Source organism: Elaeis guineensis, chromosome 2 (assembly GCF_000442705.2).
Source record: "Elaeis guineensis isolate ETL-2024a chromosome 2, EG11, whole genome shotgun sequence".
Classification (NCBI taxonomy): Eukaryota; Viridiplantae; Streptophyta; class Magnoliopsida; order Arecales; family Arecaceae; genus Elaeis; species Elaeis guineensis.
In genome coordinates this window covers 92,419,626-92,480,573 of record NC_025994.2, presented here as the reverse complement: position 1 = coordinate 92,480,573, position 60,948 = coordinate 92,419,626, and the positions used below count along the sequence as shown (strand labels likewise).

Below are 60,948 nucleotides of genomic sequence, written 5' to 3'. Positions count from 1 at the left end.
TTTTAAGGGAGGAAGGAGATTTTTATAGTAAAGATTTTCTATCGTAGTCGGATTTTTTGAGTCTGATTTTATCGGAAACGAGAAGTCTGTAAATTTTTTTTTTTTTTTTTTTTTTGGGCTGTCAAAAGTTTGCGGGCCCAAAACCTGGGTCGTTACAAAAACGGACTCCGTTCTAACCCGCCCGATGTACGCCACCCACCCTCCCCCGTTCCCCTTCAACCCTGGCGCGAAATCACCATATCTGTCCCCCAGCCCCCTCCTTGTTTCTGTCGATTTTTCCTCTACTTTTCTACGCTCTTGCCTTCCACGATCTCACCCTGCTTCTCCCTTGGTGTCTTTCTATCCAGGAACAAGATTTCATTCCTCATGCTTCTTTCTATCCAGGAACAAGATTTCATTCCTCATGCTATTCTTGGTTGCTTCGCTGAAACATTGGATTTTGTCCGCTGGGTTTTGCTACTGGAGGCTTGGATCTCGAGCTCTCGTTGCGATTTCTACAGGAGGGCTGGGTATCTATCCGGATTTTTCTGGGTAAGAATGGTCGCAACCGGTGCCTCTTCGAAGGTTCCTGCCTCAACGTTTGGAACTTCTGCTCTCGGTTGGAAAGAATTCTTTTTCTGGGTTCTGGGAACGACTTCATTCTCATGCCCTCGTAAAACCATCTTTCCTCTCGGGTTTCGATGCTAATGTCTTTCTCTAGCTGAAAGATCGGAATTTTGGCGAGATTTCGCTACGGGAGGTTCGGTCCTCTATCTAGTTTCTCTTTATGTCTTTTGTAGAGATTTTGATAAGAAGATTGGATATCTATCTAGTTGCTCTTTAAAGAATCTTGGAGTTCGCTGCGATTACGACTGATAGTAAGTGATTCTTTGCCTCTGCTTTAAGATTCTTCTCCCAAGGGTTCGGGATTTTTGCTCTCGCTTGGGAACAATTGTTCTTGTTCTGGGTTCTTGGAGCGATTTGGATCTCTTCCCTTCGTCAAACCATCTTTCATCGTGGGTTTCGATGCTACTGTTTTTTCCTGGCCGAAAGATTGAATATTCCGCTGAATTTCGTCGCGGGAGTTTCGGTCCTTGAGGTATCTCTGCGATCTCGAAGGAAAAGAGCATAGATATTTATATGGGTTTTGTTGCAAGTAATTTTTTTTCTTTTTTCGACTGGTTCTCGTCGCATTGGTCTTCCTTGCGCCCACTCTCGGACGTGGGCGAGATCATTAATGATTCCGGGGCGTCAAGTTTCCTAATATCTTGACTCTCCGGGTGTCATTCCTTTGCGCAAACGTATGTTGCTTCGACGTGTCATAAGCTGGAAGCCCTAAATTTCTCTTTCCTTATGTGTCCAGAATGTTGCACCCTTTTTTTCTTCTGGGTAATGCTACATCATTTCGTTGTGATGTTAACGACTGATTGGCAAACCGATCCTCTATTTTGACGCAAGAAAGGCAATGAGGGGATTTCTTTGGCTTGTGGTGGTGGTGTACTTCTTGAGTTCAGAACAGGTGGCCATGCTGCTGTTGAGGACACTGGAATTGAATGCCCTTCGTTTCATGGCATCGGCACCGATCAATAAGAAATGCCCAAAAGGGAATGGGAACATGTGGGTGCTGGATCTGAAGCTCGATAATAAGCCCATGGATGAAAAGACCAGCAGAAATTCGGGTTATGGATGGAGACAAGGTAAATTTTTGTTTGTATTAATAACATGTCATGTTTCGGATGTCCATGTCATTAATGGATCTTGGAACCTGAATTTTGTTCATGTTTGATGAAACTTTATGGAGATATGACTTGTTTGATCCTGCAGAAATTCTTATCATTGTTAGTATTGCGACTTGCATTCCAGGGTCTAGAGGTGGTAATTGGAGACTTGGGCACATCACTGCTGTAGGTTTTCTACAACACATTTCTGCGTGGAGTGGAGGACCCTGAGGATGTTATAGGGGCTCTTTCACGGATCATATGCTCTCTCACATTCATTGTACTATTTAAATATGTTCTCATAGTCTTTAAGGAAAAATGAGAATGGTCAGGGTAAGTTCTCTCTTTCTTTATTAATTTCTATTGTGTTAGATGTTGCTACATTAGAAAACTAGGAATTAATTCTTGTTAGATTGGAATAGTTTTAAATTGGTTGGCTGGTAAAGTTGAGACTGACCATTGTTATATCTTAATGCTCTTTTCTCTGTTCATATAATAATTCCTTTTTTTTTTTCGTGGAAGACATGGTTTCATATGTGGTTATTATATAAGCAGACTGAAAAGAGATAATTTGCTGTCTTTTTGGTAAGTACTAATTTGCTGTCCTTAAAATTTTATATTATTGTTCCCTCCATTGGTATTATGTTAACATAAACCCCTGTGCGATGGTTCACTGCTCCACTATCGAGCAACCTATTTTCTTGCTTCAGGATTCTGCCCTGGAGTAGGTGATGTGTGTGTGAACACACATATGACATGCACACAAATATACATTTGCATGTAGAGAATTATACATGTTAGTTATACATGTGGGAACATGCAAGATGCATGTTTTGTATATGCAAAAATCTATACAGACTCACAAACACTTGCATGCATATAAGAATATGCATTTGTCATTTGTCGCTGCGTGCATGGATGTAGAGAAAGATTATCTATAATTGAGTTTGTTTTATGTGATAAATAATTTGTTTCCAAGAGGCTCTTCCCTATCTAGTATCTATGCACTCTTAAATGTTGGAGGTAACATTTTCATCTTGCTTCATTGAACTAGGCTAGTGGTGCTGAGGTGGAGGCATATGGTAAAAAGAAAGTAATCATTAATTAGTTGGATTGTGTTGAGTGCATATGGCTTTTAGAGAGTGAGGAGTGATGATATAGTCTCAGCAAATATAATAGAAGAGGGTATTTGGTGTATGCATGTGCAAGTTGGAAGGGGGGAAGCTGGTGTGTATCTCTGAATAGACTGTCACCACTATGCCTATTCAGCCAAATTTAAGTCTTCATGATGTGTGTGACATATAGAATGGTTAGAGGTAACTGAGTAATTATAGGTGTGGTGTGCCAACTTCATGTTTAGGAGATGTTCACTTGTTGTTTAAATGCGTTTAACCATCATAGCTGACAACCTTATACTCATAATCACTTGGATGAGGTGTTTGAATATGTGCATATTTATGCATCATTTTTGTCTCTCTGTATTAACACTTGTGCAAGATTTGAATAGGTGCATTCATGCTTCACTACTGACCCTATGTATTACAACATGTAAGATGGAAGTGAGATTTTCTCTAGTTGTTGCATAGCATCAGCTTTATATATGTGGAAACACAGCAGCTCCAGCTGTTACTTTGGAGGTGGCCTTATCATGTTGTGTAACTGGCAAAAGACAGGGTGCCGACCTGCCAATATCATGTACATGCTTTTATGACGATGAGACATGATGCCAATTATCTTTATATTCATCATGGTAAGTTAGTTGACATCGGTGCACAAATAAGACATCAGACAACAATGCTTTTGTTTTTAGTCATGTTCGACAAAAAAGCATTAAGCATTGATTGCTTGCCTCTTGTCAAGTTTTGCTGTAAGAAATGACAATTTAAATAACAGAAGGTAAGTCAATGTTTCCTCTAAGAAGCAAGCTCATTCAAAAGCTGTTATACATTTGCTTGTATTGCAAATTCGTGGTTTTTGTTCTGATGCTCTTGTTCGGAAGTTAGAAAATGCCTTCTCTTTCTAACTGAGACCTGAGTTTCCTTTTGCCTTTGTGGTCTTTCTGTTAAATTTTGGTTTTCTTTCTGCCTTGAAACCCTACCCACTCTAAGGAAGAGGAACGGCTTCTTCATCGCCCCTTTCAGTCACTGCTATTAATGTGATGATGATCTTGTAAATCTAACTTAGAAGACTCATGGATTTGAAATCTTTAATGTGAATGAGAATTTTCAAAGTAGTACTGAGGCATTTGCAAGTTCTGTCATTATGTAAACATCCTTGAGACTGAGGTTTGGTTGATCTGATGGAAGGCACAGCCATGTGTCTACAGAACTCCATACAGGATGATCCCCATTGTGGTCATCAGTATGGTGCCTGCCTGAAAATACGCTTGCTAAGATCATAAATCTACCAAAGAAAACATCAGGAAATACTATGCATGAATTCATCGGTATATTTCAATTGATGTTCTGTATTGTTTTCAGTTCCAATGATGTGCATTCACAAGGCAATCAATTGATGGAACTCTAAACACTTCATAAGTAGATTAATTTTTTAAAACGGGTCCCAAGTAGTAAAATGTGATAGTAAATGGTAGGATTGTATACTTGTTGATGCATTGTTTATCATCTGTCCTTTCTAATAGTTCTCATTGCTTTCCATTTTGAGCAAGAATTATCTGTTCCATATTTTCTAGGTGGGTCATTTGCACTTTATTCATTACTTTGCTGGCATGCTAAAATAAAAACTATTCCTAACCATCATTGGACGATAAACAACTAAGAACCTACAGTTGTCAAACCTTTGATGAGAATTTATTAGCTGCAAAAGTCAACCAATGGTTAGAGGCATATGCATATAACATGAAAGCTGTTCTTAATCTAGTTCTTATTGGTACCTCTATAGTCATTGGAGATGGCATTCTCACTCCTGCTATATCAGGTTTTTCTCATTGTTACTCCTTTGCTCTGCTTTCCATTTTGTTGCTTTTTCCCCATGTTTTATCTGTATACCTAATTCATCTCTCTCATAGTTCTGTTTTTTTTAGCTATCCAATTTACACAAGCCTATATATTGATTATGAGCCATGATGATTTTGTATAATATGATTGGCTTTATCATTTTTTTTTTTTCTTTTGTCTCATGAAGATGCTAGGTTGCTGATCAGCCACCATGTTTAATTAACTTTTTTTTATTTTTTTATTAATCAAAAACTTATTAACTTGTGCAGTGGACTTTTAACATATGGGATGCCAATGTTTGGCATGTAGATGTCTTGGCGGTACCTGCTTATGAAATAAATATTTCACTAATTAGTCAAATAATTCAATATTTTTCTATAAAAATTAATGAGTTATCCAGGGCTTGCTGGAGGGGGTACCGGCTGGCGAGTGGTTCAGTATGGTATGGATATGTATCATGCTGTTCCAAGGCATACCAAGACAGGGAGAGCTCTAGAGAGAGAAGGGGGATGGAGGGACCATCACGAGCAGCCGGGAGGAAGGTGCAGGAGGTACTCTCAAGAGTTTTCTGAGCTAAAGAGGGGGCGCACTCTCGATTTTTCTGAGCCAGGGAGGGGAACTGAATTAAACGCCTGAACAGTTCTGGTTCCTGACCAGTCTGGTTTGGCACTCCCATAACCGGCTGGTTCAGCATGTTTCAGCAAACTTTAGAGTTATCCATTGAATGAGAAAGCTTGTTGGTTAATTTTGTTGTTTCCCTTCTAGTTTATAGCAATTTTGTCTGTTGTATTCATGACTAGAAAGAACTATCAAACCTTTTCCTTTCTCTTTTGAATTGAAAATTCAGCCACATGTGTGACAAACTATTGTTAAACAATTTAAATTTTCATGAAATTGAAAACTTCCCTTGGCAAAATCACTCCAAAGTGGTTGCTGGCCAGATAACTATGCAAAGTACTTGCTGATTGTGGGATGAAACTTTTCATGAACAGCTAATAGAGTGTCAAAAGGCACAATTAACAAAGTAGAAGGCAAAGTTTTCTTGGATAATAAGTACTGTTGACGAGAGAATGCAGGATTACGAGCCTTAAATGGAATAAAGGGGCGTAAGAATTTCTTGTGCCGCAGAGATTTGAAGTCATTGGTGGTTTGCACAAGTGCTTGCCAGACATCTCGATATCTCCTCATTGTCATAATTTCTTCATGCATCATTGACACGATTGCTAGCAATTTGCTTAGGTTGCATTGAAATAAATGTTGCTCTCTTCCTTTTGCATCTCCTGAATGAGATGATTTTACATTTCAGCAGTTCTTTCAGCAGCTAGTGGGATCAAGGGGAACCACCCTGAGATGAGTAGTGCTATTAACATATATATCACATTTGCTTTGATGATCACAATCTAATGGTTGCTTGTATTTTTCCTTTTGATAGTTGAGGAGAGTCAAAACTACCCGAGTAAGAGCATTTACAATCGCCAGCAGATTATAATTGTTTCTGAGAACAAAAAAAGAATGCGTATTTACTCCATATTTTCCAATTAAAGTTTCCTATGACATCACCGGCTTTTTTAACAATGATATATGTCCGTGTAATCCGACAATAATGATCGTTATGAATGGTGTCTGAATTCGAAGCTAGTCAACCATCAATAATAACTGCTCTATTTTGTGAAATGTCAAAGCAGACATATTATTTTTGCCCTCCTAAGAGTTACTTATCTAACTATATTATAAAGGAGATTTTAAATTAGGAATATTGCTTTTCCTTTGGAGCACGTTAGGCGTCAATTTCCCTTCTTATTGTTTGTCTTGCCTTTTATTTGAAAGGGAAATACTTGTGAGATTTTCTATGTTAGTCAATTGTGATATCCGCTAATTACATGTAGCTGTCTATATATGCCTAAAAGATCCCTTATGATTCAACACCGTAATGGATTGATATAAAAAAAGGGGAAAAACTACTAATTGCACAATGTGTTCCATATGCCGATCTCTCATCATCTTCCTTTTTTTTTATATAACAAATAAAAAATTGAACATCCTCATTTTGACGATCAAATATCGAGTACAAAATCTTGACTTTGAAATTTTATAATATTTATAAAAAAAGAGAAGATTATTATTTTGAAATCAAGAAGGTTCAAACACATCTTGTTATGTACTTTATTTTCTGTTTGTGTACAATACAATTCACAATACATGTTAAAAAAAAAAAAAGTTAAATGTTTTTACATTGTTTATTTATTTTTCAGACTAGATCCCTCGCTGACAATGTTTCTCTTTGATTTATCCCATCCGATCCTTTCTCAGTCAGATATGCATTCCAGATATTAAGTGGGTACATATAATTCTCTGCATAGTTGCTACTGCTGGATTCAAAAATGAATGTCAGATTGGAAATGCCTATGGTAAGCTTCTTCTTTTTCTTCTTCTTCTTTCTTTTTTTTATATATATATATTTTTTTATTTTTACCTTTGCTTTTTTTAATTCTTCACGAATAGTTCTTCATGTTTGGCTTAACTCAATAAAAAGTATTTGTAAGATTTGAAGCCACTTTATACGCATTTTTCTGGAACTCAAGTCATCAGGGGTGCTTCATGTTCTTTTAATTGGCAGTTGTCTGTAATTTACTGCTCATATCAAATCCTTGCATATTCTATCCTTCCTGTTGGTCATTAACATAATTATGAAATTACTATCAAATAGAAGCAAAATCTGTTTATAACACCACATTCTTCTTCAGTAATTATTTTCATATCCAGGTTATGCTCTTTTTGATTTCACTCGAACCGCTTGGACATTTAAGTGGCTGAATGTGGAAAGCAGAAAAGAAAACTAATTACTGAATCACTTCACTAATACCTCTGCAATGGTCAGAGAGCATGATAAAGGTAATCTGAAATGCTTGATTAAATTTGAGTAAGAGAAATTTGGGATCTGCAATTTTTCTTCATAACACCATAGTTTTCTATAGTTTGCTACTAATCAAGGTTTTAAACGAAGAGCACAGATTATTATACAATATGAGATGCAATGTGAAGGAAGATTGCAGTATGATCAAGTTTATCTTGGTTGCAATGTGACATCCAATTCTTGCTTAGTTAAACTCAATTTTTCCATGGCATATGCATCCAACTCAGCCTTAGAAACAATGTCCAGCATGCAAAGGGTTCATATCAGCCAAGTCCCTCGAATTCAGTTTCTCCAAGCGGCTTAAAGTGCGAGTCCGAGCGTGGACTGCAGGGTATGACCAAACCTGCCCATAACTGAGGTTGAACATGCACTTAAAAGTCGGCGGCATAACCGAGTAAAATGAGACAATTGGATCACCCAATCAGGTGCTTACCCACGCAACACTAACCCAATGCATTAAAAGAGCATAAATATATGTCGGGCCTTCAGTTTGTGCGGTGCGCGTGTCTCAGGATAGCTGGGCGGGCTTTAATGATGCTCGATTTCTGACCTTGTCATGCTGATGGTCAAATCTCGTCTGAAGCTGCAGAACCTTGTCGTTACTCCATTCTTCTCGTTCACTTTCTTACTTCATGAGATGAATTTTGATCGGTTGATCTTATCTTTACCCGTCTCAGAACAAGTGTGATGATGAATCTGTATTGGGTGGATGACTTGAACACAGACAGTTGGCAAGAACCCTAGAGCTATAATGACTATAATTGTTGCACCCCGTTTAAATTACCTATAGCAAGAACCATAGAAACTGTTCCATCTGCTACTTTCATTCAATATGCTTCATCCTGCTAGGTTCTATGTCCTTCACGCTACAACTTAATGTCCTCCTCCACAGGAAAGATTGCATCTTCAGGTTCAAAGTTTATCGAGCCAAAGATCCTCTGCCGTTGCATAAGTAGCAGCAGCATATTCCACCCTTTTTTTTTTTTGGAAAGAATGTTCCACCTTTCCTTTAAAATAACGATGCAAAACACTCCTTTGTCACATTAGAAGTAGCGGCATATTCTACCTCAATAATAAAACATCAAAGCAACATCACCCCTTAGTGTACTAAAGTAGAAGCATATTCTACCTTGGGGGTGAATTCAGCAAGGAACATTGCTTCATGGTGTTCCAAAGTTTTGTTCGAATGTTTTTTTTTTTTTTTGGGTTAATCTAATGACATGAAATATTTTGATGGACAACCCTGGTCCTGGACTACTTGCGTGTTAAATAGATTAAAAGATGGTGGTGTCCTGTGGAAGAACGTGCTTGCAATAGTGCATGCTGATAGCGACATCACATGGATAGCCTCACATGAAGGGCCTTTTGTGATGCTTGTTCTGCCAAATTCATGGCTAATTGCTCAAACTTCTGCCATTGTAGTGGTAGGGACTCTTAAGTGTCGGAACCAACAAGGTTTAGCCAAAGATGCACATGTGGGCAAGACTTGTCCTAAAAGTTTAGATGGAAGATATAATTTGAATTTTTTGACCTTATATAAATATTTAAAATTTGCTTATTATATAGTCATATGAGCCCTCACATATTTTTTTCATTTAAGTTCTAACGACTTTGTCAAAATAAAGATCTAAATACATTCAAATCTAATTATAAATATTATATATTTAATCATAAATATTATGATTCATATATGGATCTGTACTGCAGTATTCTCTAGTCTATGTAGCTATAGATTGAGTTTTGCTCTGGTACTATTTATAATAATATAGGATCTCATCCAAAAAAAATAGTCAAAAGATATTAATTGGATTCTTTAGTCCTATATAAATATTTAAGATCTATATATTGCAAAGTCGATATAGAATTAAATACCCATACAAACTCTTATATACTCTTCCCCTCCCCACATTTAAGTTTTAGCAAACCTCAAGATTTAAATTCAATCATAAGTATCAAAAATCTAATCACAAATGCTACGATCAGCTCGTTATCAATCCAAATAGATCCATCTTGCAGTGTCTCTAGTTTACATAGTCATAAGCTGGATCAGCTTTGATACCATTTATTATATCCTAAGATTTTATCCAAAAAGACCGGTCAAATTATATTATTTGAGTTGTTTAACTTGGTATTCAAGATCAATCTATCCTATAGTTGATGTGGGACCAATTATATCTTGCAGGGCTCCTCATAGCTAGCCTATAGCTAGCCTATGAGACGACATTTGCTAACTAAGATTTATAAAAAGTTCGGCCACCTTCCCTGTCTCATGCCTTGTTGGCCGACCGAGGTGAAGAGAAGATTGGGACGAGCATAATATCCCACAATCTTGGGGACCCACATTTGCTGAAAGGGTGGCCTTTTCCTCACCTTAACTCTGAACTCTTGACCGGCCTCCGCTCGTCGGTAGCACCGGCACATTTGGCGGGTAGCATCCTTTTTCAATTGTACCCATTCGGAAATTGGAGGGCCAACACCTCGGCCTTGGTGTCTCAGCCTACGTCTCTTTCACCTCGCATTCTCCAAGACCTGGTAGATTCTTTTATTCTAATCTCAGGTCACCTTCCTCCCAAGCTCACGGTGAACCTCATTCCAGACAATCTACAATTTTTCTAAAGATCTTTCCAAGTTTTCACCCATTCGTTTCCAATATAACGTAAGTATGTAAGAAGTGCTGAAATCGCTTACAAGAACTCTATGACGCAGTAGTTTTCTCCACTGGATCAGGTCAACGTAATCAACATTTGACTCGGTACACATGGTGTGCCTATGTTGGGAAATGGTGCAAATGTTACCCTTGTGGTATACTAGCCAAATAAACTTTCAAGTCAATAACTAGTTGTTCCTGTTGAATTTGTAGATGGTGTAATAAACTGAAATCTGCAGGCTTTTGCATGAATTCAATTGCACATGAAGTGATATAGTCTTGCATTTTTACTGCAATTAATTAGCATGTCGCTGTAATTATTGCATCAGTATTACTTTGATTGTATCTTTTACCCAATTTTAGTGTTTGTTCCTGCTGACATGCAATCAGAAATTGGAAAGAAAGGGCAAAGGTAGCAGAAGGTTAAAAACGGAAGGTGATTTAGATATAAAATTTGTCAAGGAACACATCAGACTCCATCAAATTAAGTGACTCGGTTCTCAAGGTGTTTGTCTTTATATTTTGATATAATAAATAAGCCAAATGACTTTATATTTTTCAACCAAATACTATATCAAATCTGTCAACACATTAGCCCCTGTCATAGAAAGAATATTAGATCGTAAAAGCAAGCCCATTTTTTTGGTCTTAAGTTATTTTCTGAGCTAAAATATTACCTATGCATTGCAACTAAATCACAGATAACTTAGTAAAGTCATGTGCCAGGATGCTTAGTAATGAACAAGAAGCATTTGTACACCAGCAACTACCTATATGCATTCATGCTACACATAAAACAATTGACTCGAAGTATTCAAAATTACAAATGTCGTCATGGAGGAGCATCTTTGATTGCTCTAGATTTGCCGCTGATCTTATCTCGCATAAATCTAGATGAAAAAGAATACGAACTGAATTAAACTTATTAAGATGTAAATCATACTTGTCATCAAACATTTATCCTTTTCGTGGTCAAACAGGGTCACCAATGACTCCTTTGTTTTTACTCCTGAAGAAAACCATTCATTTTTATGGCATGACGTCTTCATCAAAGATCCTATCCTTACAAATTTATGCAACAATTTTGCATTCAACTGTGCATATCATAAAAATCATTTTGCATGATCTTGGTGCTACGAAATAATAGTAGTGAATCCTTTCTGAAGATTGCTGAAAAAGAACGTATGGTGTTCACCAATGAGGAGGAACCTTATGTTTAAAACCAATTAACGACCCTACTTCCAAATATTGGTTTGTTTAAGAGGCTGCTGCTGAAGTTAGATCAAATGTGATATCCTCCTCCATTACCTAGAACACTGTAATACTTCATATTTACCGCTTGTTAGAAATTTTATCAAAGACCAATAGACGCTTTCAGGCATCATGACAATCCTCATGCTATGCGCCAAAGTTTTAATTTTTCAAATGTTCTGATGTAACGTTATGTGCCGTGATGCATCATTTTCCAATTCAATTAAAAGCATTTTTTATTGTGCATGAAGAGCCTTCGTTATGGAAATCTATGACCGACAAAAGTGTCACTTTCCCCTAATTTCTGCAGCTTGCCTTCTCACAGGCTTCAATGCGCAGACTTAACAAGAAAACAACTCCATTAAAAAAGCATTGAAATCAAGGTCGGAACAATTATAATAGTCCTAGTTAGCCTGCTCTCTGCAACCTCTGTGGCCACACAACTCCTGTGGAAAGCCAAAGAATGAAGGGTTGGCTTTCTTCTTCTTCCATGACTCCCCTGCAAGATGGCACCCTTAGCCATGGCACTGCCATCCGAAGGTTCTGCGCTGCACGTGCGGACCAGGAGCAGGACCAAGGTGAATGGGACGATGCCTTCTTTGACATCGAGACGTGGTCCTCTTCACGGGATTCAAGTAGCCCTCCATGTTCATGGGCGTCCTGCGAGGAGACTAATTTCATCGACAGCGTCATCAACACGAGCTTATGTGATGAAGTGAATGAAGATGCTCCACCAGTTCAAGACCTTCCTATGTATGGAGTTTCTCATGAATCTCTAGAAGAAGTCGGCAATTCTCTAGACTACTCAGAAGTGCCTTTGGTACCTTCAGGTCTCGCTGACATAGAAGCTAGAGGGATAAATGAAGGCCTCGAGCTGGTCCATCTGCTCTTGGCCTGTGCTGAGGCAGTGGGATGCAGAGACACTCGCCTTGCTGCTTCGACCCTCCATCGAATCTGGACGTTTGCAAACCCGTGTGGCGACTCCCTGCAAAGGGTCTCCTTCTGCTTCGCAATGGGTCTGAAATCTCGGTTGTCTCTTTTGCGCAACATCGGCATAACTGGTTCCCTAACGGGTGCGGTCACCAACGATGGCCCGCTCGTCACGAGAGAAGAGAAGATGGAAGGCTTCCGCCTCCTCTATCAAACCACTCCCTACATCGCCTTTGGCTTCATGGCTGCAAATGAGGCCATATGTCAAGCCGCACGAGGGAAGGACTGCTTGCACATCATCGATCTCGGAATGGAGCACACACTTCAATGGCCTTCTCTCATCAGGACGTTGGTTTCGCGCTCTGAAGGCCCGCCGAAGCTTCTTCGGATCACGGGGATCTGCGGCGCCACGTTTTCCGATCTCCCCGAGCTGAATGCTGGCATGCAAGCCATAATAAACGAAGCGAATGCGCTCGGCATGCCCGTGGAGTTTCGAGCACTGGAAGAGGCGCCCTCCCCATCGTTACCGAGCATCGACCAGCTCCAGCTGAGGGAGGGAGAAGTGGTCTTTGTGAATAGCATCATGCACCTTCACAAGTATGTGAGGGAGAACAGGGGGTCTCTCAAGGCCATCCTTACTGCGACAAAGAAGCTGAACCCGGCACTCGTCACTGTCGTCGAGCAGGATGCCAACCACAACGGGCCTTTCTTTCTCGCCAGGTTCCTCGAATCACTTCACTACTACTCTGCCATTTTTGACTCCCTTGAGGCTAGCCTTCCCCGGGCCAGCGCACAGAGGTTGAAGATAGAGAAGTGCCATTTCGCGGAGGAGATACGCAACATCGTAGCATATGAAGGCTGCGATAGGATTGAGAGACACGAGAGGGCTGATCAATGGAGGCGGCAGCTGGGCCGGGCGGGGTTCCAAGTGGTTGGGCTGAAATCGATGAGCCAGGCTAGGATGCTCCTGTCTGTGTATGGGTGCGAGGGGTACAGCCTTGCCAGCGAGAAGGGATGCTTGCTTTTGGGGTGGAAGGGGAGGCCTATAATGTGGGCATCTGCATGGCAAGTAAATCCTCTTTCCTCTTCCTGATTGATTGATGAAGACTGCCAGTGGAACAATTGTTATGGGCACGTATAGATTTTAGTTCTGATTAATCTTTTCTGGTCTCGATCGTTAAGTGTTAATTTTCATGTTATCAGTCCCCTATTGTGTCCTACCATTCGTGATAAGTAGTTCAGGAATAAGAAGAGGAGTCCAATCTCCCCGTCGCTCCCACCTTTCTTCTTATATGCTATCACCTTTGTGCTTAAAATCACTAGCCGGAACCAAAATTCAGCTACCTGACGTCCAAAATCCTGACTCTGGCCTTGTGACAGAAGGAGAGGTACCTATTTGGTGTTACACTAAGATGAACAACGGAAGGAGCTGGGAATGAAGTTGAAGATGCAGTGGTATGACTGAATGGCGGTACAATAGAACAGGGGTGTAATTGAGCCGAGCTTGATAAAGCTTGAGCTTGATCAAGCATGATTTGACAATAATTCCAAACTTGAACTTTTAGATCAGTTCAATTTGATTCACATTATTCCGAGCTCAATTCGAGCTTACTTTCAAACCAAGCCAAGCATTTGCTTAGTTGATTAGTTTGATAATCCTAAATCAAGTTGAAGTCAACTTGAGGTTAAGTCGATCCTAATTCAAGCTTGAACGAAAGCTTAATTAATTATTTCAGATTTTGTTTGACAGTGTAGTACCAACCCAAATTAATATTTAATTTATCCAAAGAGTAAAGAATTAACCAATTAAAAAAAAAAATCAATGATTCATTACATATCTAAAATGCATAATATATAATTTAAATATATTTTAAACTTATCGAGCAGCTTGACTTAGAGAACTTTGTAGTGGGCTCGAAATTAATTTCGAGCCTGTTTTGTTAGTTCAAGCTTGGGTTCTTTAACTCCACATTAAGCTTGTTAGAGCTTTCCTCGAGCCAAGCTCAAGTTTCTCAATTTGGTTGACACTCGCTCAAATCATAGAAGTGTTATAACTACTTAGGTTAACCTATGAGACCATTCTTGTCATTCAACATATGTACCTTGGTTTAAAGTATAAGCATGAAATTTAACTTCACTCCATTAGTTCTTAAGATTGTTGTGCAATTAAATTTTAAGAACAAAGTGTTAAAATAAGCCTTGCTAGCTTGACATCACATCTTATACAATGAGACTTGATTATCTTCCAGTTGTCTCTCACCCATGACGCAATGTGTATAGCATGAAGCATCATCAGCCATACCATTGGTTTGCTGTGATGTTTTGAAAGTAATTAAGATCGGTTGAAGTTTCAAGTTGGACAGCGAACTCCCTTCTATTTGATCTCTTAGTTGAAGCAACCATTTCAGGAGTATGTGTTTATGTCAACCATAGTTGTTTTGGCCTAATTTCGTCACTTAAGTACAATAAATATCATTATATTGTTTAACATAATGTGCATTCCAAACTGCTTGGGAGACAATTTCAAGAACTGCTGAAATACAAATAATAATAATGCTGACGATGAGGTCCAAAGAAATTCTGCCTTATGCTTGAATTGAACAACCTCATGATAGTTCAAATATTAAATCTTAGAATATAGCATAATCAGATATTATATATTAAAATTGATTTTATAAATCTTGACAAGCCAAATATGGAAGTGCAGCCATATTCTCTAAAGTCTCTACAATTTTGTTAGTCAAAGTCAAGCATGGCCCTTTCTCAAATTCATGTTTTACAAATGTTTGGTTTTTTGGGATTTGCTATAGTACTTTTCAACATCTTTTCAAGATATATAATTTTTTAATTTTCTAACCATCATTTATTGTAGAATAAATGGTTCTTATTTATCTTATTGTAGCTAGACAGTAGAAAGTTTAAGTAGGAGTGGTAACTACCAATTCAGGCAAAAATACTATAGGTCATAATTGATATGTTTGTCATGTAATTTTAACAACATTCAAGGATCGCAATTGCTGTCACCCCCTACACCCAACTTTTTTTCCTCTTATTTTCTTTGTTTTTGCCCTCCTCTCTACCACCTCCACCTATCAACGGCCTCTCCCATATCCATTACATTGCCATCCTCTTTATCTTTCTCCTCGTTGCTCCTACTTTCTTTCTCTCCCTCTTCTATCCTTTTCTCCCACCCATATCTTTCTCCTCTCTACCAATTTTGCCTATCAACAACTGCTCCTCAGTCCTTCTTGCCCCATCTCCTTTTTAATCTTACTGCATTCATTGCAAATATTACCATATATTATTATAAGGTATCATCAATAGTCCCACCAACCTCTTTCCTTATGAATTTTAAACATTATTTCTTTCTCACCAATGTCGTCCTTCACGAGCAGCTTTAATATGGTCGGTCTTTACGTCCTTACCCTTTATTAGCTCTTAGAGCTTCTTTCAAAATTTTTGGATTCAAGAATACATTCTACTTCCAAGCCCACATCTAAAATCTCTTTATTATTATTTTGTACCACGTTGCAATGTAGAACATCTTCTACAACACACGTAGCATCCTTGCATATATATATATATATATATATATCATTGCCATTTGCAATGCCTTCTCAAATAGCTCTGGCAAATACTTTATTAGATGCTAGAAATTAATGAAGATGAATTTTTTTTTGAATATAATTATTGATAATAAATGATTGAAATAATTTTTTTATAAAAATATAAAAAAAAATATCATGTTGAATGATAGATTTTCTCTCATCTCCCTTTGCAGCATTTTGTTAGCTGAGATTACGTTGAAACAAACGTATGCGGCAATTTTATTGGAATACTTTCCACATGAAAATTACAAGTGGACATGCAACCCACGCGCATTGCCTAAATCTACTTCTTGGATATACCTTAAATGCAGTGTCCTTTATTTTATGTTTATTTTTGTATTTATGATTCTATGCCTTGAGCTATAGAATCAATAAATATCTCATTAATCTTATTTTCGCCTACATTTTCACGCGGTCCTTCGTCTAACGGCAGATCTTTCAGCCTTTCCCCGTCCCTCGTGGGCATAAGCGGGTCCCGCATGCGGCCGAGACGTGAGAAGCGCACCGGGCCGTGTTTAGGACACGTAAGTTGGTTTCACCAATGGCAGTTATCCCTCGGAGTCCTAAAGATCTAGTATACATTTTGGCTCCCATGCCATGTGCAACAGCTGTACACCCAACCCAAAAAGTATTTCGCACGAAGGGGCAACATCCTATCAGCTTAAAGCTAGCCCTTCAACATTGGACATTCCATTCCATACCATTCCATTCCATCACCCCCCGCATAACATTACATCCTCCTTATACAAAGTATATGTGTATATACCAAATCAAGAACTCATTGCACGTAAAAAAACGAAAAAGAAAAAGAAAAAAAAAGATATATATAAATGGGAAAAAATTTCATCGAGCCCGCAACCTCGATGCCTCTTCTCACTTTGTCATCAGATTCAGGCCATCCGAAGGAACCGACGGAGATAGCGCGGTCCATCGTCTCACCGTCACGGCCATCCATTCTACCCGCCGAGACGGCGACCGGTGCTTCTTGGTTCCTCGCCCTGCCCTCTTTCAGTCCCTGCCTCGTTTCTGCTCCCCTGACCCGCTGCGAGCAGCGCCTGTCACGCCCCACGTGGCGCCCCGCAATTGGCGGGAGAGCCGGGTCGGGGGCGTGTGCGCTCGCCCACCGCCACTCGGGGCAGGGCAACAAAATGATATTCCTTATTGTCCTCGATTGGTGACCCCCAACCCTCTTTTTCGAAGCCCCCCTTCCCTTTCTTTCTTTGCTTCTTTCTTGCTTGCTACCAAGAAGAGAGAGATAGAGAGGGAGGAAAAATAAAGGAGATAAGAGATCTCAGTTCCAGCTTCCAACCTAATCTAATGCCTATTTAATTGTGTCCAGAGTGGAAGGGGGGATGGGGGATCGAATATAAATGCCGTGGGTGCACCTGGAATTTTCTTTTCCCCCTTTTCTAACAGATGCGAGGGCTACGGCTGCGGCCGAGTTAGTCATGTGATTATATGATTCTTGTTCTTGTCTTCTTGGGCGCCGGAGGTAACAGCCAGCTCTGATTTCCTTCTTCTTGTTGATTGTTGCTTTATGTTGGACTGTGAGCATAGGATTTTTGGGTTTCTTGTTTCGGATGATTTAACCCTACTCTACGGGCAGAGGTTCGGGTGCCCTCCTCTTTGTCTTCTTGGTTTCCGTGCTTCAATCTCTCGGTTTCTTGGTTTCATATATTGCCTTCGATTTGCCTGGAGATCCTATCATCTCTCGGACTTCGGCATTTTTGTACAGGCTCCAGCTTCCCATTCCACCAAAATTTTGTAATTCATCTATTTTTATTTTTTAAAGTTAGATATAGGGTACGCTGCGGCGCCTTCTAGCAAGAGAATGAATACAGCATTTGCAGGACGTGAAGGAAATTTGTAAAAGAACTAAAGAGAAAGAAGAGTAACGACACATGTTGTGAGAAGTGGACATGATCTTATAAATCTTTGAATACGAATCTTATGTTTAACTTGTGAGACTAGGGCAGCTTAATGAGCTGTTCGCAAATTCTCTTTGTTACTATTTGGAAGAGTTCATATATTTTCTTCTGGTATAATCACTTGGTATGCTTTAATTGATTCATTTCCTTGATATAGCTAAGCCGGGGTTTCGGCGGATTGTTGTTTTATTGTCTGATGTATGCAGTGCTATCATTTTTGGTGCTTTGACTACTTGTGTCCCTTATAACCTGCATTAGTGAGATGGATGAGAAAGAATGTACTGGTATATATTAGGATGTAATGTTTGAGAACAAGTCCCTTGGAGGTGGCAAATTGCTGCTGCTTCAACTTTTTTTTTCTTAACTTCAAAGTGTTTGACAACAGCTTGGTTGTGATGCTGTGCCTTTTGCCCAACTAATGAGCTGTTGTCATGGTTGTCTGTGCCATCAGTCAAGCATGCAGGAGTGAGGCTCCAAAGATGATGGATGACAACTCTTTGTGTGATAACATGATAGATAGGAATTGGGTATTGAAGCGCAAGCGGAAACGAGTATCGAGCGGACTCAATCTCTCTAATGGAAAAGAGGCTTCTTCGCTACCTTCAGACTCTCCGAGGAACATCTCTTCCACTAAGAGGAAGGGGAAAGGCGATATTGATGTTTCTCAATTGGCTCGTAAGGTCAAAGGGCATGATGGGGTAAGACATTTCTTTTTCCTTTTCTAGAATTCTACTTTGCATCAACTTCTTAAACCTCAGCCTCTTATTATTTATCCCTGCCTCTGATGATTCTGTGCTGCTGCTGTGTTCATTGTTCTTACCTTTTTTTCTGGAGCTCCAGATCTTCATGTTTCTCATCTTTTCGACTTTATGAGGTCTTGTAGTCTCATAGATAAAAAATCTTAAGGCAGTCAATTCTTTCTGTGATAGTAGGCAACTCCATACAATCTGTGTGGATCACTGTATATGGATATAAATTTTCATCTTTCTCTTGCAGTATTACTTTGAATGTGTAGAATGTGATCTTGGTGGCAATTTGCTCTGCTGCGATAGCTGTCCTCGAACCTATCATCTTGAATGTCTCAATCCACCTCTCAAGGTATGCACCTATTGGTATATTATGTTGGTTTCATTAGTGGTCATTAGGATGTATTTGAATGCAAGCTAACCGCCCTTTTTGTGTTTTTCTGTTTCTAAAAGCGTGCACCACCTGGGAAGTGGCAGTGCCCAAAATGTTGTGAGCAAAGGGATAATATGAAAATGTTAGTAAATGCGGAATCCAATCCAAGACGAGCAAGGACTAAGAGTATATTTGAAAAATCTAAAACTGTACATAAATTACCCGGCCATGACAAAACATCACTTTCTGGGAGAAACTCCAGTCCTGGAAAGAATAAATTAAATAACAAGAGGAAAGCTACTTTACCTCAGAGGGCTCCATCTGTTGAAAAGAAGACGGAATCTTCTCGTATTGATACATCTTACAGCACCAAGTCAAGCCAGTCATGTGATGCTGAATCCAGAGATGGCATTTCAACAGCTGCAGATAATAAAACTGAGAAGAAACCAGTCTCACCAGTTCGTTGGAAAAGAAGTACTCATAAAGATGCCCATTCTCTTGTTAAAACTTTGAGCTCAGATCGTAGTCAAAAATCTCTGGAAAAGAAGTCCGACCCATGTAAAGGAGAAGTGCAAAGAAAGAAACTTATTCTTCCATTAGTTCCACCCCCTCAGGAAGCCAGAAAAAAGAAGCAAAAGGCTAACAGGGCAGACAAGAAGAAGAGGTCAAAAACTGAAAAAGGAAAACATATTGCTACAGCTGCTTGTGATGATGCATCAAGGGAAACTCCTCCATGTCTAGAAATCAGTGAATCATTTCATAAGCACAACTCATTTGATCAGCAGAATTCTGTGTCTAACACAAAGGAAGAACCTAAAATGGCAAAACGTGCTAGTCAAAAACAGGTTGAGGTAGCTTTTCTGTCTTATTTCATGTTCTATATACCAGCAACTATATTCTAAACATAACAGTGAATTAAGATTCGCAGTCTTGGAACTGATCTCGTATCAGTACCATCCTATTATAGTGTCGGTACGTCCGGTATGGGGGCTGGTTCGGTTTATCAAGTGTCGGTATTCTCCTTTTACCTTATACTTGTTCACTAGTCATACGGTTGGTGTACAGGGATGCCGACCAGTACGGCAAATATTGCAGTGAATATTAGTTTCACATTCTATGTTTCATACTTGAATTTATGTTTATAGGATGCAGTTACGTACATATATAAAAATGTACACTCATGCTTCTGAAAGTGGCAATTCAATTATCTTAATTTTTGACACAGCACTTGCAATGATTGTTGGATCTAGTGTGCATGCATTAGTGAGACGTTTTCTTAAACATATGCTCCAGGATTTATGTGACATTGGTTAATTTTTTAACTTCCAGAAAGAAACACTGATTCGACGAACTCTTCAAATATTATTAAAATTAATCTATTAATATTAAAAGTAGTATAATATATTAATGGGTTCATTGGGGTGTTATGCACCAACATAATCCATACTTCATATGTAAATTTTGGTTGTTAGTGTCTCTCTCCCAATGGTAATTGGTTGAATATCTTTCTCTTTGATGTGTGTAATATGAGGCTTTTAGGTGGTTCAATCAGGCATTGACAACTCCCGAATTAGCTCTCTTTCAGATGGGTGGAGCTTGGTAAAGTCAGTATTGAGGGGTCATATGATGCAGTTTGATTAGGAAACTAATTTTGTTGGCTTGGTGAGCATGCATAGCTGACATTTGATATTAGTTAGCCAACATTTTGAATGCTTGCCAAAGGATGGAAGGCCTGTTCTTATTTTGTGTGGTGTTGATTCCTTGAACAGTTCTGGAGTGGAGGTAACTTGATTTGTAAATTCGTTGGGCTTGGTTATTTTTATAAAATAGTTCGTCATACACCTCTTCCATAAGAGACATTTAAATGTCGCTATTATGCTTTATATTCCATCACCCATGCCTTTACTCCATGTACTCATCATAGAAGATTTACCAAAGAGTTATACTGTGGATTGGATGTTGTCTCAGTAGATATTGCAGGATTTCAGTGATTGTGTTTCTTTTGAGCGGCATAAGAAGGTGTTGAGGATTGGGTTAGCTGCATCTGTGATGGATTAACACTATAGTAGGAGTTGCCTATCAAAGAAGCATTTCCAAAGGAAATTTCAGAATTATGTGTATGTTTGGTCTATAATTATTTGCTTCTTCATGGGCATCATGTGGGAGTGATAGGCATTAGGATGCCATCTTACAATTGATTCATTGGCAAAGTGGGTTGTACAAACTTCATTGACAATTTATTGTGGAAAGTGCATATAAAGAGGGACAACCTGAACCATAATTGGCAGAATGAAGCAATACATGCTAATGAAATGTTCCCGAAATTCAAGTCTCAAAAGTACTATGCCTGATCAGAGGGGAACCTCGTAGACAGTCATCTTCATGAATTCCTACATATGGCTATTTGCTAATCAACAAATGCTTGGATATGCAGCGATAGTGGAAACAGAGTTTCCAAAAACATCTGGTTCATGCATGGCCTAATTGCACCCATGAGTTTTTTTGTGTTTGCATCTTTGAATTTAATAATTTTGATCTAAAGATTTACAGGTGCCAAATGTACCTGTACCTCTTGCTTTGTCAATAACTTTTGTCATGACCTCAGGATCAGGAAGCCCAACACTGTGTTAAGTTTTGTTGGATACCCTGTTACCACATGATTAGATATTTAGATGAGTATCATTTTGCTACCAAAGGATATAATTGACCTGTCAGCCTGTTTGCTTTGAAGGATTCTAGGTCTTTCAAGTGCCAAATGTACTCATACCTCTTGCTTCATCAATAATTCTTGTCATGACTCACGATCAGGAAGCCCAACACTGCATTTTTTTTTCGTTGTTGTCGACTCTGTTGCCACATGATCAGATGAGTATCAATATGCTACCAATGTGTATAATTGACCTGTGGCCTTTAAAGGATGCTAGGCCATGTATAAGCATTGCTAAAAGTACTTGTCTATAAGTTAACACAATCTGCCATTGATAATCATAATTGCAATTTTATCATCTAATTTTCAAAGTAGTGTTTTGGAACTTAGTAACTGGGAGCAGTGTGCCTAAATGTTGCCAAATGTAATCTGCTGTCAAGCTGCCTGTAGCTCAGTGTAGTAACCATTCGAATTGCCTTTGTAGCAACAGGGAGAAATATCAATGGTTTGACAAAGAGAACCAATTAACTATCATTAGGTGAAAAGATTGGAGTGTTGATTTTGATGAGTTAGCTTCAGCAATTGCTGTTTGAACTGCTGTTTGTAAATGTGAGGGGCATTAGTGTACCCATGGACAGGGTGGTTGCGGCCTATGCTTTGTTGGGCTAACTTAGCATTTGTGGTTGTTCTTGGCTGCTTGCAACTCTTCCATTCCATCATTGGATGTGTGAAAAGAGACTGTTAAGGTGTTAAATGCTTGTTTTCCCCTGATTGTGTCTGAAGTAATTTCTTGATGTGGGTCACCTGAAGAGTGTGTTTTTCATGCCCATGTGTCTATAGAAGAGAGATCTGGGAGGTCAAAACTAACTATCTTGAGATCTAAAATCTTTTCCAGGTCAGAATCATCTGCTGAACCCTGAAAGTAAAATCAAATCTATTTAGAAAATCTGCATTAGAGATGGCAATTTTAGCCGAACCATTGGATACCCAACCTATGTGGGTTCTAGATAAAATATCTGAAGTGGGTTTGGTCAAATACGGGTAATGGTGTGCCCTGCCCCAAATCCGACCCATATAACTTTAATCTAAATCTGTCCTTTCAAAGTTACAGTTATTTTATAATGTTTGCATCACGAGTTCCTTATTTGACCCGACCCGAGCAAACCCCTCTTATCTATCCGACTCAGCCTGCTCCACTATTTGACCCGACCCGACCCGAGGTGGGTATGGGCATGGGGTTTTTAATTATGGGACAGGTACGGATATTGGCCTACTGACCCATTGCCATCCCTAATCTGCATGAAGATGTTGATCTCAAGATTCAAAAGGAACCAAAGATGAAAAGAGAAGGGAGAGGGAATGAAGAAGAAATTTAATGATTCCATTATTTTAACCAAAACTGGTAGACCATCTCTTTTGCATCCTTTTATAGCATAAATATTGACTGAAGAAATTAAAGGACTGCTAAAGGACTGATTACTAAATAAATACAGTCTTCTCTCTCCATTGCTATTTGTTTGGCACCCAGTTTCTTCCACAGCCCCCCTCCCTCTTCTGCAAGAAGAGAGTTGCATGCAGCCTTCCTTGTGAAGAAGAGAGAGGCATGCAGCCTTCCTTGTCCTGTCTTTCTAAATTGTTGTGCCCGTAGATGCAGACAGAAATCCCAGTGCTGACTGGGTGTCAGGACTGCATTTGAAGTTGTGGCCACAATTGTGTCTAGTCTCAACCTTAAAACAAAAACCTAAATCCATCATATAGGGGAAAATGTTGACATTTTGACACTGAGATGCTTGTGGGAGCACAAATGCCCCAAAAGGTCCATAATTTGCATTGTGTTGTATCTTTTTCTTTGTTGTGAGAAGTTTTTTACTGTTGTTTCTTGACGGTTGATGTTTAATTAATATGTGCAGGCATCCTTTGAGGGGGTTTCCCCCTCATCACAAGGATTAGATGAACAAGGAGTGAATGTAGATAAGACAATAAAACATCATGAGAATCTTTGGAGTGGAGTACAAGAGGTAGATATACGTTTTCTATTTTTTATGTTTTTTGAAGAAGGGTAAAAATTTGTTTTGCATTCCTTCATTTCTGTTTAATACCTAAAGTCATTGTTATAAGTCCATATTTTTCTGTCTAAAAGGTTGATCGAATTTTGGGGTGTCGGGTGCAAACCAGCACTGTGTTGTCTTCATTTCATGCTCAAACAATCAAATCTGCTACTTCTTCAGAAGAAGCTGAGTCAGAAAATAATTCAGGAGGGCAAGTGAGTGGAGTGCCATATAGTTGTAATGTTTCAGAAAATCATGACAAACAGCTAAAAGACTCTTCTGATGATGGTAAAGATTCAGATAAGCAGGATGGTGAAAGAATACTTAAGGAGGGATGCCACAGAGAAGCAAATCGGGTTGGTGAAAGAAAAGATATTCATGAAGACTATAATGGCAAAAGACATAGAACTCATGAATGTCCGAATAAAGCAAAAGCTACGGCATCAGTCATAGAATCTTCTGGGGATCACTGCATCACTGAGAAAATTTGTGAAGTCATAGAGGACTCTTTGGTAAATGCCATAGATATTGGTGAAGACACTGTTCAGAAAGTCTCTGTAGAAAGCAAAAATGTGGAACTTGTGAGTCCAATCAAAAATGGCAAATCTCATGCACCAAGGCCTTCTTGCCTAGAAGTCTCTTATGATTCAGAATGCATTGATGTTGCAAGCATGGTGATTCAACCAGATAAAAGTGCTGAAAATAGGACATCTTCCAAGGTCATGCAGGATTCAGGGCCTAACAACAAAAGTAGTATTATGTATGAATTTTTTGTTAAATGGGTAGGGAAATCCAACATCCATAACAGTTGGGTTTCTGAATCCCAGTTAAAAGTTTTAGCTAAAAGAAAGTTGGAGAATTATAAGGCAAAATATGGAACTGCTGTGATAAATATTTGCAAGGAACAGTGGTGTGAGCCACAGCGTGTTATTGCTCTCCGTGCTTCTAAGGATGGTACTGAAGCCCTCATTAAATGGCGTGATCTTCCTTATGATGAATGTACTTGGGAAAGATTAGATGAATCTGTCATTGAAAAGTCTGTTCATCTGATTGCTGAATTCAAACAGATCGAGTCTCAAACTTTGGGTAAGGATGTCGGGGATGATTTTCCGAGTAAAGGTGATCCTCAGGAAGTTGTTTCTTTGGTGGAGCAGCCAAAGGAGCTTCAAGGAGGTTCACTTTTTCCACATCAGTTAGAAGCTTTAAACTGGCTACGCAAATGCTGGCATAAGTCTAAGAACGTGATACTTGCTGACGAGATGGGGCTGGGGAAAACTGTATCTGCTTGTGCTTTCATCTCGTCGTTGTATTTTGAGTTTAAGGTGAAATTGCCGTGTCTGGTCTTAGTTCCTCTATCCACAATGCCTAATTGGTTGGCTGAGTTTGCACTGTGGGCCCCTCATTTGAATGTTGTGGAGTATCATGGTTGTGCAAAGGCAAGATCCATTATTCGTCAATATGAATGGCATGCCAGTGACCCAACTGGATCACGTAAGACAACGGAATCATATAAATTCAATGTTTTATTGACTACTTATGAGATGGTCCTTGCTGACTATTCTCATCTGCGTGGAGTCCCCTGGGAAGTACTTATAGTTGATGAGGGGCATCGACTGAAAAATTCTGGAAGTAAACTTTTTAGTTTGCTGAACACATTTTCTTTTCAGCACCGTGTGTTATTGACTGGAACCCCTTTGCAGAACAACATAGGTGAGATGTATAACTTACTAAATTTTTTGCAACCTGCATCATTCCCCTCTTTATCAGCATTTGAAGAGAAGTTTAATGATCTTACAACCGCAGAAAAGGTAGAGGAGTTGAAAAAACTTGTCTCCCCACATATGCTTCGAAGGCTGAAAAAAGATGCAATGCAAAATATCCCCCCTAAGACTGAGCGCATGGTTCCTGTTGAGTTAACATCCATACAGGCTGAATATTACCGTGCCATACTTACGAGGAACTATCAGATATTACGTAACATTAGAAAAGGTGGTGCTCTGCAGTCAATGCTAAATATTGTCATGCAGCTCCGGAAGGTTTGCAATCATCCATATCTCATTCCAGGAACTGAACCTGAATCTGGTTCAGTGGAGTTCCTCCATGAAATGCGCATAAAGGCATCAGCCAAGCTAACATTACTGCACTCTATGCTCAAGATTTTACGTAAGGATGGGCACCGTGTCCTCATATTTTCTCAGATGACAAAACTTCTTGATATACTTGAGGATTACATGACTATAGAATTTGGTCCTAAGACATTTGAAAGAGTGGATGGTTCAGTGTCGGTGGTTGATCGTCAAGCAGCAATTGCTCGTTTTAATCAAGACAAAACTCGATTTGTGTTCTTATTATCCACACGCTCTTGTGGCCTTGGAATAAATTTGGCAACAGCAGATACTGTTATTATATATGATTCAGATTTCAATCCACATGCTGATATACAAGCAATGAATAGAGCACATAGAATTGGGCAATCAAAAAGGCTTCTGGTGTACAGGCTCATGGTACGTGCTAGTGTCGAGGAGCGCATCTTGCAGCTTGCTAAGAAGAAATTGATGCTTGACCAACTATTTGTGAACAAGTCAGAATCTCAAAAGGAAGTGGAGGACATTCTTAGATGGGGAACAGAAGAACTTTTCAGTGACCGTGATACTGTAAATGGACAAGATCCAAAAGAAGCTTCAAGCAGCAAAACTGATTCTGTTGCTGATGGTGAGCATAAGCATAGAAAGAGGGCTGGTGGGCTGGGAGATGTATACCAGGATAAATGCACTGATGGATGCACAAAGATCATGTGGGATGAAAATTCAATTTTAAAGCTTCTTGATCGGTCAAACCTTCAGTCAGCAGTCTCTGAAAGTGCTGATGGGGAGTTAGAGAATGATATGCTTGGTGCAGTAAAGGTGAGTTGCAAGCTTTCTATGGTGCTCAGTTTTGTTATCAAAAATTACCACAGATCTTACTTGGCTTTCCAGAGGTTCTCCTTTCTTTAGATTTCCTTGTTGTGTCCAATCATAATGTGAATATGTTAAATGATGTTTCCAATTGTTGGGCAAATCACTATTACTTGTTGTTCAGTTTAGTTATGCAATAAGCTCCGTAAATTACATTATAATCAGTACCAGAATTTGGCCCAAAGGGTGACTAAATTAGACTACAATAGATAGTTGTGTTGTCCGACGTAAGGGCCATTATATATGTCTATTGATAATTTTCACAATTATTCTCCACTTTACACAAATCTCCCATGTGTTAAAATGTGATCGCATGCACAGTGACTAGAGGAATAGTCATATCTGTATGCCTAGACACTATTCACTAAGGAAGCCAAATGAATGTTATGTGCAATCTCACTCAGCTATGAATATCATTTTAGGTGTAGGGATTGAACAATCACTCCTGTGACGATATTACTGATCATTTCCATCAATTTAAATGGTGCAAGCTATAACTTTCCTTCTAACTTTCAGGTCAACTGTTCCAGTCATATCTAAAAACCATATGAAAGAATTGTGGCTTTCAGAGCATATTTCTCCAACAGAACCTACATGCGCTCAAAGTTACTTTAGTACATACTTCAATTTCATAACTTGAATACTTGTGAGAATTTTCCTTTAAGTGGTTTGGTCAAGAGGTGTTCAACTTTCTTTCTTGAGGCTACCTTAACACCTTAATTAGATTATCATATGTTGATTGAAATGTGATTCATGATAAATATGTGAACATATATTTGTACTTACTTCAAAGGAGAAAGAGTTGTTTGTGGCCGGTAAGACAGGTGCCAAAACTGACCACAATCATGTTGAAAATGTCAAGAGAAGTTAAATATTCCAAGGACTTGGATACAAAAGCTTTGACATTGTCTCTACACTTGTTGTTGACTCCGTAAGGCGAGTTCTAACTCATCAGGGATGAGTTCATTTACACCAACAGGATTGCTGCAGAACCACAATTGCTTCAATCTAAGGATTTGAGGTCTTAGCAGGTATGGTGATCAAAACTTGCTTCAGTGGCTCATCTAAAGTAGAAGGAACAACAAAAGAGTCTACCACTAGGGCAACAATGATGCAACTACGCAATGTTTGTGCATAGCATGAAGATTGTGCTATAACATTGAAAAAAAAAAAGGATTTTGGGTTATGATAAACTAAATATTACTGGGTAAATCCTTTTTTTTGAGGAATATTGTTGCTTTCCAGTATCTACTTCTTGTTGTTGGTGGTTGTGATTCCTCTATGCCATAGTGGTATCAGGTTCAACTTCATTTATGCCTAATATTGTCATTTGTCATTCTGCTAGGTTGGGGAACTTTGTCGAATTGTTTTTGGTTTTTTTGATTCGTCCTACTGTGAAGGATGCTTGGGGGAGAGTGATATATTAGAGGAGCTTGAAAACAATTTGCCCAAGTTAAAATGGTTGCCGGATGTGACAATACTGCTTGATAAGTTTAGGCTTCACGATTAAAAACTGAGGAGAAATTTTGTTTAATTCTTGTTCAGTAGCATCAAGTTAATGAAAGTTACACAAATCACATTAGGATAGCATCCCTCATTCCGGCCTCAAAATGAAAAGAGAAAAGAAAATGTAATTTGACCCCATCCAAGGGCTTTAGATGATTTATCTTGCTTTCAGTGAGGAAGTGTTTTTATTACTCCAGCAATTCTATTGTAAACTTGTATAGAAGATGGCAAGTTAAAATCATGGATGAAGATAGACAAATTAATGGTCATTCATCAGAAAGTGGCGTCGCCAAAGCTCTGATATCGAGTTGTGACATTGACTCACATCTTTTCTAACCAACGTTTTAAGTATCAACACCTGAAGGAAATAACCATACTGAGTCTTGATATGGTGCGCTAGTGTAGTACCTAGTGTTGGTAAATGGTTCCTGAGCAGTCCAGCATGGTAATGCCTGGTAAGGATTGGTATGTCTGGTACTAAAAACCTTGTTTTCTACCATAATAACTTAACAAACAAAGTTGAATGTAATAAGAGTCCTTTAATGAAGGCATCAACCTTGGGTTTTTGCAACAATGTTGTGGGTATATATACCACATAAGCAAATGATTAAGGAAAACAATTTGTAGGACTATGCATTAAAATATCATGAAAATACACAGTGTGCCTAAAATAGTGTGCGACAAGTATCATGGATTTTCTTTCTTTCTTTCTTTTTTCTTTCTTCTCTTTTTTTGCTGGGGGGAGGGGTGGGGCTAGGAATGAACCACTTTCAAAACATGGTTGGTTTGATTGCATATGCACCTGAATACATGTTGCAGTCTACTAACTGCATCATGGTGGGCCAATTGATCTCCATTTGTGGCCATTACTGCGTGGTGGGTTGTTAGGTGCACGCTGCCTGCATATAATGCTTGAAGCTTATGCTGGTGACCCCTTATGCTTGAATATTGAGAACAGTGCCTAAGGAGATTTTCTTTTTTGAAGGTTAACATGTGATACCTAAAATAGGTTGTTAGAAAAGATTTAGTGTGTATACTTAATTTTTTTCCTTTGATATTTACTTGTTTTTATTTTTTTAATACCAGCCACATGTGGCCAGATACTGCATATGCTCTATTCTGTGCCCCAACTGCGTGCATGCCACATCTATTTTTAAAATCCTTTGGAGTGAAGTGTTGCTTTGGCAAATAATTCCATTGGATGTGGATAGCTTCACTAATGAGATGCATCTCGATATTAGACACATTTTGATAGAAAAAGTGGCAGCTTTTCTTAATAATAGTAAGTTTCAACATGCATATGCATGCAGAACTGAAAAAAATTAACTAAAATAGACAGACAATAAACCATCAAAATGAAACTCATTGTGTGGTTTATCAAACAATGAATAAAGTTGACGTATTCACCAAAGGAAAAAAAAAACTGACATTGGTTAACACATGTAGTTGTAGAGTGGCAAAAGCACATAGTCAATGCTTAGCAGTCATGTATTAAGAACCACCTCTTACATCCAAAAACTGATGCAAAATTTTGCAGTGATGTAGTTGAATCTAAGAGGTATAACAATAGGTTCAGATGTACTATTTGAAACCAAAAATGAATTCTCATCTTGATAATTTCCTTTCTAGCCTCTCATTTACTATTATCAAAATCCTTTTGGAGTCAAATCTCACAATGCCAAGGATTGTTAGTTGTCTTGCTTGTTTGAAAATTTCCTCAAGCATTCAATTGTAGGCACAGATTATGCTGCAAAGGGCTTGACAACTATCATGGGCCCAATGGTTGTTGACTTTTGTTTTAAAGCTTGTAAATGTTACAGTAGTGTACAAAAATCTCCCTCACTAAACTAGACACTTTAAAATGGTAATGTTGGACGCATGGTCCCTTGCCTGCGGCTTAGGATTACCTGCATTTTTGCAACTTCAGACCATGTACAAAAAAGTAAGGGGATTTTTCACTAATTTTGGAAAAGATAATTAATGAGGGCTCTCTGACCCATGCTTTAAGGTTATGGTTATGGACACTTGATGCACATCACTTTCAATAGCCTGAATTTTGCTAATTTAGAGTTCAACTGTAGGCTTTAGATTGAAATCATTAGGGCCTTTTGAAGTTCATGATGGCCAATCAAAATCGTATCACAAGATCTTTGAGTCCCTACTTTTAGGAGGTCCAAAAAAGAGTCAATTTAGGTAAGTTGAGGGGTCGGTTACTGGATGCTGCAGTATCATAGGCTGTTGGGAGTCAATAACTAGCTGGTTTAATATTTTTGGAATTTTTTTGAGGGACTTATTTCTATCTTTATATTTCGTTAACTCATGGGGCAAGTCTTTATAAAGTAGGTCAAGCAAAAGACTTGTATGATGTTTGTTTTTTTTTTTATTGTGAATGGAGTTGAATATTTGTGGCCAGGTTTGGCCCTCTTTTTTCCTCCCTCTCTTCTCCTCCCACTTTCTCTATTTTCTGCTGCAGATTTCTATGTGCATTAGTTGATTTAATCTGTTGCAGATTTATATTTGATAGGATAAGAGATCTCTAAATTGTGAATTGGTTCATCCTCCCTCCTTCTCCTTGCTACTTATTTCTCTCTCTCTCTCTCTCTCTCTCTCTCTCATTCTTTTTCTTCTTCTTCTGTATTTCATCAATCCTTTTTTATCCCTGCTACTTTTGTGCTTTAATAGATCAAATATTTCTGTCCTTAGATTTTTGCAATTCATTATTTGATCTAATCTGATTACAGATTTATATCTGATTGTCAGCTCTAGCTTGTGATTTGCTTCATTTTCCCACATATAGGACACCCTAAATAGTCATTTTTCGATTAGCCATTGCCCTAAATTTCAAGTTTTCTTTTTGATTATCCTAATCTTAAAACCTGGACAACAAGCAATAGAGCCCTTTGCAACCCTAATCCTTCACCTCAAGATACACCATTGGATGTAGGCGGCCCTAACTCCATGCTGTCCTACATCAACACATGAAGCTCATAGTACAACTGCAACATCTTGCCTTTCGATTATATCAGCTTCCTCATAGATGAGCTTTTCATCAAATTGCCAAATGCATCACAGTATACATTGCCTGATTATGTCAAGAAAGTTGTGCATAGAAGTTTACATTGATCTGATATGCTTCCAGAATCAAGATCCAAACTCTAATTTTGTTGGGTTTTAATCTCACCAGATTGGACATGATCTGTTTTCTTTGCTTAAGCTGACCAGATTGGACTTGAAGAAAAAAGCTTCAAAATGCACATGATAGGAAACCCACCTGCACTAGACTTGAAAATTTAATGGTTAAAATTTGGACCGAATTTTGGGCAGAAGGCCAGTTCAAGCTGAATTTAGATTAAGCCAATAATGAATCTTGCTCGGCTGGACCCAGATTTTATGGATCCTGTTAGACCAACAAAAAATGTTTTGACAAATCTTCGATCCAACATAGTTATTTGGTCCAATCTAGGTTGCGAATTTATATATTTGGGTCTAATTAGACCCAAATGTTAGTTTGACCTGACCTCAAGAACGTGCAGCCATACACGTAAGCACCTGTAATTTGAAGGTTTATGAGTATAATTTGTTGGATATTTTGAAACATTAAATCGTCCTTGCTTAAACCATCATCTACAATGGCCATGCTCTATCAAATTCCAAAAAGTGAAGGAAACAGTTGTTCATCTGAGATGCCTTGCTGTTAACAGGACCATGATTGTCCATCGCATATGTTCTTGAGGCATCTTCCTTCCTGATAAGTGCAGCCTTTTCTTAAATGCATTTGATTTATTTCTATCCCTTAATAATATGTATGACTATGTAAATGAAAAATGGAAGTACATTTGGGATCTTTATCATTTCAATATAGTCTATCAATCAAGCTTCCATCTTAATAAATTCATTACTATCTTTTAATGTTCACTTCATTTACTAAAATCCTTTAGTGTTATGTGCAAGTGCACATGCACGTGTGATGGCAGTACATTGACAAGCTCCTTTAGTTGACGGTGTTTCCATATGTAGTAAGAAGCATAGTTGAAAGTCCTTCCTTTGGTAATTGTACCCCTTTTTGCTGGTATATGGACTTAATTTATTTCTTCTAATAGAGCATATGTACATGAAACAGAGTGACATTTGGAAGCTTCTTCATTTCAAAAAGAGTCTTCATATATACTAAGTAGGTGCGGAAAACATTGCTTGTTTTGTTCGAGAGCAAATAAACCTTTCCACATAGTTGACAAAAGCAAATGCTATGAGTGCACTTGTAGGATTGTTATGGACATTCGAGAGGTTATTGTATATTTGCCCTCCAAACAAGGATTCAGGTCCCAATGGAATGTCCCACAGGATACTGGGATAGGGTACCATCCCATGTGTCGGGATAGGGCCATCCCGCTAGCATCTCAGCATCCCAATCAGGACGTCTTAGGACATCCTTTGTCCTAAGTGTTGGGACAGAGTGGGACGGCGGTGTGTCCCATTCCATGAAAAATCAGGACAACTCCTATCCACGGGATTTAAAACCTTGCCTCCAAAAATCACTGGTTCCACATATCTCTTAGATCATTCTATATTTGCAACGATAACCTCCTGTAGATGTTCAGCTGGTGGTGTTAATAGGTAACAGTTTTAAGTGTAAAATGACACAGTTACCTTTTTGCATATACACCACCGACAACTGAAAATTCAGTTTGTATGGCAAAAGCTATACTTTTGTATAAATTTTTGAAGGATATCAGTGCTAAAAGGTAAAAAAGTTATTTTATACTTAAAACTGTTACCAACATTCTCAATCAAAAATTTATCAAGATGATTATTGTTGCAAAAAAAAAAGACTGCTTTAAGAGGTATAATGCAAATAGTGTTTTTTGAAGGGTAAATATGAAATAAGCCATTTTTACAAGGGTGTGTGTTTATTTATGCTAAAATCCCCAAAATATATATTTTTTAATATGGTTATTACTTATTCTCATGCTGAAATCCCAAAAATATATTTTTTAAATATGGTTATTACTTATTATTATCTAGTAATAGATTCTTCTTGAAAATTATGCCAGTGCGATGCTATACATAATATATTGTAACTAATTTCTCTGTATTTCAACATTTATCAGTGATGATCATGAACTAATTCTCTATTAAGTGATGAAATGCCAAAGCTCAACTACATGTATTTTATTTGGTTATCTACATAAAATTTCAATAGGTGCTTGGTTTTAAAAAGCAAGCATTCTTGGTTTCAGAAATATTTAATGCTTTCTTTCAAGGTTGGACACAAACTTTAATGTATGGTAGAAGGAAAAAAAAAAAGAAAGATCAGAATAGGGACATGGATGTAAAAAACTATAAAAAAATTGTTTTCTCAAACAAAAATTGTTATAATGCAAATGTCTGGGTGGGACCCCATGACACCAATGTCCTAACATGAAGATCAGTCTAGTGGTTTATTCTTCTCTGAATTCATGAGTACACTTCTATATCTGACAGTTTCCACATCCACTACTTTTTTAAGCAGAGAAATGTGGAGTGCATGGAATAGCAGCAAAGTGGAATGAATGGAATAGTATAAAAGAGTTTTCAAATAGCGAAAAAAGGTGTATGGAATGATAGGAAAGTGGAATGCATTAATCAATTCCATTAGGTACACCAACAACTGGGGCTTGCACACCTCATCAACTTTTGGAACTTGACCCAAATCCATCTAACTTTCAACAAGTTAATTAGACAAACCAGGTTCTCTCATACAAGCAAAAGATGAATGTTCCTCACCTGGACTATGTTCCCTCTCTCTTGAGGAAGCCAGCTTCTAAGGAAATTCAATTTCTTCTCAATATAATGAATTTGTAACAAAAAAAGATCTGTTTTTGTCTGACCAACATTTGCATAAGAAGCTTTCTTTTAGACCACAACCTTTGTAATGCCATAATGATCTGAAAAAGTGAGCACCATTTACATTGGTAATCTTGATTAGATTGTGCATACAATTAGTTTACAAGATATATTAATTCGAGATATACTTACCATCTATATTTTCCATCAATGCATTTTTTTTTGTGAGGAATAATGAAATTGTCTAATCTATCAAAATCTTTACCCCAAAATTAAAACAAAATAGTTGGCACTTGGTATACATGTTTTGAACTATTTAAAAATTTTAAAAATGTCTACAATAAAAAGGGCATCCAATGCATGATGCTCCTACCACTACAGGGTCTGGGAGGGTCAGATAAAAACAGTGGGGCAATCTTATCATTGTGTCAAGGCCTACCCTCTAAAAAGTTCTATATTGATGGCTTAAATTTTACTTCATTGACAAACAATTGGAACATGAATAATAAACACCCACATCACTTCCTTTTTCAATTTATTCACCTAGTTCCTTGACATTTATAGTAAATCTACTAAAGATATAGGGCAATTAATATTTTCAAAAGAATCCTAGGAACTTAAATAGCATGCCTATTTCTATTTTGCCATTAAAAAAAAACTTTCCTTAACTATATATTTTGGGCCCTCAAGGGTTGAATGCTAGTTCAAAGGTTACTTGGTAGTATATGAATTACTTTTTAATGCCAAAAGATGATCTGGGTGGTATTATCTCAGCTTAGTCATGTTTTGGAGCTTTCCATACATAATTTTTATCTTAAAATTAGAAATGATATGATACATATTTTCTTTGGGAAATGACAATTCTATTTCCCGAACACATCACTGGTTGCATTTATGAATTGTTACTGAGTTCTCTAATGCATGGCTTTAGTAATATGTTTTTCTACAATAGAGAAGTAAGGAGTCTTATTCCTCTAAAGACCACTTGGTCATTTTTTTATATGGTTGCATAGTGATCACATAAATTACTTTTGCTTGCCATCATTTTTCTTCAATTAATCTGACAATTTTGTTTAGGAATTGATATTTTGAAATCAAATCAATGTATGCTGTATTGCCATTCTGTATACTAATTCTTTGTCTATCATTTGGCCAAGTAGTCAGTGGATTGGAATGATGAACTAAATGAGGAACAAAGGGGGGCTGATATGCTCCCTAGTGTTGCTGGTGATGGTTGTGAGCAGGCATCTGAAGCAAAAGAAGATAATGCAATCAGTGGTACTGAGGAAAACGAATGGGATAGACTGTTACGTGTCAGGTCAGTAATGTTTGTTAATCCATTTTTTCCTAAGCATACTAGTGCTCATGTTTAGATCCTTGTTAGTTTTACATTACTTTAAAAGATTCCCTATAGCATGTTTATTAACACACCTGGAGAATTGTTCATTAGATTGGTCTGGTTGAGTTAAACATCTTTAATTTGACCAAACTTTGAACTTTGTCTGACCTGTTTAAATCAAATGATCATATGTTAGTGTTCTGATAGAGGTCATCATGTGGTGACATTTTATACTTATTCAGTTGTATAGCAGTATCGAAATTTTGGCTGTGGTACTAATTCCCTCCTCCCTTCTTTCTTCTTGTGGACGTGAAATGCTATTAAGGACTAGTTCCCATAAAAGCCAACCTTATATCACATCTTGGCTTTTTTAGTTTTAGATTGTTTGTACTGTTGTGGAAGGTTGTAGGTACTATAAAGGGTTCACGCATCATATTGGCCACATGCTCCGTAAAAGTCTTCAAAGTAGATATTAATTTTAGATAAAAAAAGATGCATTAGTGGTTAGCAACCATTTTCCAAATTCGAATGTCATGGTGTGAAATCTCATCCAGTGCAACCATTTTATCCTTGTTTGAAATACCATGCAATGTGCTGTTCGGCACGTACCTCTTGGTACATACTGTACTGAGGCCTTCTCAGTACAGGGAGGCACTTCGATAGAAGGAGGCTTGATTTGGACAAAACCATCCAGTTTGCTCGCATGCTGAGGGTGGATTGAGTGGTTTGAGGGCAGATCGAGGTTGGTTTACCGTGAACCGACCTTGAACCATTCTTGAACTGAGCATACTGCCGAAGAAGTAGGTTAAATGGTGATTCTTTTTGGCTTTTGACCATCTGAATTGATGCACCAAAAAAATGTTGTTATGTAGAAAAGAGAAGATAAATTGATGCACCAAAAGAAATAAGTTGACTGCTTTAAGTGCATGCAATAACTTTTACCTCATGTTGTGATATAAAACTATTGAAACTTTAAGAATGATAGAAAAATTGATCAGGAATCATTGCTGATAATAGCTATTGCATAGTTAAATGATACTTTAGACCATGGTATTCCGTATCGGCCTGAACCGCTTGATACTTTAGACCATGGTACATACCGTACCGTACAGATGGAAAATCGGTTTAGTTCAGGCCGATTTTTCGAAAAATGGACTGAATTGGACCGAATCGGTTGGTTCGATAGGGTATTGGCCCGAACCGCTTGATACCAGGCGGTTTAGTCCGGTTCGGCTTGATTTTCTTTCTTTCTTTTTTTTTTTTTGGCCATTGGGTGGGATTTTTTTTTGAATTTTTTTATTGTCAGTATGGTATGGTACGATACTGATCAGAAATCAGTACGGGCCTTGGTACCGGTTCCTGAAACCTTGCTTAAGACATATTTTATTTATTTTAACACTTTTAATTGAGGTTTTAACTTTTAAATGCTGGTACCAAATGTTGTACTGTTTTTCCATTGGGATGGTACAATACTGGTGCCAATAGTAAGACTGAAATAAAACATATAAAAAAGAATGAAAAGCTGTCAGTATGCATTGGTACAGACCAAGATGTATCGCCGATACAGATAGTTTTGGCATCCCAGCACCCATTCTGATGCTGGTTCATGTTGGAACAGTACAATACTGATGGTATTTTCCTGTTCTGGTGGTTTTTGAATCCGTGGTTTTAACAAATATCTCTTTTAAATCTATTTTTGGTTGCAGTTTATGATATGTCATGTGGTATTTGTGCATGTCCATGACTTTGGCGTACAAAGAAAACCTTGACTAGGGCCATTAACTCAATATTCACCTTATTCTTATGAGAACATAAATTTGGACAAGAAAACGTGATAAGGAGATTCAAAATCACAGACTGGATGTTAAAAAATTGTGCTAAGGGCATTTGAGGCATATCCATGCAAACCCATCGATATTTGTTGGCAGCTGGCATGATCCTTCATATGGCATGTATTATGTCTATGCTTGATTGACATACTCTATCGACTCTCAGCATTTTGATTTTTGAACCTTGCTATCACATTGGTTTGTTAACTTGCTTCTTATTCATGGATGCATTGCAGCACAAAAATAGAAAAAAGTTTAATCTTTTGTTCTCTACTTGACACCATCCTTGCAGAATTAACCAAGTGACCAATAAAAATTAATTGGTATATCCTACAACAGTGTCCTGTTACAAAATTAACTCAGCTTTAAGAGGTGCAATCTTTTCTAGGGTTGTTTACTGAGGATTTGGCATTAATGTAGCAGTTGGCTAGACAAAATTCATATAGGTTGATGGAGTCTATTATGATAGTATAATGAAACACCCAAGTTCCTAGATTCAATTTCTTTTAGAGTCATTAATGTTTTCTTGTATTGGCCTTGTGATCATCTACATCTTTATGTGAAGCTTGTGTTAACTGATGGACCGTGGAGAGGCTTGAAGGCTTGGTAAATTCACTTTATATAAATCTCAGATGCAAATTAATTGATGCATCTCCACATCTTGGAAACCACCACTAAGTTTGTATCTTTGAGGTCCATCATAATGCTTACATTATCTACAACCTAGGGTTCTTTGTGGGAACTAGTTCTTAATGACAAGAGATGATATGCGGTAGACTTCATTGAGTACCATAATGCAAGCTAATGTACTTATAAAATCTTGAAGCCATATATTAAAAAGGAAACTTAGAATTTTGTTACCCCTCCAAAATTTCCCTTTTTGTATTATCCATCGAAAAGTGATTTTTGCATATATACCCTCCACCTTATATGATTTTCTACTGCTACTGTGACAATTAAAATCCAGCTTGGCCATGTCAAAAGGTGTCCATTTATCTGGTAAAATGACCTGAATACTGTTTTGCAATAATACCCATGGTAATATCATATAACTAACATTAATATATAATTATACTCAAGGATTTCGGAATCGGTACCGAGCCCCGTACCGGTTTCGGAGTGGTATGGTACAGTACCGCATACCGTACCATGCGTGTGTCGGTACGCGGTGGCGTACCGGTTCGGTTTCGGTATGCCATCAATTTTTTTTTGATTTTTTAGTTGAATTTGATTTCGAAAAAGTTTTTTTATTACTTTTTAAACTACTTCATATCCAAATTAATGTTTATTTAAGTCATATGACAATTCTACCATCTAAAAAAAATAAAAGAAGTCTAAAGGACTAAAAGTCAAAAATAATGCAATAAATATATCTAAAGTGCAAATATAAAGAATAATATGCTAACTTCAGGATCTCTGCTAATCTAAGATCTCGTCGAATGTCTGTATTGCTCGTGGATATCCGGATTATGCGTATACTCCGGAGGAACATCAGTCCATCCCTCTAATCAAGTGGTACTGTAATTCTGAATATTTATTCCATAAGGTATCCTTTCTGGATTATAAGATATATCAGATCTCTTGCTCATCTGACTCTGAGAGGTATCCTCGGGATGATGGTATGGCTGTGAAGGGGTCCATCCAAATATATCAGTAGGAAAATTCGATCCATAAAGTGCTCTGGACTGCATAGGATAGTAGCCATTAGAAGTCAATATCTCGAATACACCATATCCATATGGATCATAAGCTATCTGCGGATGATAGGATCCATAGTATGAGAATGATCCAGATACATTCATGGATCCTAGTTCATGTGTAAGGTCATCTGCAGCTGCATCATACGCTGGACGACCTCTGAGAGGTCGTCGCTTATATGAAATCGTCTCCTCACGAGGTCTATCAGATCATCCGTGGTCCCTATCTTGTATGGCATGTGTAAATTGTGACTCATCCTTCTTCAGCATAGTGTCAATTCTTTGTTTTGAATTCTTGCTAGAAAAAGCATGTAGATCCAAATCATGAATAGTGGTCTCTCCTGGAATATCTCTATCGGATCTTCTCCTACTGCTAAAAGCCTCCAATATCGATGAAATACTCATTTTTCCTCTATTGACTGGCTCCTAGACAGAGGTGATCCTCCTGAACTCAGACTCTTCTCTAGCGGTCGTAGAGCCAGATTCTGATTCATAGAATGGCGGTCCAAATCACTCTTTATATCTGACCATCTCTTCCAGTCTGTACTACTTATCCAGACTTGCCTGAATGGCAGTCTCAATCTCTGCCTCCTTGTCATATGGAGCAGAGGCCTCCTTTAACTCTTTGGAATGATAGAAAGGTGGCTCTTCAGCTCGACGGTCCACCTCTGCCTTCTTCTCCTTTGTCCTTTCTTTCATTATTTTCTGATCAGCGAAGGCTTCTTCATTAGCTGTCGAACTTTCTGTGGGTATTTTCGACACATGGCTACATTCCGATAACCACCAACCAAATGCTGCTTTAACCTAGTCACCCATTTCTTAAATTTCGTGTCGCATCATTTGCATCTCTAATGGTACCGAGTTGAGAGCATCTCACCTTGCTCCCAGCTAATGTCATGCTCTTGATCTATTTTCTTACTTATTTTTACAAGTTTAACAAAATACGACAGTTTAATAATTTTTTGATATTATTTTTTTTAAATTTAATTTTTTAATAAGTTTTTTAAAATATATAAATATATATTTAAAAAAATAATTAATGAGAATTAATGATTTAGTGTCATCATGTAGATTGTCAAATAATCTACAATATATAATGAAATCATACCAAAATCACAAATTTTGGCATGATTTTTTTTATTTTTCTATTTTTTTAGCAGTTATTGACTAAAAAAATGAAAAACAAAATATTTAGTGACAGAATGAAGGATTATCTTACTTTCGATCGAAATTTGTCGTCACGTCGAAGGAGTTGTGGAATTTTTTTTGAATTTTTTCTTTTTTTTAGAAGGCCATCGCACTTGTCGTCTCGTCGAGCTTAGCTTACTTGAGAGTTGCTCTCGGATTTTTGAGTCTCAGACTCAGATGAAAAGGGAGACAAAGTCATCCCCTCATATGCTGATGTCGGTACGACTCGATTCCGAGCCATACTGACCCGAACCGACAAAAACCGATCGGTTTCTTGTGGTTCGGCGGTGAACCGCATCGAACCGGCTTGGTTTGGTGCGGTTTGGCTAATTTACCGAAAATGGGGGGTGAATCGCATCGGTTTCCCCTCGGTTCGGTTCGATACTCTCTGTACCAGCCGGTTCAGGTTGGTACAGAAAATCCTGATTATACTAATATTTATCATATATTAGACTTCATAAGATATGAATAAAAATATATCATAATATATTTTAAGTATATATTATAAATTATATAGTCTGTAAATATTAGTATGAAAGTTTGTGTTGGGTGGATGTCTGGCCAGGACACCACCTCCCAAGACCCTTTCAGTACCACGCGATGCAGCAGGAAGAAAGAAGAAACAAAACAAAAGGAAAAACAATCAAAAATACGTGGATCAGCCACAAAAGGGCTCGCCTCCACGGGGCATGCAAACTTCACTATGAAAAGAAAATTTTACAAGAGGAGACCTCACCCTCAACCCTTGTACACCCAATTATCTCTCACATGAAGTTTCCCTCACAAAAGCTCTCTCTCTGTTGAAGACCCCCCTGAACCCCTGAAGAGCCTGGCGACCGCTGTCCAGGAGCCTCCTGCTCCTTCTCTCACAGCGCCCTCGCACCTTTCTCTCTCTTCTCGGTTCGTACGGCGGCGAGAAAACGTACCACGCCTCTGTTTCGTCACAGGCCTTTTAAAGGCTTAAATAGAGTTTAATCACGATTAAACATGGATTAGGACTCCTTAATCAAGCCAAATCACGTCCCAGACCGTCCGATCAAGACCGGAAATCACCTGGGCCCTCCGATCGCGCTCCGGTCCATGGAATAGTGCCGTGGACCGCGAGAAACGCGTGGGAAACGCCCACGCGGTCCACAGGCTGGGCCGTGGACCACCCGGTCCACGGTGGACCGGGGCAAGGGCCAGCAGGCCCGCTGGCTTGGGCCGGCCCGCGCGCGCGGGCCTGGGCGCGCCTGCGCGCGCCTGGGCCGCGCGCCCGGCTGGGCCTCGCGCCCCGCTGGGCCGCGCGCCCGCCTGGGCCGCAGGACCCCCCCGCGCGCCGGCCTGGGTCGCGCGTCCCGCGCGCCGCCGCCTGCGGCCGCGCCGCTGCCGTCCACCGCCGGTCGCCGGCGGTCCTCCGCCGCCTCGGTTTTCGTGCTATCTTCGAAAGCTCGTATCTTCTCCATCCGAGCTCCGATTCAGGTGATCTTGGTCTCGTTGGACTCCGTTTTTCGCCGCGAACCTCGCTGTGGGCTCAATGTGGGCTGAATCTCGAGGCGTCAAATCCTAACAGTTTGTTATATAATCACTACATCAGTAAATATCATCGTATTGTGTTAGATATATTTGTAAAGTATTTTTAATATCACAGTTATTTTATCCTACATTATAATCAATGATCAAATAATTTATATTTTTGAATAAAATCTATTATATTTTTATTATGATATCCATTAAAATTATAATAAAATTCTTGATATTAATTAGACTATGATTGAATATATATTAGGTTATACTAATATGACAACCTTGTTTATATTATATACTATTAAATAATTATATTTTGAATGCATATCATACTATGTATATTCTTAATATATTTTATGTAATATATTAATCATATTAACTAATATTTAATATAAGATATTATAGAAGTAGCTAGAATTATTATATAATTATTAAATATTTTATTAATATAATGTTGTACCTAGTGTTACATTGTAGAATACATAATTGTAATATATTATAAATATGTGACTATTTTGTTATGAAATATTAGTATGTAGCATATGCATAATTTTTCATATTACTAATATGTAGTATGTTATGACATATAAATATTTAGCATAAATATTATATGCTTTGTTAATATAATATCACACTTTAAATGCTATAATAGAATATAACATATTGATATATTATAAATACATTGCGTTATGCAAATTTAATGTATAATTATATGTGCCATGTGCACCATAATTTTAAGCACTATAGTATGTCATTTTGTGATATTTATGCAAAAAAAAATCTTTCTGCTCTACCCTTTGCATCATTTGGAAACAATGGGGACATATTGCTGTACAACCACAAAAATATTCATGTCATTCACCAAGGCAAACAGCTAGCTTTTGATGCTGTCGAACCAGATGTCAGCTGTAGAGGAAGTGCTGCAGAAAGAGGTATAATGTGAGGGGCATTTGTGTAGGTATAGATTTTGGAGGAATAGACATAAAATCCAACTCAGTAGAGGTGTATATGCAAAACTGGCAAAAGCTTATTTGAGTGTGCTTGACATTGCATGTAATGCAAGCATTAGAGCTTTCGTAGATAAACTCATTGAACTTATTCTTTAGGAGGAAAGATTTCGGAAATAGACATGTACGACCATTGATTAAGACCTCCGTTTTGTCACTCTGTTGTGCCTTATTTTAAAAATCTGTAGACTTGGTACTTTTGCTCTCTTGCCCTTTGGGTTTCTCTTCTTCTATCTTTAAGTCTTTCTGGTTTCTTTGGTCTATTTGATAGTTCGTGAACTTGCTTGGTCTTATTCTCTGGCCAGGTTGACTACGGGATAAAATTTGAGAAGCCCATTCCATTACACCTGATCTTGGAACATCAAAGAACACTTGCTAGAGTTGTTTTCTACGGAAAAAACTTCAGCATGTTTTTTTTTTTTTTTTCTTTTCTCTTTTAAAAGCTGGTGCTAGATGAAGCTGAATCTTAGTGTAGACCTTAGTTACCTAGAGTGGGAATGTTTACACAAGCAGATTAGGTGCACACTTTGCTTGGTGTTTCCTTGGGACAGTTTTCTACCCTAAGAATAGTATATAACTCTTTGGATATAAAGTTTTCCCAAATTTGTATAATGCCATGTAAGTCCACCTAATTTTATTTCATCATCATTTATATTTTGAAATGAATTTACTCACAAGTAACTCAGCTGGTTGGTACCTCCCTCTCCAAGTGAGAGGTCTCAGGTTTGAACCTAAGTCATCGTGAATAATCATCAAATTCTTAAACAAAGAGGAAAAAAAAAAAAGAATGTACCCAAAAGAAGGAACTTATGCTTGCGCATACACATTCTGAAGCATTCATACATTACATTTCAAATTTCATTCTTTGATTTAGTTAAATGTGGGAACTTAATTATTCTTCTCAAACATGAAGATAAACTTGTATTTTTAATGCTTGGATGTAGGTGGGAAAAATATCAGATCGAGGAAGAAGCAGCTCTTGGTCGAGGGAAGCGCTTGAGAAAAGCAATATCTTACAAGGAAACATTTGCTTCAATACCAAGTGAAGGCTTAAGTGAGGTATTGTTTTCATCCAAACCAACTTATGGGAGATGCTGGTAGATGATGTTTAGGAACTTAAATTTTGCATTAGGAATTCCATTGACGCTCTCAGTTTCATAATGATAAAATATAAGGTGACTTTTTAAGACATTATCGTGACCAAGGAAAACATGGTCTATCCTGTCAGGTGAAATCTGGGAGGTATTAATATGTGATCAACAAATTTTGAAATGTTCCAACAATAGTGAGCATGGTGATTTCTGGCTATTATTCAGAATTACTGTTGACTATGATTAAAATGATTAAAAGGTTATCAAGTATTTCTGTCTACTAAGATACCAAGTATGAATAATGATGCAACAATGCAAGAAGGTTGAAACATATGGCAACCAATCCAATCATAATAATTTCCGGATACTTAACTTATGGCAACATTCTTTATTGTTTAGTTACTTCACTAAGTTCAAATGTGCTTGGAGTTCTAAAATTATGACTTCTCAAACAGTATTGATGGTTCAATCTAGTAGGTGCCTCGAAAAATATCATAGGTCATCTATGGTCTCCTGATCATTATTTGTTTCCTACACTACTAAAATACCGAGGTTCAAATTTACTAGAGATTTTATGTTATAACCATGATGAAGCTTTGCTTGGTTTTTGAAAATGCTTCTTTGGCATAGGACATGATATGAATTATCTTCATAACCTATTCATGCTTCCAGGTAGACACCTCAAGAATTGGTTGCTTAGCAATTATTATTTTGCTTAATTCTCATAAGTTCATTGATATTTTAATGTATGCCTATTAGGAGAAGACTGAGGATGAGATGATGGTGGAAAATGTATACCTTTCTAATCTACTATAACTTTTTTTTTTTCTATTTACCTTTGGAGAAAATTTAAAAAAAAATGAAAAGCCTAAGGAGATCTTGGGACTATTGATTTAATTAAAGTAGGTTTGAGTTTGTTATTTGACATCTTTACTAATTTTTAATTTGTTGTTTGACATCTTTGTTGTTACTTGCAGCATTGTTGTTCTCCTTGAGATTGTTTATTATTGTCTATTCCCTTTAAAGAATAAAATTCATTTAATTATATGGAGAAAGGGTTGAAGTCTCGTGTATCAGCCATTAGCTAGTGCCATAGGGGACAACATGGATTGGCAAGGCTAGAACTGGGCCTGGGTTTGGTCAAGCACCATCATGCTGGGCTCACTTTCTGGTTGGGCTTTGGGCTTGGCCCTAGAGAGCTTGGGCTTGGGTAGTAGAGCCCAAATGCAGATCAAGCCCAACACAACACTCGATCTGGAGCCCTCCCTCCCCCATCCCACCCATCTCCCTTTCCCCTATGATCCCAACCTGTCTCTCTTGCCCTAGCCCTCTCCTCCTCCTGCTCATCCTTCTCTTCCACAGAGCCCCACCTGTCTCTCTCCCTCCCCCCAATCCCCTCCCTCCCCCATAGCCCTCACTTCCTGGCTCCTGCTTATCCCCCTCTTAGTTGCCCATTGAGGCATTGGCATCCCCAACATACGGAGCTTGGGTTGGGCCTGCTTGGGCTCAATTTGTATCTGTTTGGGCTTTTGGCTGGACTTGGGCCTGACCTTGCAAAAAAAAAAAATCAGGTATGGGCCCAGCCTGAAGCCTAAAAAAAATTTCATCCTGTCTGGGACTGGGCTACCCTGGAAACCCGGTCTGGCTAGGCCAAGTTCCAGCAATCGCTCTAGTATTTGGGCAGACCAGTCTGTATAGCATGATGTCATGCCATATTGAGGTGTACTGAGGCATATTATCATTGTACAGCTAGCTTGTTATATGCTTTTCCTTTCACAAAAAGAGGAAAAAAAAAAAAAAAAGCTCCAACATACATAATGCCCTACATTGAGAATGATGCCAATTGACTGGCCATCAAACATCGTACAGATCCTCAGGATTTGCATCCTTACTGGAGTGAAATTGGCACTTACTATTGCTGAAAGTGCAAAAACCAGAGTCAATTTGGGTTCAAATTTACAGGATGCGTATTGTATTCTGGTAAGAATTTTAATATCTCGATTTATCTAAATATAATTTTAATTCTGATAGAATTTGAAGCTTTATGATATTTATTTTATATTGTACCATGTGCTGTTTGTGTTTGACTCTATAATTATTTTTCCTTTTGCCCGAGAATCTAGGTACATTTATCTTAATATATGAACCTTTTGTTTTGAAAATCTGGCTGTGCCAGGTTTCAAATCTTATAAATCAGTATGTGAATCATGGTTGTTATGAAATCCATGTGTAGAATAGCTAAGGTTTGCTGTCTCAGTACCGGAACCTATATCGATACCATCCTATTACAGTGTTGGTACGCAGTTTGGTATGGTACGAAACAGTACACTGAGTGCTAGTATGATATAAGATAGCATGCCAGTATGGTACAGTACATCCTGTACCGGGCAGTACGGCAAACCATGAGTTTGGCTACTGCAACTGCCAAGCTATTGTTTTTCTAGGTCCTATTTTCCACTGCAATCATTTATATGTTGACCTCTTATCAGTTGCTTGACTGCCCATGCTTGTCTCATTTCAGTTCATTTTTCAAAGTTTCATTTCATGTCAGCTGTATTTATTAGTTTCACGTGCTGACCTACATATTAATGCTTTATTCTCCATTTTTGCTGAGACTCACTGGGTGCAATCACTGGTCATGGCAGAGTGGTAATGAAGAGGAGGAACCAGAGCCAGAATATACATCTGCTGGCCGGGCATTGAAAGAAAAATTGTATGTCCCAGCTTTATTGTTTTCTATTTGTTGGCACCCATTTCTATGGATAGGACCTTGCTTAACCCAATTTTCAATCAGTGCTAGGCTCCGTGCTAGACAGAAGGAACGGATTGCCCGGAGGCACATCACAGAGTTTCCTGCTTCTGTTGATGAACCTGAGTTACTGACACAACCACTTGTTCCTTCTGCCACAGAAGGTGAAGACCTGAATATCAGCAAACCTCTGGAAAACACAGGAGAACAGGCTTCTTTCATCAATCTGGAGGACACCAAATTATCTCAACCATTTGAAACTAGGAACTGGAGTGAGTCTACTGCAAGACTGGGAAAGTTCTTGAAGCATGGGTACAAACAATTCCATGGGACTCATTTGGATCTTTCTGTTGGACCACCTGGAAATTTTTCTCCTGATAGCTCTTTACCTAACCATCAGTACTCTGGCAACCTTCTACCTGTTTTGGGACTATGTGCTCCTAATGCTAATCAGGTAAACTCAACATCCCGAAATATTCGATCTCTACTGAGCCTATCAACATCAAATCATCAACAGAGAAGAATGAGTAGTAGATTGTCAGAATTTCCATTGGCACTTGCTGCCAACACTCGACCTCTAAAAGACACAAATATTCAAGGTAGAGAAACAACTGCAGATACATCTCTATTGCCAGAGACATCTCTATTGCCTGATACATCTGGAGAAGCTTTGCATCACCATTTAAAGAATATCATTCCCGACAGCTATTTTCCCTTTTGTCCTGTATGTTATTCTATCAATTTTTCTATCAAGTCATATCTTCCATTTTGGGCAAAAAATTAATTTTTCTTTTTCAATTATTTGAATGGAGATCTTGGGTCTTCAGGATTATAATTAGATGGTGCTTCTCATGCAGCCTCCTCCTACATCCTCTGGAAAGGGCTCCCATGGTCTGCTAGATGGTTTGGGTTCTTCTTTTGCCTCATTTCAAGAGAAATTGGGTCTTCCTAGCTTAATTCTTGATGATAAGACACTGCCAAGGTTCTCATATCCATCTAGAACTTTGATGAAGCCACATGCAGATTTCTCGCCAAGCTTGTCAGTGGGCACAAATTTAGATTATGTTAATGGTTTCATTCGGGATTTGTCAAATATTCCCCAAGTTTCAGACTTTAGGCAACAGATGAGTGATATGAAGCAAAAAAAACTGATGGCAGAGCTACCTCCAATGCTTGGACTGGGTCCAATGCAAGCTGCACATTCATCATTACCTGAAAACCATAGGAAGGTTCTTGACAACATAATGATGCGAACTCAATCGGCAAGTAGTAAATTCCTCAAGAAAAAATTAAAGGCAGATGCATGGTCAGAAGATGAACTTGATGCTCTCTGGATTGGTGTTCGTAGGCATGGAAGGGGAAATTGGGATGCAATGCTCAGAGATCCCAAGTTGAAGTTCTCAAAGCATAGAACTGCTGAAGACTTGTCCGCAAGATGGATTGAGGAGCAGTGCAAGATAATGGATGGGCCAGCTTTTGCAGCTCCAGAATCTCCCAGGCCTACATCATTTCCTGGAATCTCTGATGGAATGATGACTCGGGCATTGCTTGGAAGTAAATTTGCTAGTCTTGGAACTGAACCACCTAAGTTTCACTCTCACCCAGATATTCAGTCAGGCTGTGCGGATCTTACATCTGGATTTTCATGTACTGAGCCAGCCAATTATATTGGTGCAGTGAATGAGAACTACCCACTAGTCACAGCATGGAAATCTGACAAAATGGGAACAAGTTATGCAGGAGATTTTTCTGCCCGACCATTTGATAGAATGGAGAAAATTAATATACCTTTGAATTATTCATTTCAACATAATTCATTGGCAGGTCATAGTTTTGGCTCTCTAGGCGTGAACTGTCCTAGCAGCTGTGCTTTGCAGAAGAAGGAAGATGGATTTTGTGCCCCCAATAATCTTCACTTCTGTAGCATTTCAGACAAATCACTGAACTTGTTGCATGATTCCCATAATAATGTTCATTCTGGTAAATCCAACATGGGAATGCCTCTCAATGTCCAAAAGAAGTCAGTTTCTGCTAATCCTCCTCCCAACAACGATAATGCTGTTGGGAGTTCAAATACAAACAATCTCCCTCATTGGCTTCGAGAAGCAGTCAGCATTCCACCATCCAGGCCACCAGAACCTGATTTGCCCCCAGCTGTTTCAGCAATTGCTCAATCAGTTCGCCTGCTTTATGGAGAAGAAAAACTAACAATCCCTCCATTCACAATTCCAGGTCCGCTCCCTTTCCAGCCCAAGGATCCAAGGAAAAGTCTGAAAAAGAAGAGGAAGTTGCATAGGCTACGTCAAGTGACCCCTGATATTGCCGATGCCAAAAATTTTGATCACACTGCTTTGGGCACCATTCCTCCTGGACCACATTTAATGGCATGTGCACCCAGTCTCCCTCCGACTGATGTCGATGAAAGCATCCCAGCTCTGAATTTGAATCTAAATTCACCATCCTTGACATCATTTTTGACACAAGGAAATAAGCAAGGCACGACAATGTCACCATCTCCTGAAGTGCTCCAATTGGTAGCATCTTGTGTGGCTCCTGGTCCTTGCACATCCCCAGCAACTGACATGCCTGGCACTAGCTGCAAAAAAACTGATTTGCCCGTATCAAAAGATCTTGAAAATTTTGAACAAGATGGAAAGAGTCTGATTGGAGATTTCAAGGGCATTCGTGGAAAGCGAAAGGCAAGTAGGAACTCACTTTTAGGTTGTTGGGGGAAACTAACAGATAAGCAGGTTGATCGTGCGGAGAGTGGAGACTCAAGTAAAACTCGATTAGATCCAGATCGAACAGACAAGCTCAACATTGAGGAAATGTCATCAGAAGAAACTGTATCAGATGACAATGGAAGTGAACATGAATCATAAACCTTCTCATATTTTTGGTCCTTGTCTTTTCCCTTATGCTGGCAAAGTTTGGTCTGTGGATGTCCCACTTTCATATACGTGGTTCAGAGAGTGTCATGCGAGAGCAAACGAAACAAGACATCTTCTCTCAAAGCATCTATATAAGAAATATAATCTTTCCAATTCAGTATTGTTGTCTCGAAATCTTGATATCTACCATACATTATAAGGTTAAAAAGACATTCTGTTCTTCTGCCTTCACTCTTTTCAAATGTTTCATGTCTTATTTTTATATTCTGTACTTTCTTCTAATATATTGGTCCTTCAGTTGACTAGGATTCTTGAAAGTGGCGGTTTCCAGGCGTCGTGCCCTTTTAGTTAACAAAGGCTTCTACTCCTGGAGTACTATTGCAAGAGACTGCCATATATTGTGTCTGCTTTGCATCTTATTCCTTTATTTTAATATTTTAATATGAATTTCCTCGCGTGATGCAGGTCAGGTTTTGTATCATGCATGATGTCTCTTCACAAATTTTAGCTGCCACTGGTTTTCAAGAATATTGTGCTCTCTCCCTTAGTCTTCCCTCAAAGTGAGTTTTCAAGAATGCATATTATTTACTATTTTCTGATTTGGAAATCGGTCAAGGTAGAGCTTTGGGTCTAATGTGAATTTATCTTTCTCTTTAGCTACCATTGTTGTGGGCTATCTTGCAGCCCCAGGACAAACGGGAACATCTTTGGAGAAGCCGTGCATATTTTTTGCCTTAGCATCTTGAATATTCTGTTTAGCATGCACACACGCATTCTCTCCCAGTAGAAATCTTTTGTATGGTTTGGTGCATTTTTAACCAAGCCATCAAGCTTGCCATAATTCAATAAATGTTTCAAAGCGACTCATTTGCAGTAATACTTCCATTTAACAATAGATGGAGTTTTGAGTGGTGCTATTCGTTGCTGGTTTGTAGCATTCATTTTCTGGTTGCTTTCCAATTGTGATTTTATTTGCCCTTATCAGTTCGCTTGGCTTGAGAAACGTTTGTCTCAAATGCTTTGATGGCGTATGATGTGTTGGGGCACATGCCAATGATAACCCCATGAAATGGAGAAATGTGCTTGTTGAGAAAGATTTGGAACTTGTGTGTTCGGTTGGAACTCGGTAGCTGATCTCAGCAAAGAAAAAGCAGGAATTCGTGAAGATATTCAAATCAAGGAATACTTGCCGACTGGTCTCCTAAACAACAACACCCCCCACACCTTCCCCCCCTCCCCACACACGCACAAAAAAAAAAAAACAAAAAAAAGCACTTGTTGACCGGATATGGTCACTAGTTCTCAATCTGATGTTGTGACTTTGTTATTCAGTATCATTCAAAATTTGTATTTTATGTTGTATTACCCCCATCAGTTGCGGATTAAGAGTTACTAAAAGAAGCATAATATGGCAGGTCATTATGCCTTTTTTTTTTTTTCGCCAGCGGGATTGTGCTTAAGAACTTGATGCCAAACCTTGTCGTGTTGAAATTCAACACAAGAAGTGAATGTGTTTATGAAGTCGGCTTTTAATTATTTTTCGGAAGCACAAGTCCCTCAATCGTCCACCTCTTGTGCATGGAAATCTTTGGATGCTAAACATGAACATGTCAACGGTAGTGGTCAGGAATTGGATTCTGTATGAAGATGATGTTCATGTTTTTCTTTTAAGAAAAGAAATGTCGGAAATCGGCTGAATGCTCTAAGTTCGTTACACCGTGCAGACTCCATTTCCTATGAAATCCAAAAATTCAACAGCAAGTAAATCAAGGGAAGTTGAGTTAACATGCATACGTCCCGGTTGAAGTATCAAAATTAAAATCCTAGTTTGCAGTCTGATTTCCTTTATGAAAGATATGCAGACTTGGACACAGAGCACATGTTTTTTAGTTATTCAAGCCTGGTCGATTATAAAATTTCACATTCGGAAGCACCACTTCAGATTTTAGCCTGACCACATATGTGGATCCTAATCATTGTTGATACACCTTGGAATCGGCCCACATGATGTGGCACTGTTGATCAATTGAAGCCTGGCATGGATTAGTCATGGAGCTTTTCACTTCGGTCAATCAATTCTTATCTTGTGGTCATCTGGAGGGCGTGCAGAAACTTAAGTCTCCCTTCAGTCTACGATAATTGGTGGTAGAACGACGTCTCTAACCATAAGATCCATATCTTACTAAACCATAACAAACTTCTAGACATGCAAGTGGTTGTCTCTAACCTTCTTTGCACATTCCTAGTATGATAAGCTTCAACCCTTGCCTATATATATTCTTCCACGAGGGCCTTTTAGATAAATCTCTTAAAGTCTCTCAAAGTCACTCGAAGTCTTTCAAAGCCTAAATTGTTCCAAGTATCCACAAGTCCTTATATACTTGAAGAATTCCTATCAACAGAGATCTACTCGAGAGTCTTTCGCAGTTCCAAATTGAGTAACATCCCAAAGAGACTAAACCTTACATGAAATCATAGAGCTCTTCCCCTCCCACACAAACTCTAACTTCTCACTCACACTATCTTCTTGATCTCTCTCTTTTTCTCCTTTTGCTATCTCTTTCAGAACCTTCTCTATTTCATCAAGATAGATTGACTTAGGCATCGGAGAGTCTTTCATTAGAAAACTCCGACAAATAGACTTTCTCTACTTGTGGTGTTTCAGGGCGCTTACAGAGATTAAAATATGGATCTAGTCTTCTTCGACTATTTCAAAATATTCAGACAGTTGGTGGATTGCTTGCATCATCACATTCTTCTTTCTCTCATCGTTGGCTCTAATTCATCAATATAAACCAAATCGATCCTCAACAGCAACAATTGCCATTAAAAATATAAAACAAGATGGCTGGCTCAGGTTAACTATCCAAAGTCATACCCAAATAGCAGTCATTGGAGCTTTGTGGCATATGACTCTTATTGAATAAAATAGTGTTCTTTATTCAATAGATGGTGTCGTAAATAAAAATGAGAAAAATAAAAAAAGAATAACTTAAATTATTGCTCAAGTCACTTCTTACTCAACTAAAATTATTTTCTTTTGAGATTGAACAGATTTGTTTGAAGACAAAATTTCATAAGATTTTATTTTTCAAAAAATGCAATGTTATTTAGAAAAAATAGTGAGGGTTGTACGAAAAAAGATTAATGCTTTTCTTTTGCTCATTAAAAAAAAAAAAAAGGAAGAAAAGGGCAAAAAGCATCTTCGATATGTTAACATGTTAGTCCTTTTCCGTCCCAATCCCAAAATGATCATTATTTTTTATAAATATATATATAGAAACTTTTCTTGTTTATTAGGATATGATGGTCCTTACAACTCAACTAATGAATGCTTTGGTTGATTGTCATTTATTTAGAAATTATCTCTAACTTTTATTATTAAAATATATCATTTCGAGAAAAGAAGAGAAGTGAATGAATCATTCATCTAAATAGTTTGTGATATGATAATAAAAAACTAAAATATGATCTTTATTGAACAAATGATAATGGATCAAATCAATAATTAGTATCCTAATAAGCTAGAAGCAGAAAGTTATTATTTCTGACTAGATAAAGATTCTAGGGAGAATTTTATATCACAAAGATACTAAAAAATTATAATTTTATGACTACAATGGCTGTTTTATAAAGAGTAAAGATTTATAATAGATAGGAATAGTATTTATAGAAAATAAATGTTACCGGAGATAAATAGGGATAGAATTTATAGGAAGCAAATGTTATTGCATTACAAGAAAACTAAATTACCGTCGGTAATAGTCAATTTGCCGTTGCTAAAAATCTGGCAAAAATACCTAGTCATTAATTGCCATTATTAACGATATGAATACCGTCGCTAATAGTTTTTTATTTTTTTAATTATAATTTTAAAAAAACTATCAGTGGTATTTGTAATGGCAATAGTTTTTTATTTTTTTAATTATAATTTTAAAAAATTATTAGCGACGGCATCACCGTCGCTAATAATTTTTATTTTTTAAAAAATTTATAATTAAATATTTTAAAATCTATTTCATAATTATTTTTTAAAACTTATTATAAATAAAATAATAATTATTTAATATAATTATAAATAAAAAATTAACTATATTATATTAAAAATTTAAATTATTTAACATAATTTCTTGTAGGAAACTAAATGAGCATAGCTGTTAATAGTGGATGTCTGTTAAGTTATTGAAATGTAGAACAGATCAAAATAAATTATTTTTCATATTCATATTGAAGTGAAATGGCTGAAAGGTCACAAGGATAGCTAAGAGGAAGGGGCACAAATAAGCAAAAGTTAAAGAAAGAAGTGAAGCATGCGGGATTTTCAAATATTTTAAGGCGATCAGTGGCACTTTTTTACTTTGATTTCACAGTGCATTCCATTACTTTGTTCACTGAACTGTAGTGAGCTGATTTGCTCCATAAACTATACTAGACAAAAATATAGACCATTATCATGATGTGAAAATTGTCTAAGTATTAAAATGAACAATCGAAAGCCAGCCACTAAATGAGGGCATTGCTTGCTTAAAGTTAATAAGAAAGCATGCATGTAGCGGCAATGGCTGAGAACACTCTTTAATATCTTTTCTTATTTCAAATGATCAAAACTATCATTATTTGTCAAGAAAAGCTCTGAAATAGATTTAATCTTGCAAGTATAGATATAGTATATTCTTGACTAGTTATATTTCTTCATTTTTTTTTCTATTTAAGTTATTTGAGGTCAAGGCAAGAAAATATAAAATAAAATTATGGGCTCATTGTCAAAAAATAAATCCTATAAAAGTGAATTTTTTTTGGAGGTACAGAATTTTTTTTCCAAAAATTTGAGTATACAAGAATTTTCATCCTTGCATTTACAAATTATTTCAAACAATCCAAGATTGTTTCTTATTTTAGTCATCATACATGATAAGCAGTCCAAGGTGCAACCGATATTAATTGATATTAGTGAATCAATCAAATTAGACATGCAAAAACTAATATCAAGGTATTTAGGTTCGGGAAGTAGAAGACATCAATACATAACAAGTGAAAATTTATCGTTTAACAACAATCTATGATCAAGTAGGATGAATCAAAATCTTGACACTAACTTATTCATAAAAGGATACAAGTTCTGCTGCAGCATCAGACCAATAAATGCAATTCATATTCTTAAACATTTAAAAAGTAAAGATAGTGTAATATAATATGTACTGGATTTGCTTTATGATTAGACCCTTGAATGCATGTACTCAACTCGGTTAATCTACAAGAATGAGAATTATTTTCAGAATCATGGACAAACAAACATTAATCAAAGCCCTTGGATACAAAACAAGATTTGATAACATAAAGAAGGGAGTGTGCACGTGAAACTAGCTAATGGATAAAAATATATATATATTAAAGCATATACATGTGAATAATGAAAGTTTAAAAATAAAACACTACATCAAGTTTTCAGAATCATGATACATGAATGGGCAGTATGGAATTATACAATAACTCCTTTGACTGCAATCCAACAATTTTATCACTGTAATTCTCCGCTCTGTATGTTAACACCTGGACAATAATAAACCACCAAACAAACTATTAAAAAATCATTAGAAACAAAGATCCAAAAGATTAAACCATCACATACTAATAATCGACGATCCGACCAGAAGGAGACGGTCGAGGGGCTCGGGATCCGACGGACGGAGGCTCGGGGAGGTGGCCGGGGGGAGGGTGGCTGGGGCCTCGAAGAGGCTGTCGGGGGCTCGGAGCTCAGGGAGGCGGCCGAGGGGAGGCAGTCGAGGGGCTCATGGCGATCGCGGGGTCGTGTCGGGGACGTTGGGGCTGGGGCGGGGGCCAGTGAGGTGGGGCCGCAGGCTGGGGGCAGCAAGGCAGGGGCCGTGGGGGGGCCGCGGGGCTGACGGGGTTAGGCTTGAGGTCGGGTCGGAGCAAGGGCCGTAGGGCCGGCTCGGGATTGGGCCGGCGTGGGAATGGGGCCAGCAGTATCGAAGCGACCTCGGGATGCCGGAGAGATGGGAGAAAAGGGGGGGTGGGGGTGAGGGCGCCAGCAAGAGGAGGATGAGGGGCGGGAATGGGAGAGAATGAGCAGGTGAGCGAAAAATTTTTCTCCCACTATAGTTTATATGGCAGACTATTAGCGATGACAAACATACCGTCATTAATGTCGTCAGTAAAGATATTAGTGATGGCAGATTTGCCATCGCTAAAATCCATCATTAATAATTACGACTCCATTCCTAAAAAATCATCTGAATGTGGTATAATTTTAAAATTTAAAGTCCATCTTCACTATTTATTATCTAAAAAATTATTGTTAGAGTATCATCACAAAAAACTACCTTGATCTGATTGCCCTAGCTATGTCGATCAATAAAATTTGATTTCAACGGTCACGAACGATCATATGATAATCTGATAGATAGAAGCTATCGATGGATTCAAAAACTTGCAATGATGATCTCGATGATATTTATAGTACACTATCAAAATTTCACTTGAATCGGACATCATTATCATGGTCAATTTAGCATGGAATGATTTCGATCGTTAAATAAAAAATGAGTGATCAAAAGGCCAAACGGCATTCGATTAAAGAGATTTTTTAGATAAATGATCTTTGGTACTATTTTAATTATTTTATATAGTGGTGATCATAAAATTCAAACGGCACGTATGTGAACCATCCATGTTAAGCAGATCTTACAAAAGCACGATTATTTATTTTAAGAATGAGTATCAAGAGACATATAGTTTTGGATCGTTCATACATGCACAGTTTGAATTTTACGATAACTACCATACAAATGATTAAAGTGATAGCAAAGATTATTTATCTAATGATCACATTATAATTGGACGCTGTTTGGCTTTTTGATCACTTGATTTTCATTTAACGGTCCAAATCATTTCGTGCTAAATTGACCATGATAATGATATCCGATTGAAGTGAAATTTTGATAGTATGCTACAAATATCATCGATATCATCATCATAAATTTTTGGACCCATCAGTGGTCTTTATCTATCAGATCATCATGCGGTCGTTCGTGACCATCGAAATCAAATTTTAATGATCGACATATTTAGGACCACCAGATCGAGGCGATCTATTGTGATGATATTCTAACGATAATTATTTAGATAATGAACGGTGAAGATGGACTTTAAATTTTAAAATTATATCATATTCAGAGAAATTTTTTTTCTGCGATGGATGTTCTTTCGCTAATTATTGTTAGCGACAGCATTTGCGATCTTTAATACTTTTTGCATCGTCGCTAATAATATTTAGAAGACAAGTTATTCTCGAAAAGGATGTTATAAAAAGTTAACAATTGGTTGCCTAATATTAGCAAAGTTGACACCTATACGTATCCATTATACTGCCTATTAAAATTATCAAAATCTCTCCCATCATGGGGTCTTGGATATTAAGCTGCCGCATATTGTATACGGAATCCTGGTATATTAGCCATTATAGAATCTTAGATATTACAACTATCATACATTGCATACGGAATTTTGGTATATTGACCCATATCAATCTCCAAAGATCATGAGATTTTATTGTCATATTCGCATGCCAAATAATGGGATTTTACTATATTAGGTCCTTTAGTATATTTTTTATAATCATGAAATTTTATTCTCTAGTATCTTTCTCTAATCAAGAGATTTTATTGTTATATTCTACTATATTTGATCCCTAAAATTAAGGGGCTCAATTTATATATACAGCACATTAGTGCCATGAATGAGATAAGTAATTCAAATCTCATTTCCAATATAATCTTTTCAATGCCCTTGCAAGTGATTGCAGTACACTTCAACCACCATGGACGCAAAGAAAAAGTGATTTTTTCTTTGGCACTTTTGCTGCTGATATTGGCCTCTGGTATAATGTTTGCAAATTTTTCATATATGCATGTATACAGCATTAGAGGGCTTGAAGAGGAATCATACCTTTTCATTTTGTAGTTTGTCACATTATAAAGTTGGTGAGATTGATATTGCTTACAGCAAATTTTGACCAACTATCATTGTAGACAATTTCTCCCGACACCCAGAAAAAAAAAAAAAAGGAACTATCATCGTAGACAAGGAACCAAGTATTCTGAGTATTAGAGGATTTTTTTATCATCTTTTCCATAATTTTTATGATTGCAGTTGGTGTTAACAACATCCATAATTGATTGCTTTTTCTTTTCATGCTGTCAGAGGAATCGTCCAAGATAAATGCTCAGTGCGATGTATATAAAAATTACAAGGAGACCTATTGCACGGATGAAATCTGCAGCAAAAGTTGCCAGGCAATAGGATACCCCAGCGGAGAATGCGTCTTTGCTTACCTTATTACGCCGTATTGTATCTGCTGCCGCTGATGTTTTTCAGGTTGTATGCTCCAAATATCCTATTGATTTGAGTGGGTAATAAATGTATTGTTTGGAGCTGCCTTGCTAATAATACGTTAGTTTGATATCACCTCTTCACTACAAAAAAAACACAAAACAAAAAACAAAAAACAAAAACACGCTCGATTTCTTCTTGATTTGGTGGTTTGCTATCAAAGTATTGGACCTTTGAGCAATACTTTCCATGATGTTAATATTTTATATTTAAATAGGTTTGTATTTTTTAATATCCGATGTGGGATTATTTTTAAAATCTCAAAATCTTTTTTTTAGTATCCAATGTGGGATTATTTGTTAAATCTAAAAATTTTGGACTACATATTTCTTTGTAAACAAACCTTACATCCATATCAGATTTACAGATATTTCAAAATCAAGAGCAGTCTCAGGGACTTGAAGAGTTGCGGTCACCCCTCCAGACGTAATTTACCGTAGAGAATTTAAATCAGCTCCAGTAGAGAGAATTTCTCTCTTCTAAACATATTTCTTAAATAAAAAAAATCTTTATGTATTTAAAAAAAAAATTTTTTTTTTTAATTTTTATTTGCTATATATGTTCAATTGTCCGAAAAGTAAGCCCGACAAATAAGCACCTGTTACGAAACAAACTGCGTCGCAACGGTAATATCACGTTAAATTTATCACAATTCATTAAGAATATTTATATTTCATCGATTGTCGTATATTTTATCGATTCTGATGATGGTACTCTATACCACCCTATCAATTTTCAATTTTTTGATTGGATTGTTACAAATTTGACCTGATATTATTGTTGCAACAAATATTTTCTCGTCTGTTACCGTATTATTTCCAAATTAAAATAACCAACATTACAAAAAAAAAAAAAATGGTTCATTAAAATAAATAATTAAATAAATAATGTGACGTGCTCCATCTATAAAGAGCCCACCAATCATGGGGCTCCTAAACGAGGCATCATTGGTGGACACCGCGGCTGCTAAGAAACAAGCGTTTGTTACTGCTGCTGTAGCTGCTAATCGGTGGGCTCCGGGTATGGCACAAGTTTCCCTAAGGTTTGTATTTCTACCCAAAAAAAAAAGGTCTGTAGACAATCTTTTCTTTTTTTCCTTTTTTTTTTTTTTTTTTGAGCATTATGTTTGTTACATACTACTACGTGGAATTGGAGTTGAAGGTGAGTTGGTTGCCAACTAGATGGACCCATCTTACCTAAAAAAAAAAAAATAAATCACTGGCTACAAGTACACAAGGAATCAAATAATGTCCGTGGAAATCTTCCTAGCTACATAATTTAATATGTTACAAGGAGTTCATAGCCGTGTCTTTTTAATGTGCCCTCATGGTGACATAAAAAGGCCATCCACATTTTACCTGGATGTGAACAACATATTATAATAATTGTCAGAACAAAATAATAGCCGAAAAAATAGAGTTACCAAAATGCTAGATTTTGCCAACCTAGACCGGACATCCTTCACTAAATATTCCTAAGTATTGGTGGGTAGCAGCATGCAACCTCTGATGATTTATTATTTTCACTAAAATCTTAATTTTATTGCTCACATTAACGAGATTATTGACTTATTTGTTGGGTTTTGCTATAGTACTTTCAAACTTTTTTTTTTCTTTTTATTGCTAGCTTTTTTTTTTTGTGAGATTGATGGCACTAGTCCATGCGCTGGCAAAATCATATGGCTAATGCAGTAGATAATTTGAATTACGTATGCGATTTTGGTTCAAAATGGATGACACGTTAGATACATAATTCAAAGTTGGAGGCTTTTTAGAATTTGCCGCTCCTCTCTTAACCCTGATGCTAGGGAAAAGGGGGTGGTCGTCGCTGGCATCAGAAGGTAACCGCAGATCAATGGCTCCGACACTCTCCATATGGCCTTTTAGGGTGCCAAACACGCATTCGCTGATGCTATCACTGCCATGGAGCACGAATGCGCCAATTATGCCATCCTCCCTATGAATAGGATCATGGAGGGCATTGCCCTCCAAAATTAGGATCCCCTACACCACGACTCCACATCATATACGAGATCAACCTCAACCTCTTCGTTCGTCATTGCCTCCTCGCCATCCTCAACATGTACCCCGACAATCTCCACAACGCCATCAGCCACCCCTCTGGCCCTTACTGTGACTGTTCCCTCATTTAGCTCGACCTCTACTATGAGCCCATCAAGGATACTACTAGCCTCATTAGAATGTTCCACTCCAACCACCTGCCTTGCACATCAAGAGAAATAGCCAAATACAACTTCAGTTGGAAAGGAGGTGGATGAAAATTAAAGTATGAATATATATATATATATTTGAAAATATTAATAACAAAAGAGAAGTTGAGTTGAGATTTGACTTGTCTAGCTTTAGATGATCGAGCTCAAATTGCATCATCCGCATGAAAGAACGATCGATCTTTTTTCACAATATGAAACATTGTATAGTGCAATAGTCGCTTTGAGAGCTATACAGGTGGAGGGAGGGAAGATGTTAAGATACTTTGAGAGTCGTGTATCTGCTTTGAGTGATGTGTGCTGCTTTGAGTGCTGTGCAAGACGTAATTGAACAGTTGATGTTGTGAAAGAAGATCGATCATTCTTTCATGTGAAAGATACAACTGGAACCTTATATGATCCAATCAAGTCAGAACATGGATTACTAAAATATTTTTTTCAGAGGAAATAATTAAGAAAAAAATAAAAATTACTGATCTACCTTTAAATGGTTGCTAACATATTAAGAGCAAAGTCTCCTAAATATTCTTATTTTATTTTTTAATGATGAATACCCTTACTTATTGAAGAGCTAAGGTATCTCCAATCCTTTTATTAAACAATATAAAAAACTACCGTAGCAAAACCCTCATTTGTTTTTGTTCTGGCGGAGGATTTGGCTGTGGTAAATGCTTAACAGCCTGTTATATTCGAAAATGGCGTTTTGTGCACAAATATACTTTAAAAAGAAAAAAATGTTGCAAGGATTGCTTCAATGAGAGGAGATATCCCGGAGGGAAATGCAAGTTCAGTTCACGAACGGTCTTCACTGTTACTGTTGTCAGTGACATTTAATTATTCGTGCTGCTGCAAATACGCCATAATGTTGACTGGTTGATAGATGTATCATTTGGTGCTATCTATTGGGGAATACCCACCGATCGACCGACCGACGGTCGGAGGGACCGACCGACCGACTGACGGCCGGAGGGACCGACCGACGG

General features: G+C 37.8%; 2 protein-coding genes and 1 long non-coding RNA gene across 7 annotated transcripts; all 3 read left to right on the top strand.

Moving 5' to 3' along the window:
* The first annotated feature begins 201 nt into the window (after positions 1–201).
* Positions 202–5,517, top strand: LOC105053020 (uncharacterized). 3 transcript variants are annotated; one of them, XR_003802160.2, is made up of 3 exons: positions 202–739; positions 886–1,676; positions 1,843–5,517. It is a non-coding gene; the product is annotated as an uncharacterized lncRNA (long non-coding RNA). The 3 variants fall into 3 exon arrangements; XR_003802159.2 differs by having other exon boundaries at positions 202–1,078; positions 1,343–1,676; XR_833412.3 differs by having other exon boundaries at positions 202–1,676.
* Positions 5,518–11,898: 6,381 nt separating this feature from the next.
* On the top strand, positions 11,899–13,929 carry LOC105055191 (GRAS family protein RAD1). The gene has a single exon (XM_010936944.4). It carries the CDS (start codon positions 11,930–11,932, stop codon positions 13,487–13,489), a length of 1,560 nt encoding a protein of 519 aa, XP_010935246.3. The 5' UTR covers positions 11,899–11,929; the 3' UTR covers positions 13,490–13,929.
* Positions 13,930–16,854: 2,925 nt separating this feature from the next.
* LOC105053026 (protein CHROMATIN REMODELING 4) lies at positions 16,855–49,483 on the top strand. 3 transcript variants are annotated; one of them, XM_073252201.1, is made up of 12 exons: positions 16,855–17,496; positions 18,384–18,630; positions 18,929–19,030; positions 19,132–19,902; positions 23,609–23,716; positions 23,839–25,456; positions 25,550–26,649; positions 35,190–35,347; positions 43,540–43,654; positions 46,332–46,399; positions 46,481–47,159; positions 47,293–49,483. In XM_073252201.1, exons 2-12 carry the CDS (start codon positions 18,412–18,414, stop codon positions 49,315–49,317), a joined length of 6,963 nt encoding a protein of 2,320 aa, XP_073108302.1. In that variant the 5' UTR covers positions 16,855–17,496; positions 18,384–18,411; the 3' UTR covers positions 49,318–49,483. The 3 variants fall into 3 exon arrangements, with proteins under 3 accessions (XP_073108302.1, XP_073108301.1, XP_029123197.1); XM_073252200.1 differs by having other exon boundaries at positions 19,132–19,896; positions 23,839–26,649; XM_029267364.2 differs by having other exon boundaries at positions 23,839–26,649.
* Positions 49,484–60,948: the final 11,465 nt, after the last annotated feature.

Coding starts and splice junctions, on each gene's coding strand:
- LOC105055191 (XM_010936944.4), top strand. CDS start 11,930: ATGAAGGGTTGGCTTTCTTCTTCTTCCATGACTCCCCTGCAAGATGGC.
- LOC105053026 (XM_029267364.2), top strand. CDS start 18,412: ATGATGGATGACAACTCTTTGTGTGATAACATGATAGATAGGAATTGG. Junction 26,650..35,189: donor ATATGCTTGGTGCAGTAAAG/GTGAGTTGCAAG, acceptor TTGGCCAAGTAG/TCAGTGGATTGGAATGATGA. Junction 35,348..43,539: donor GATAGACTGTTACGTGTCAG/GTCAGTAATGTT, acceptor GCTTGGATGTAG/GTGGGAAAAATATCAGATCG.